The sequence below is a fragment of the Triticum urartu genome, chromosome 7A (genome assembly GCF_056163025.1).
Source record: "Triticum urartu cultivar PI428250 chromosome 7A, HENAU_Tu73, whole genome shotgun sequence".
NCBI classification, from domain to species: Eukaryota; Viridiplantae; Streptophyta; class Magnoliopsida; order Poales; family Poaceae; genus Triticum; species Triticum urartu.
The window spans coordinates 714,311,118-714,383,206 of record NC_141879.1 but is presented as its reverse complement, the minus strand read 5'-3'; the positions used below and the strand labels follow the sequence as shown (position 1 = coordinate 714,383,206).

Below are 72,089 nucleotides of genomic sequence, written 5' to 3'. Positions count from 1 at the left end.
GAATGATGCCCTGGCCTTGTCATTCTCCATGGGGGAGATTGACGATGCGCTTGGCTCGATGAAGATTGATACTGCTCCAGGGCCGGATGGTTGGCCGGTGTCTTTCTTCCGCCGGTTCTGGCCGGCTCTCAAGGACATTTTCTACGATATTATCAACGGTTTGGCGTTAGGCACGATAGAAATCTCGCGCCTTAACTTCAGCGTTATCAGCCTCATTCCAAAAGTTAAAGGGGCCGACACGATTAAGCAATACCGCCCCATTACCCTTATTAACGTGCCTTTCAAAATTTGCTCCAAAGCCTACAGTACGAGACTTGCCCCGGCCGCACAGCGTGTGATCGACCGCAGCCAGTCGGGCTTCCTCAAAGGCCGCAACATTCTAGAAGGACCGGTAGTATTGCAAGAGATTGTTCACGAGCTTAAGCGCATGCGTCAGCCGGCCGTGCTCTTTAAGCTTGACTTCGAGAAAGCCTACGACCGAGTGAACTAGGAGTTCATTCGCGAGGTGCTGACTCGGAAGGGATTCGAGTCGGGTTTTGTACACCGCATCATGCAAATTGTCTCGGGGGGACAGACTGCAGTGTCGATTAACGGAGAAGTGGGGATCTTCTTCCGCAACAAACAAGGTCTCAGACAAGGAGATCCCTCCTGGCCTTTGATCTTTAACTTTGTTGCTGATGCCCTTTCGTCCATGGTGAACAAGGCCAAGAACGCCGGCCACATTCGTGGTGTGGTGCCTCACCTCATTCCCGGAGGGATCACTCACTTAGAATATGCGGACAACACTTTGTTGCTCTTCGAGCCCAATGACCATAGTATAGCCTCGATTAAGCTCATCCTCCTCGCTTTCGAGATCATCTCAAGCCTGAAGATCAACTTTCTTAAGAGTCAGGTGATAGCCATTGGGATGGACTATCCCCTTGCCACACGCATTGCCAACCTGCTTAACTGCAAGCTAGGGAGCTTTCCAATTAAGTACTTAGGTCTCCCCATCTCGGACAAACACATCTCGATTCTTGAATGGGAACCCTTGTACGGCAAGATGGCAAACCGGGAGCCCCTGGCGCGGCAGGTTTCTATCTTCCGCGGCTAGGATGATTTTGACAAACTCTAGTCTGTCCTCCTTGCCCTTATTTACTATGGGCATGTTCTTGCTGGCTGATGGAGTCCACGCCAAGCTCGACACCCCTCGGTCTAAGTTCTTTTGGGAAGGAACTGGGACAAAAAAGAAATACCACCTGATCAAGTGGGCGGCGCTTTGCCGACCCAAGAAATTCGGTGGCCTAGGGATCCTTAACTCCAAACTCATGAACGTTGTGCTCCTCGTCAAGTGGATCTAGAAACTTTCCCAGAATGAACAAGGGCTTTGGGTGGATATCCTTCGCGCTAAATATTTTCCCGATGGGAATTTCCTCACCTCTAAGGCTAAGGGATCGCCTTTTTGGAACGGGATCCAGGCTGTTAAGCCTGCCTTCACGTTAGGAGCCAAGTTTTGCGTTAAGAATGGCAACTCCACGAGGTTTTGGCTCGACCATTGGCTTGGGCCGGAACCTCTTTGGCGCAGTCACTCTGTCATCTACCAATTAGCCACTAATAAGGATGGCAATGGGTCGGGTTTGGATCGGGTTGAACAATCTCAAATCCATATCCATGTCCATGAAGACAGTCTTTGCCCGCCCATGAAAAAATCCATGGGTGAAAAATTGTGTCCATGTTCAAATCCGATGGATATCCATACCCATTGGATATCCATTGGGTCCTCTTGAGACATATAAATAACACATAACACAATATTAACATAAACTCTTCCATTCTTCACCTCGTGGTAGGCTAGGCTTCACTTATGGTAAATCAACATCCACTAACAACCTAAGATCATTTAGTATTTTTCTAACAGATGAGAATGACGAGGCATTTAAGAAGGAGGTAAAAATAAGGGAAGGGGTGTTGGAGTATGTTACAGAGGGGATTGAATGTGAACTAAAGAAAGTTATGATGGGGATTGTGTAATTTCTTATGCATGTTTTAGATAAAAAAGTGTAAAATTGTTGTGGGACATATGATCGTGGGGCAGGGATAGCAGATTCCCCCCCCCCCCATTCATTCATACTAGCGGGTTGGGTTTGTGTATATCCATGGATACAAGATTATATCCATGCCCTATCCACGAACAATCGGGTCGGGTTTGGGCGCCGCCCATGGACACAAAAGCATATCCAAACCCTATCTATTCGGGTCGGATATCCATGGATATCCATGTCCATGGATAAAATTGCCATCCTTAGCCACTAATGTTGATATTCTTGTGGCCGATGCGCTCAGAACAAATCCTCCCGCCATTTCTTTCAAAAGACCACTCCTCGCCCATGAACGGGCATGTTGGGACGGGCTCCTAACTGCTTTGCATGGAGTGACTCTCTGCCCTGAGGCCGACACGGTCTCGTGGTCCCTCTCGAGCTCAGGAAAGTTCACGGTCCAGTTGCTATACAACAAGCTGGCCGAGGGACCGACTCTAGACATATCTAGGGGGCTATGGAAAGCGTCTATCCCTTTGAAGATAAAAGTTTTTCTTTGGCAATTGTTCCGTGACCGTCTTCCCTCCTCTAGCAACATTGCCATTAGACACGGCCCTTCGGATGGGACTTGTGCGTTGTGTGGAGCGCATGAAGATGCTAACCACATCTTCAAATGCCACCTAGCTCGATTTGCTTGGAGCGCCGTCCGCGAGGCGTTTGCGCAGAATTGGAATCCACATACGGCTTCGGACCCGTGGGATCCTTCTCGCTCATAGGGGTGGCTTTGGGCGAGTTTTGTGGAGATGCGTAGGGGCGCTGTGCTGGGCATTATGGACCACTCGTAATAAGATGACTATTGAACACAAGTTCCCTAACCATCCTGCTGATATTATCTTCAAATGTCACTTGTTTCTTCAGACATGGACACCGTTGGGGAAACGACGTGATGCAGATCGGATGACGGAGGCCATGGAGCGGATCCGCACGATTCAGTATGAAGCCCGTCACTAGGATGCTGCTCAATGTGTTATTTTGGACCGGTCGCTTGTGTGCTGTTGTTTCTTCTTTATCTATCAGGCTCAGGCCGGTTGCATGTACCCTACTTTGGCTACAGCCATTTATCTTCTGTTGTAGTACTGCGATGAACTTGTTGGATGCTGCCTGTCGGTGGCTTTATTAATTTAAAACCGGACGCTCCTTGCATCTTGGTTCAAAAAAAACCACAATATACTATGTATGACCTTAAACGTGTGAGAGCATGTCTGTTCATACGGCCTCTCGGGTGATAAATGCAACAGCGAATCCGGACAGGATGAATGCACAGGTGACGGCCAGCTCTTGCTTATTTAATAGTTACAGTACTCCCTTTATTTCTAAATATAAGTCTTTTTAAAGATTTTAATATGGACTACATACAAAGCAAAATTGATGAATCTACACTCTAAATATATACTCCCTCTCCCAGTTTACAAGCTGTGCGCATACCCCTAGGTTGTCAATTTGACCAACCTAATAGAAGTCATATATTACAAAAACATACCATTATAAACTTCAGATGTTCTACTTTCAAACGGTATAATTTTTGTGTTATATAGTTTATATTACGGTGATAAAATTGGCAACCTAGGTATACGCGCAGGACTTGTAAACTGAAACGGAAGGAGTATATCTATATACATCCGTATGTAGCCCACATTAAAATCTCTAGAAAGTTATATATATATATATATATATATATATATATATATATATATATATATATATATTAGTGTTACTATTCATCAACGAGGGTGCAGAATAAGTTATTCTTCACCCGAGGTAATCTTACGATCATTTCATAGTTAAATTACATTTCAAATTCAAATAGTTACATTCCTATTGATTCACTACGTAAAATTTGACATAAGAAAATAAAAATATAGGTCATAAGACAAGAAAATTTGCAGTTTATGTGTATTTTAGACTATGTTTTTATGTTTGTAATTTTACATAACATAAAATATTTTTAGGCGATTATATATTTTCTCACGGTCCCTTTTTGCGTCGGAAATAAGACAAAACTTACGGAACGTAAATTTACGGTGCATTGATGGTAAAATAGAGGGGGGGGGTGAAGAATAACTATGCCTCACCCAGGGTGACGAATAGCGCGAGGTTTGGCAAGTGCGATACCTAAAATTTGGCAAAAATACTATGTATATATACTATACTTGTCTCAAGATTTGAGCTGAGTTCAGTTTCGTTAGTTGGGAGGAGGAGAACACTCTCAGAGGCGCGTCGAATTGCCCATGGCCCAATTATCCTTCCAGCAGCCCACCTAGCTGCATGTTAGCCCAGCTCCAGTCCTTTTCCAAAAAAAAAGCCCAGCTCCAGCCTCTAGTAGTCCAGTTACGCTACAAATCGAGCCCGCTGATGGAAATCACGCAGAGACACAACCGCAATTACGGAATCTAGCTCTCGGTTACGGGGATTCCGGCGGCGACCATGCTCGACGAACGCGGCGGCGGCGGGTGGCACTGCAGGGAATTAGGTGGCGAGTGACAGAGCCGCGGCGCAGACCCAAAAGCGACGTGCTTAATGCCTCTATGTGTCAACAACGGCGAGGCCGGAGCAATGATGTCAGGTCAGGATCCTGGCCGTATTGGTTCTAAAATTTCGTACTTCTTGTGTCCATTTTTTCAGTCCATACACTAGTAAACATCAAATCTTTTTTATAAATTCGATTAGTTGTTTTTTTAGGGGAATTCGATTAGTTGTTCTGTGATCTATCATCAGTGAATTTGTTTTTCTGATCAATGAAGTAAGTTGTGTTAAAAAAGGAATCTACTATGTACTCCCTCCGTCCCATAATGTAAGACGTTTTTTCACACTGGGACGGAGGGAGTAGTAACTAGAGAGACTAATAAGCAATTTTAGAAAAAAATGGAAGAAAGCTTCAAAGAGCACTAATTCAACACCGACAAACGTTTATGTTTTGCGGTGAACGATTTGTGAACCTTTATGTTTTCGATTTTCATTCTAGACTTTGAATACCCATTAAATGTGGCACTCCGCACAGCTACTCTCCAAACTCGCGAGCCTGCATAGCTTCGTGTGATTCTTTCCTGGTTTCGACCTGCCGTCCCTAGCCGGCTAAGTGCCAGAAGATCGAGTAAGGCATCGATCAGAGAGCAACCGTGTGAGCTTGGAAGTGCCGGGCCGGGCATGGCAGTGGCCACGGGCGGGCGAGGCAGAGCACGAGCGGCACATAGTTATATTGTACATTGGTCTTTACCTCGTGAAATCCGCCACACCTATAAATTATTCCTACCTTTGCCACTGATCCGATGTCTCCTTGTGCTGCCCAGTACCTGGCTAATTTGTAAGTCAGATTTGAGCCCTCGTTATAGAACAACGTTATATACCCAAAGGATTTACTAGAGTCAATAATCTAGTTCACATCATTTATGTGATTAACACCCAAAGAGTACGAAGGTGTGATCATGTTTTGCTTGTGAGATAATTTTAGTCAACGGGTCTGTCACATACAGATCCGTAAGTATTTTGCGAATTCTATGTCTACAATGCTCTGCACGGAGCTACTCTAGCTAATTGCTCCCACTTTCAATATGTATCTAGATCGAGACTTAGAGTCATCCAGATCTGTGTCAAAACTTGCATCGACGTAACTTTTTACGACGAACCTTTTGTCACCTCCATAATCGAGAAATATTTCCTTATTCCACTAAGGATAATTTTGACCAATGTCCAGTGATCTACTCTTAGATCACTATTGTACTCCCTTGCTTAACACAGTGTAGGGTATATAATAGATCTGGTACACATCATGGCATACTTTATATAACCTATGGCTGAGGCATAGGGAATGACTTTCATTCTCTTTCTATCTTCTGCCGTGGTCGGGCTTTGAGTCTTACTCAATTTCATACCTTGTAACACAGCCAAGAACTCTTTCTTTGACTGTTCCATTTTTGAACTACTTCAAAATATTGTCAAGGTATGTACTCATTGAAAAAACTTATCAAGCGTCTTGATCTATCTCTATAGATTTTGATGCTTAATATGTAAGCAGCTTCACCGAGGTCTTTCTTTGAAAAACTTCTTTAAAAACACTCCTTTATGCTTTGCAGAATAATTCTACATTATTTCCGATCAACAATATGTCATTCACATATACTTATCAGAAATGCTGTAGTGCTCCCACTCACTTTCTTGTAAATACAGGCTTCACCGCAAGTCTGTATAAAACTATATGCTTTGATCATACTATCAAAGCGTTTATTCCAACTCCGAGAGGCTTGCACCAGTCCATAAATGGATCGCTGGAGCTTGCACACTTTGTTAGCCCCTTTTGGATCGACAAAACCTTCCGGCTGAATCATATACAACTCTTCTTCCAGAAATCCATTCAGGAATGCAGTTTTGACATCCATTTGCTGGATTTCATACAATGCGGCCATTGCTAACATGATTCGGACAGACTTAAGCATAGATACGAGTGAGAAACTCTCATCATAGTCAACACCTTGAAATTGTCGAAAACCTTTTTGCGACAATTCTAGCTTTGTAGATAGTAACACTACTATCAGCGTCCGTCTTCCTCTTGAAGATCCATTTAATCTCAATGGCTCGCTGATCATTGGGCAAGTCAATCAAAGTCCATACTTTGTTCTCAAACATGGATCTCATCTCAGATTTCATGGCCTCAAGCCATTTCGCGGAATCTAGGCTCATCATCGCTTCCTCATAGTTCGCAAGTTCATCATGGTCTAGTAACATGACTTCCAGAACAGGATTACCGTACCACTTTGGTGCGAATCTCACTCTGGTTTACCTACGAGATTCGGTATTAACTTGATCTGAAGTTACATGATCATCATCATTAGTCTTCCTCACTAATTGGTGTAGTAGTCACAGGAACAGATTTCTTGTGATGAACTACTTTTCAATAAGGGAGAAGGTACAATTACCTTATCAAGTTCTACTTTCCTCCCACTCACTTCTTTCAAGAGAAACTCCTTCTCTAGAAAGGATCTATTCTTAGCAACGAATGTCTTGCCTTCGGATCTGTGATAGAAGGTGTACCCAATAGTCTCCTTTGGGTATCCCATGAAGACATATTTCTCCGATTTGGGTTTGAGCTTATCAGGATGAAAATTTTTCATATAAGCATCACAATCCCAAACTTTAAGAAATGACAACTTTGGTTTCTTGCCAAACCACAGTTCTGATTGTGTCGTCTCAACGGACTTGGATGGTGCCCTTTTAAACGTGAATGCAGCTGTCTTTAATGCATAACCCCAAAACGATAGTGGTAGATCGGTAAGAGACATCATAGATCGCACCTTATCTAATAAAGTATGGTTATGATGTTCGGACACACCATTATGCTGTGGTGTTCCAGGTGGCGTGAGTAGTGAAACTATTTCACATTGTTTTAACTAAAGGCCAGACTCGTAACTCAAATATTTACCTCTGCGATCATATCGTAGAAACTTTTATTTTCTTGTTACGATGATTCTCCACTTCACTCTGAAATTCTTTGAACTTTTCAAATATTTCAGACTTGTGTTTCATTAAATAGATATACCCATATCTGCTCAAATGATCTGTGAAGGTCAGAAAATAATGATACCCGCCACGAGCCTTAACACTCATCGGATCTCATACATCAGTATGTATTATTTCCAATAAGCCAGTTGCTCGCTCCGTAGTTCCACAGAACGGCGTTTTAGTCATCTTGCTCATGAGGCATGGTTCGCAAGCATCAACTGATTCATAATCAAGTGATTCCAAAAACCCATTAGCATGAAGTTTCTTCATGCGCTCTACACCAATATGACCAAAACGGCAGTGCCACAAATAAGTTGCACTATCATTATTAACTTTGCATCTTTTGGTTTCAATATTATGATTATGTGTATCACTACGATCGAGATCCAACGAACTATTTTCATTGGGTGTGTAACCATATAAGGTTTTATTCATGTAAACAGAACAACAATTTATTCTCTTACTTAAATGAATAACCGTATTACAATAAACATGATCAAATCATATTCATGATCAACGCAAACACCAAATAACACTTATTCAGGTTCAACATTAATCCCGAAAGTATAGGGAGTGTGCGATGATGATCATATCAATCTTGGAACCACTTCCAACACACATCATCACTTCACCCTTAACTAGTCTCTGTTTATTCTGCAACTCCCGTTTCGAGTTACTAATCTTAGCAACTGAACTAGTATCAAATACTGAGGGGTTGCTATAAACACTAGTAAAGTACACATCAATAACATGTATATCAAATATACTTATGTTCACTTTGCCATCCTTCTTATCTGCCAATCACTTGGGGTAGTTCCGCTTCCAGTGACCAGTCCCTTTGCAGTAGAAACACTTAGTCTCAAGCTTAGGACCAGACTTGGGCTTCTTCACTTGAGCAGCAACTTGCTTGCTGTTTTTCTTGAAGTTCCCCTTCTTCCCTCTGCCCTTTTCTTGAAACTAGTGGTCTTGTCTACCATCAACACTTGATGTTTTTCTCGATTTCTACCTTCATCGATTTCAGCATCACGAAGAGCTTGGGAATCATTTCTGTTATCCCTTGCATATTATAGTTCATCACGAAGTTCTACTAACTTGGTGATGGTGACTAGAGAATTCTGTCAATCACTATCTTATCTGGAAGATTAACTCCCACTTGATTCAAGCGATTGTAGTAATCAGACAATCTGAGCACATGCTCACTAGTTGAGCGATTCTCCTTCATCTTTTAGCTATAGAACTTGTTGGAGACTTCATATCTCTCAACTCGGGTATTTGCTTGAAATATTAACTTCAACTCCTGGAACATCTCATATGCTCCATGACGTTCAAAACGTCTTTGAAGTCCCGATTCTAAGCCATTAAGCATGGTGCACTAAACTATCAAGTAGTCATCATATTGAGCTAGCTAAACGTTCATAACGTCTGCATCTGCTCCTGCAATAGGTCTGTCACCTAGCGGTGCATCAAGGACATAATTCTTCTGTGCAGCAATGAGGATAAACCTCAGATCACGGATCCAATCCGCATCATTGCTACTAACATCTTTCAACACAATTTTCTCTAGGAACATATCAAAATAAACACAAGGAAGCAACAACGCGAGCTATTGATCTACAACATAATTTGCAAAATACTACCAGGACTAAGTTCATGATAAATTTAAGTTCAGTTATTCATATTACTTAAGAACTCCCACTTAGATAGACATCCCTCTAATCCTCTAAGTGATTACGTGATCCAAATCAACTAAACCATGTCCGATCATCACGTGAGATGGAGTAGTTTCATTGGTGAACATCACTATGTTGATCATATCTGCTATATAATTCACGCTCGACCTTTCGGTCTCCGTGTTCCGAGGCCATACCTGTATATGCTTGGCTCGTCAAGTATAACCTGAGTATTCCGCGTGTGCAACTGTTTTGCACCCGTTGTATTTGAACGTAGAGCCTATCACACCCGATCATCACGTGGTGTCTCAGCACGAAGAACTTTCGCAACGGTGCATACTCAGGGAGAACACTTCTTGATAATTAGTGAGAGATCATCTTATAATGCTACCGTCAATCAAAGCAAGATAAGATGCATAAAAGATAAACATCACATGCAATCAATATAAGTGATATGATATGGCCATCATCATCTTGTGCTTGTGATCTCCATCTTCGAAGCACCGTCGTGATCACCATCGTCACCGGCGCGACACCTTGATCTCCATCGTAGCATCGTTGTCGTCTCGCCAATCTTATGCCTCCACGACTATCGCTACCGCTTAGTGATAAAGTAAAGCATTACAGCGCGATTGCATTGCATACAATAAAGCGACAACCATATGGCTCCTGCCAGTTGCCGATAACTCGGTTACAAAACATGATCATCTCATACAATAAAATTTAGCATCATGTCTTGACCATATCACATCACAACATGCCCTGCAAAAACAAGTTAGACGTCCTCTACTTTGTTGTTGCAAGTTTTATGTGGCTGCTACGGGCTTAAGCAAGAACCAATCTTACCTACGCATCAAAACCACAACGATAGTTTTTCAAGTTGGTGCTGTTTTAACCTTCGCAAGGACTGGGCGTAGCCATACTCGATTCAACTAAAGTTGGAGAAACTGTCACCCGCTAGCCACCTTTGTGCAAAGCACGTCGGGAGAACCGGTCTCGCGTAAGCGTACGCGTAATGTTGGTCCGGGCCGCTGTTGGGGAACGTAGTAATTTCAAAAAAATTCCTACGCACACGCAAGATCATGGTGATGCATAGCAACGAGAGGGGAGAGTGTGATCTATGTACCCTTGTAGATCGACAACGGAAGCGTTAGCACAACGTGGTTGATGTAGTCGTACGTCTGCACGGCCCGACCGATCAAGCACCGAAACTACGGCACCTCCGAGTTCTAGCACACGTTCAGCTCGATGACGATCCCCGGACTCCGATCCAGCAAAGTGTCGGGGAAGAGTTCCGTCAGCACGACGGCGTGGTAACGATCTTGATGTACTACCGTCGCAGGGCTTCGCCTAAGCACCGCTACAATATTATCGAGGACTATGGTGGAAGGGGGCACCGCACACGGCTAAGAATATGATCACGTGGATCAACTTGTGTGTCTAGGGGTGCCCCCTGCCTCCGTATATAAAGGATCAAAGGGGGGGTGCGGCCGGCCAGGAGAGGGCGCGCCAGGAGGAGTCCTACTCCCTCCGGGAGTAGGATTCCCCCCTTTCCTAGTTGGAATAGGATTCGGGAGGGGGGAAAGAGGAGAGAGAGAAGGAAGGGGGGGCGCCGGCCCCCTCTCCTTGTCCTATTCGGACTAGGGGGGGAAGGACGCGCGGCCCAGCCCTGGCCACCTCTCCTCTCTTCCACTAAAGCCCATTAAGGCCCATATACCTCCTGGGGGGTTCCGGTAACCTCCCGGTACTCCGGTAAAATCCCGATTTCATCCGGAACACTTCCTATATCCAAACATAGGCTTCCAATATATCAATCTTTATGTCTCGACCATTTTGAGACTCCTCGTCATGTCCGTGATCACATCCGGGACTCCGAACAAACTTCGGTACATCAAAATGCATAAAGTCATAAGATAACTGTCATCGAAACCTTAAGCGTGCGGACCCTACGGGTTCGAGAACAATGTAGACATGACCGAGACACGTCTCCGGTCAATAACCAATAGCGGAACCTGGATGCTCATATTGGCTCCTACACATTCTACGAAGATCTTTTACCGGTCAGATCGCATAACAACATACGTTGTTCCCTTTGTCATCGGTATGTTACTTGCCCGAGATTCGATCGTCGGTATCTCAATACCTAGTTCAATCTCGTTACCGGCAAGTCTCTTTACTCGTTCCGTAATACATCATCTCACAACTAACTCATTAGTTGCAATGCTTGCAAGGCTTATGTGATGTGCATTACTGAGAGGGCCCAGAGATACCTCTCCGACAATCGGAATGACAAATCCTAATTTCGAAATACGCCAACCCAACATGTACCTTTGGAGACACCTGTAGAGCACATTTATAATCACCCAGTTACGTTGTGATGTTTGGTAGCACACAAAGTGTTCCTCCGGCAAACGGGAGTTGCATAATCTCATAGTCATAGGAACATGTATAAGTCATGAAGAAAGCAATAGCAACATACTAAACGATCGGGCGCTAAGCTAATGGAATGGGTCATGTCAATCAGATCATTCACCTAATGATGTGATCCCGTTAATCAAATAACAACTCTTTGTCCATGGTTAGAAAACATAACCATCTTTGATTAACGAGCTAGTCAAGTAGAGGCATACTAGTGACACTCTGTTTGTCTATGTGTTCACACATGTATTATGTTTCCGGTTAATACAATTCTAGCATGAATAATAAAAATTTATCATGATATAAGGAAATAAATAATAACTTTATTATTGCCTCTAGGGAATATTTCCTTCAGTCTCCCACTTGCACTAGAGCCAATAATCTAGATTACACAGTAATGATTCTAACACCCATGGAGCCTTGGTGCTGATCATGTTTTGCTCATGGAAGAGGCTTAGTCAACGAGTCTGCTACATTCAGATCCGTATGTATCTTGCAAATCTCTATGTCTCCCACCTGGACTAGATCCCGGATGGAATTGAAGCGTCTCTTGATGTGCTTGGTTCTCTTGTGAAATCTGGATTCCTTTGCCAAGGCAATTGCACCAGTATTTTCACAAAAGATTTTCATTGGACCCGATGCAGTAGGTATGACACCTAGATCGGATATGAACTCCTTCATCTAGACACCTTCATTTGCTGCTTCCGAAGCAGCTATGTATTCCGCTTCACACGTAGATCCCGCCACGACGCTTTGTTTAGAACTGCACCAACTGACAGCTCCACCGTTTAATGTAAACACGTATCCGGTTTGCGATTTAGAATCGTCCGGATCAGTGTCAAAGCTCGCATCAACGTAACCATTTACGATGAGCTCTTTGTCACCTCCATAAACGAGAAACATATCCTTAGTCCTTTTCAGGTATTTCAGGATGTTCTTGACCGCTGTCCAGTGATCCTCTCCTGGATTACTTTGGTACCTCCATGCTAGACTTATAGCAAGGCACACATCAGGTCTGGTACACAGCATTGCATACATGATAGAGCCTATGGCTGAAGCATAGGGAACATCTTTCATTTTCTCTCTATCTTCTGCAGTGGTCGGGTATTCAGTCTGACTCAACTTCACACCTTGTAACACGGGCAAGAACCCTTTCTTTGCTTGATCCATTTTGAACTTCTTCAAAACTTTGTCAAGGTATGTGCTTTGTGAAAGTCCAATTAAGCGTCTTGATCTATCTCTATAGATCTTAATGCCTAATATGTAAGCAGCTTCACCGAGGTCTTTCATTGAAAAACTCGTATTCAAGTATCCCTTTATGCTATCCAGAAATTCTATATCATTTCCAATTAGTAGTATATCATCCACATATAATATCAGAAATGCTACACAGCTCCCACTCACTTTCTTGTAAATACAGGCTTCTCCAAAAGTCTGTATAAAACCAAATGCTTTGATCACACTATCAAAGCGTTTATTCCAACTCCGAGAGGCTTGCACTAGTCCATAAATGGATCGCTGGAACTTGCACACTTTGTTAGCTCCCTTTGGATCGACAAAACCTTCTGGTTGCATCATATACAACTCTTCTTCCAGAAATCCATTCAGGAATGCAGTTTTGACATCCATCTGCCAAATTTCATAATCATAAAATGCGGCAACTGCTAACATGATTCAGACAGACTTAAGCATCGCTACGGGTGAGAAGGTCTCATCGTAGTCAATCCCTTGAACTTGCCGAAAACCTTTTGCGACAAGTCGAGCTTTGTAGACAGTAATATTACCATCAGCGTCAGTCTTCTTCTTGAAGATCCATTTATTCTCAATTGCTTGCCGATCATTGGGCAAGTCAACCAAAGTCCATACTTTGTTCTCATACATGGATCCCATCTCAGATTTCATGGCTTCAAGCCATTTTGCGGAATCTGGGCTCACCACCGCTTCTTCATAGTTCGTAGGTTCATCATGATCTAGTAGCATGACTTCCAGAACAGGATTACCGTACCACTCTGGCGCGGATCTCACTCTGGTTGATCTACGAGGTTCAGTAGTATCTTGTTCTGAAGTTTCATGATCATTATCATTAGCTTCCTCACTAATTGGTGTAGGTGTCACAGAAACAGGTTTCTGTGATGTATTACTTTCCAATAAGGGAGTAGGTACAGTTAACTCGTCAAGTTCTACTTTCCTCCCACTCACTTCTTTCGAGAGAAACTCCTTCTCCAGAAAGTTTCCGAATTTAGCAACAAAAGTCTTGCCTTCGGATCTGTGATAGAAGGTGTATCCAATAGTTTCCTTTGGATATCCTATGAAGACACATATCTCCGATTTGGGTTCGAGCTTATCAGGTTGAAGCTTTTTCACATAAGCATCGCAGCCCCAAACTTTCAGAAACGACAACTTTGGTTTCTTGCCAAACCACAGTTCATAAGGCGTCGTCTCAACGGATTTTGATGGTGCCCTATTTAACGTGAATGCGGCCGTCTCTATAGCGTATCCCCAAAACGATAGCGGTAAATCAGTAAGAGACATCATAGATCGTACCATATCTAGTAAAGTACGATTACGACGTTCGGACACACCATTACGCTGTGGTGTTTCGGGTGGCGTGAGTTGCGAAACTATTCCACATTGTTTCAAATGTACACCAAACTCGCAACTCAAATATTCTCCTCCACGATCAGATCGTAGGAATTTTATTTTCTTGTTACGATGATTTTCAACTTCACTCTGAAATTCTTTGAACTTTTCAAACGTTTCAGACTTGTGTTTCATTAAGTAGATATACCCATATCTGCTTAAGTCATCTGTGAAGGTGAGAAAATAACGATATCCGCCACGAGCCTCAACATTCATCGGACCACATACATCTGTATGTATGATTTCTAACAAATCTGTTGCTCTCTCCATAGTACCGGAGAACGGTGTTTTTGTCATCTTACCCATAAGGCACGGTTCACAAGTACCAAGTGATTCATAACCAAGTGGTTCCAAAAGCCCATCAGTATGGAGTTTCTTCATGCGCTTTATACCGATATGACCCAAACGGCAGTGCCACAAATAAGTTGCACTATCATTATCAACTCTGCATCTTTTGGTTTCAACACTATGAATATGTGTGTCACCACTATCAAGATTTAATAAGAATAGACCACTACTTAAGGGTGCATGACCATAAAAGATATTACTCATGTAAATAGAACAACCATTATTCTCTGATTTAAATGAATAACCGTCTCGCATCAAACAAGATCCAGATATAATGTTCATGCTTAACGCTGGCACCAAATAACAATTATTTAGGTCTAATACTAATCCCGAAGGTAGATGTAGAGGTAGCGTGCCGACTGCGATCACATCGACTTTGGAACCATTTCCCACGCGCATCGTCACCTCGTCCTTAGCCAATCTTCGCTTAATCCGTAGTCCCTGTTTCGAGTTGCAAATATTAGCAACAGAACCAGTATCAAATACCCAGGTGCTACTGCGAGCATTAGTAAGGTACACATCAATAACATGTATATCACATATACCTTTGTTCACCTTGCCATCCTTCTTATCCGCCAAATACTTGGGGCAGTTCCGCTTCCAGTGACCAGTCTGCTTGCAGTAGAAGCACTCAGTTTCAGGCTTAGGTCCAGGTTTGGGTTTCTTCTCTTGAGTAGCAACTTGCTTGCTATTCTTTTTGAAGTTCCCCTTCTTCTTTCCTTTGCCCTTTTTCTTGAAACTAGTGGTCTTGTTGACCATCAACACTTGATGCTCCTTCTTGATTTCTACCTCCGCAGCTTTCAGCATTGCGAAGAGCTCGGGAATAGTCTTATTCATCCCTTGCATATTATAGTTCATCACGAAGCTCTTGTAGCTTGGTGGCAGTGATTGGAGAATTCTATCAATAACGCAATCATCTGGAAGATTAACTCCCAATTGAATCAAGTGATTATTATACCTAGACATTTTGAGTATATGCTCACTGACAGAACTGTTCTCCTCCATCTTGCAGCTATAGAACTTATTGGAGACTTCATATCTCTCAATCCGGGCATTTGCTTGAAATATTAACTTCAACTCCTGGAACATCTCATATGCTCCATGACGTTCAAAACGTCGTTGAAGTCCCGATTCTAAGCCGTAAAGCATGGCACACTGAACTATCGAGTAGTCATCAGCTTTGCTCTGCCAGACGTTCATAACATCTGGTGTTGCTCCAGCAGCAGGCCTGGCACCCAGCGGTGCTTCTAGGACGTAATTCTTCTGTGCAGCAATGAGGATAATCCTCAAGTTACGGACCCAGTTCATGTAATTGTTACCATCATCTTTCAACTTTTCTTTCTCAAGGAACGCATTAAAATTCAACGGAACAACAGCACGTGCCATCTATCTACAATCAAGAATAAACAAGCAAGATACTATCAGGTACTAAGTTTCATGATAAATTTAAGTTCAATTAATTTACTTAAAGAACTCCCACTTAGATAGACATCCCTCTAATCCTCTAAGTGATTACATGATCCAAATCAACTAAACCATGTCCGATCATCACGTGAGATGGAGTAGTTTCATTGGTGAACATCACTATGTTGATCATATCTACTATATGATTCACGCTCGACCTTTCGGTCTCCGTGTTCCAAGGCCATATCTGTATATGCTTGGCTCGTCAAGTATAACCTGAGTATTCCGCGTGTGCAACTGTTTTGCACCCATTGTATTTGAACGTAGAGCCTATCACACCCGATCATCACGTGGTGTCTCAGCACGAAGAACTTTCGCAACGGTGCATACTCAGGGAGAGCACTTCTTGATAATTAGTGAGAGATCATCTTATAATGCTACCGTCAATCAAAGCAAGATACGATGCATAAAAGATAAACATCACATGCAATCAATATAAGTGATATGATATAGCCATCATCATCTTGTGCTTGTGATCTCCATCTTCGAAGCACCGTCGTGATCACCATCGTCACCGGCGCGACACCTTGATCTCCATCGTAGCATCGTTGTCATCTCGCCAATCTTATGCCTCCACGACTATCGCTACCGCTTAGTGATAAAGTAAAGCATTACAGCGCGATTGCATTGCATACAATAAAGCGACAACCATATGGCTCCTGCCAGTTGCCGATAACTCGGTTACAAAACATGATCATCTCATACAATAAAATTTAGCATCATGTCTTGACCATATCACATCACAACATGCCCTGCAAAAACAAGTTAGACGTCCTCTACTTTGTTGTTGCAAGTTTTACGTGGCTGCTACGGGCTTAAGCAAGAACCAATCTTACCTACGCATGAAAACCACAACGATAGTTTGTCAAGTTGGTGCTGTTTTAACCTTCGCAAGGACCGGGCGTAGCCACAGTCAGTTCAACTAAAGTTGGAGAAACTGTCACCCGCTAGCCACCTTTGTGCAAAGCACGTCGGGAGAACCGGTCTCGCGTAAGCGTACGCGTAATGTCGGTCCGGGCCACTTCGTCCAACAATACCGCCGAACCAAAGTATGACATGCTGGTAAGCAGTATGACTTATATCGCCCACAACTCACTTGTGTTCTACTCGTGCATATAACATCAACATATAAAACCTAGGCTCGGATGCCACTGTTGGGGAACGTAGTAATTTCAAAAAATTTCCTACACACACGCAATATCATGGTGATGCATAGCAACGAGAGGGGAGAGTGTGATCTACATACCCTTGTAGATCGACAACGGAAGCGTTAGCACAACGTGGTTGATGTAGTCATACGTCTTCACGGCCCGACCGATCAAGCACCGAAACTACGGCACCTCCGAGTTCTAGCACACGTTCAGCTCGATGACGATCCCCGAACTCCGATCCAGCAAAGTGTCGGGGAAGAGTTCCGTCAGCACGACGGCGTGGTGACGATCTTGATGTACTACCGTCGCAGGGCTTCGCCTAAGCACCGCTACAATATTATCGAGGACTATGGTGGAAGGGGGCACCACACACGGCTAAGAATATGATCACGTGGATCAACTTGTGTGTCTAGGGGTGCCCCCTGCCTCCGTATATAAAGGATCAAAGGGGGGGTGCGTCCGGCTAGGAGAGGGCGCGCCAGGAGGAGTCCTACTCCCTCCGGGAGTAGGATTCCCCCCTTTCCTAGTTGGAATAGGATTCGGGAGGGGGGAAAGAGGAGAGAGAGAAGGAAGGGGGGCGCCGGCCCCCTCTCCTTGTCCTATTCGGACTAGGGGGGGAGGGGCGCGTGGCCCAGCCCTGGCCACCTCTCCTCTCTTCCACTAAAGCCCATTAAGGCCCATATACCTCCCGGAGGGTTCCGGTAACCTCCCGGTACTCCGGTAAAATCCCGATTTCACCCGGAACACTTCCGATATCCAAACATAGGCTTCCAATATATCAATCTTTATGTCTCGACCATTTCGAGACTCCTCGTCATGTCCGTGATCACATCCGGGACTCCAAACAAACTTCGGTACATCAAAATGCATAAACTCATAATAGAACTGTCATCGAAACCTTAAGCGTGCGGACCCTACGGGTTCGAGAAGAATGTAGACATGACCGAGACACGTCTCCGGTCAATAACCAATAGCGGAACCTGGATGCTCATATTGGCTCCTACATATTCTACGAAGATCTTTTATCGGTCAGACCGCATAACAACATACGTTGTTCCCTTTGTCATCGGTATGTTACTTGCCCGAGATTCGATCGTCGGTATCTCAATACCTAGTTCAATCTCGTTACCGGCAAGTCTCTTTACTCGTTTCGTAATACATCATCTCGCAACTAACTCATTAGTTTCAATGCTTGCAAGGCTTATGTGATGTGCATTACCGAGAGGGCCCAGAGATACCTCTCCGACAATCGGAGTGACAAATCCTAATCTCGAAATACGCCAACCCAACATGTACCTTTGGAGACACCTATAGAGCTCCTTTATAATCACCCAGTTACGTTGTGACGTTTGGTAGCACACAAAGTGTTCCTCCGGCAAATGGGAGCTGCATAATCTCATAGTCATAGGAACATGTATAAGTCATGAAGAAAGCAATAGCAACATACTAAACGATCGAGTGCTAAGCTAACGGAATGGGTCAAGTCAATCACATCATTCTCCTAATGATGTGATCCCGTTAATCAAATAACAACTCTTTGTCTATGGTTAGGAAACATAACCATCTTTGATTAACGAGCTAGTCAAGTAGAGGCATACTAGTGACACTTTGTTTGTCTATGTATTCACACATGTATTATGTTTCCGGTTAATACAATTCTAGCATGAATAATAAACATTTATCATGAAATAAGGAAATAAATAATAACTTTATTATTGCCTCTAGGGCATATTTCCTTCAACAACCTCTCCCTGTGCTGGATCCGGTGGGATCCGCCTCCATCGCGTCCCGCCTGGACCCCCGCCGCTGCGGCCGGGGCAGCTCCCCCGTCCGGCCTCCTCCCCATCCTAGACTTGACGGCTGATGGGTCCAGGTCGCTCATGCCTCCGGTGGCTCCTAGGCGAGAGGACTCTCTGCAGTTCGGTGGCGCTCGTGGTGCAGCTCGGTGGCGCTCGTGCGTGCAGTGCGTTCGGTGAGTGCATGCATTTCAGTGCATCTCGTGTTGACCCCGACCACCATCCTCCATCGTCGTCCGTCTCATGCTGCCCCTCCTGACCGCGCGCCCCTGGATCCGGGCAACCAGGCCTGCGCGCCATGCCATGCGCGGCCCGCTGGACTTCGACCGCTGGGGGTGTGGTGGTGGTGGGCTGCAACTTCATCACCCTTATGCCCGCAGGTGCCGCCATGGGCATCTCAATCTTGTCTCCCATCATCGGCATTCAGTTGAGGATAGGGTGCCGCCGGCTTGCAGTTCGCTTGGTTCCCCATGCTGTGGTGCGGTGCGTCACCGTCATTCTATTGCACTTTGGGACCTTCTTTTTCTTCAGATTTTGCTTGTCTGCAGTTCGCCTATGATCTTGGTGCGGTGTCGTGGATGTGCCAGCGGTCGCTCTCTGTGTGGTTGGCCATGCTGTCCTTTGCAGATCGCTGGAGTGAGAGAGGAGGTGCTCTACATGGCGTGTTGCAGTTCCTGGTGCCACTCAAGTGCAGCTCGGTTTGTGCAAAAAAGTGGAGTTCTTTTTTTGTTGTTGTAGTAGTTCCTCGTCATTGTAATTTGTGTGTGTTTGTACTATGGATTAAAAAGAGGATCACTGTAGTTCGTTCGCCCCGGCTCGTAGTCCAGATATGTACAGATCGCAGCTCTCTCGGAAACATTCATTGAAGAAAACAACAAAAAAATTGTTTAGGTGCAGCTCACTTGTTTCATTGCCGCAGTGATCTTCTCTCTCCCAGTGGTTCATTTTTTAATGCAGCTCACTCTGTTGTTGTGTGCAGTAGAAAGAATATTGGAAAAAGAAAAATTGATGCAGTGCACTCACCTCGTCCCTGCAGTACCAACGCTCGACACGAAGTGCACTCCACCACGTTTGGAAAATTTTACGTCCCACAAAAAAAACCATGCATTGCACTTGCCCATCTAATGACGTGCGGTATTCCGTCTGAAGCAGTGCGTTCTTCTTTCCCCGTCCGAGAAAAAATACGTCTAAACAAAAAGAAACCATGCAGTGCTCTTGACCATCTAATGAAGTGCGGTATTTCGTCTGAAGCAGTGTGTTCTTCCGTCCGATGTAGTAAATATGACGATTTTGGTCTCGCGAAGGACAGAGTGTCCGCTTTTCGGTAAAATCGAAACTGCTCTTAAACCGTAAGGTATTAGAGAGAGTGTTCTACATGAAAAAGTTGCGTCTCGTCGATATCTTTCCAACAGCGTATGATTTGAATTATTCTGACCAGCCGTTCGTAAAAATTTCGTGAAAAAACAGCCGCTGCCTCTCGAAGTCAGCCGCACGATTTTCAAAATTAACTAAAATACGTAAGGAATCTCAAACCATTTCAACATATGAAAGTTGCGTCTTGTCCGTAGCTTTCCAACGGCGTATCATATGTCGCATTTCGACAAACGGTTAGAAAACTGGAGCAAAAACAGTATCGAAAATTTAAAATTTTTTGAAAAACAGAGTTCCGCGATTTAGTAAATTTGAAACTGCTCTTAAACCGTAATGAATTAGAGAAAGATTTATATATGAAAAAGATGCGCCTCGACGATATCTATTCAACGGCGTATCATTTGCTTCGTTCCAACAAGCGGTTTAGAAAAAAACACGAAAAAACGCTCGCTGCCACTCATCATTCGCCGCACTATTTTCAAAACTGCTCTTAAACCGTGTGGAATCTCGAAAAGTGTTCAACATGTCGAAGTTGCGCCTAATTCATAGATTTTCAATGGTATATTACACGCCTCATTCCGATAAACGGTTAAAAAATTAGAGTAAAAACAGTACCGAAAAAATAACGCGTGCAGTTTTTTCCGACGAGAAGTTCATTAGTCTCTATTGCAGTACTCGCCGTCAAAATGATGCAGTGCGCTTCTGTTGAGCGTGCAGTGCCGAAGTGGTGTTCAGAATAGTTATTCTGCTAATATTAGCAGAATAGACCGTCTATATATATATATATATATATATATATATATATATAAATGGAAGGAGTAGTATAGTACTCCATCCGTCCCAAAATAAGTGACTCAACTTTTGAACGGAGGGAGTAGTAGATAGCTAGATAGATTTGCCATAGCAAGCAACATGTAAGATTTTCTGGACCACTTCAGTATACACACAAACTACGGGCCACCAACTGATGCACAAGTATTGCGCGACTCGCTCCGGCCAGGGGGGCTCGCGATCTAGCGCCTCCGCCAGATCCCTCCTTCACCGCCACCTCACCCGGACACCTCTTCCTCCTCCGCCGCACCTTCCTCCCCTCGCCGTCGCCTAAGGCGCCCTCCGGCAAAGTCTGGATGGCTCCGAGGAAGGTGGCGGCGCACCCCTTCTCCTGTTGCTCGGCGCTAGTACGGCGGCTACGATCCATGGATCAAGGACAACAGTCTCTTTGGTGAGGCTTCCCCATCCGGTGGCACAGCCGGGCAGGTGGGCTGCCGGGATCGGACCGGGTGGCCGGCGATTCACCGGCGGGTTGGTGCCGCGGCTTGCTGCCTTGGCGGCCAACGGTGCCGTGCTGCTCCTTCCTCCAACCTATGTTGCGTGCACTCCATCTTATTGGACATGGCCGTGCTACTAGCCGGTTACTGGGTTGGGACTGAGCGGGAGGTGAGGATCCGGATTGCGATAATTCCCAGGTCGGCTCCTGCCGGCCGCGACGGCGACGACACCCGAGGGTGCCTTTTTCTTCCTGGAGACGTCATTTGGGTCCACCGACGGTGCTCTTGGCCTCGCGTCCTTTTTGAAGGCGTTGTCATGGGAGCTATGTGGCGGTGGGGAAAGTCAAGAGGTAGAATTGCCGTGATAACTTTGCACTATTATTGCCCAATTTATATACAACGCGTACAGCTTCAGTTACAGGTCATGGATGGTGGATAATTAAGAATAAAGACTCTAGGCCTTCTACATTCTAGCACTAAGCTATAATGCTCATAATAGGCAGCACTAACTCATTCCACAAGACGTTGCTTAACATTCTCCCACAATCTTAGCCTGTGCTAAGGTTCAGATTGGAACGTAATCGAGTAAGCATAACCTTAGTGAGAGGCTTGGCGAATGCATCAGCTACTTGATCTGCTGAAGAAATAAATTTGACCTCCAAAGCACCCATGGCTACCTTCTCTCTCACAAAATGAAAATCAACCTCGATGTGTTTCGTGCGGGCATGGAACACCGGGTTCGCCGTGAGATATGTTGCGCCGAGGTTGTCACACCACAAGACAGGCGCACGAAGCTGAGGAACACGTAGTTCCTTTAATTATGATTGTATCCAAGTTGCTTCAGCAGTACCGTTTGCCAAAGCTTTGTACTCCGCTTCTGTCGATGATCTCGACACGGTCGGCTGCTTGCGTGCACTCCATGAAATAAGATTTGGACCAAAGAAAATTGCAAACCCGCCAGTAGAACGCCTATCATCGCCACAACCAGCCCAATCTGCATCCGTGAACACACTCAATAGAGTTGAAGGCGAGCGCTGAATATTTAGGCCGGCGGACACCGTGCCTTTTACAAACCGAAGAATTCTCTTCATTGCTTCCCAATGAATATCAGTAGGATAGGACAAGTACTGGCACACCTTATTAACGGCGAAAGAGAGATCAGGCCGTGTTAAGGTTAAGTATTGGAGAGCTCCAACCGTGCTTCTGTAGCGAAAAACTTCATCTTCGGACAGCCCATGACCAGATTCCCGACTAAGCTTCTGATGAGTGCACATCGGTGTTGAGACAGGTTTGCAATTCGCCATGTCTGTACGTTGTAAAAGATCAAGAGCATACTTCTTCTGTGTAAGAGTGATTCCCCCGGAATTGCGAAGCACCTCAATGCCGAGAAAATAATTAAGAGAGCCAAGATCTTTCACATGAAATGTGGCGGAGAGCTGTTGAAGAAGTCGTGTCATGGCCGATGATGAAGAACTCACAATGACTATGTCATCAACATAAACCAGCATGTATATGGTGACACCGCCACGTGCAAAAATGAACAAAGATGTGTCTGCTGCTGAAGGATGAAAACCCAGCTGCTGAAGATGTTCACTGAGTCGGGCGTACCAGGCACAAGGAGACTGTTTCAGGCCATATAAAGCTTTATGCAACTTGCACACATAATTTGGACGTGAGGGATCCTGGAAGCCAGGTGGCTGCTGCATATAAGCTTCTTCAGTGAGAATACCATGGAGGAATGCATTGCTAATGTCAACCTGACGAAGCTGCCATCCACGGGAAACTGCAAGAGAGAGCACAAGTCGCACTGTTGCAGGCTTAACCACGGGTGAGAAGGTGTCGGAGTAGTCAATTCCATACTGCTGTGTGAAGCCGCATGCGACTAGACGAGCTTTGAACTTGTCGAGAGAACCATCAGACTTGTGCTTCACCTTGAAAACCCATTTGCATCCAATAACATTTTTTCCGGGAGGCCGTGGAACCAAAGTCCATGTCTTATTCTGCTGAAGAGCGGAGAACTCGGCCTCCATGGCGGGGCGCAATTGTTCAGCCTAGAGTGCGTCGCGGTACGTGCGTGGCTCAGCATGGAAGGCCCGACGCCGAGGATCATAGCGCACGGTGCCATCCGTGGGCACTAGCGTCTTCACGATGTTCTTATGGAGACGCGTCACCATCGGATGTGAAGCGCGTGTGGCAGGAGCAGCAGGCGGACGCTGCTCGAGAGTGGAAGCAGCAGGAGGCTCCTGTTCGCTCGGAGAAGCCAGGGACGCCGCGCCAGGAGAGCTCATGCCTGGGCCGGACGAGGTGCTAGACTCCGCTATGGATGAGGCTGGAGTTTGCGACGCGCTTGGAAGGACGGGGGACGTCGAAGCCGGCCCGTCTGCATGGTGATGATGTGGTGTGCATGGTGACGTAGAGCCAGAGGATGCCGAGTCGCTGGAATCTGCATGCACATCAGAAGGACTTGACGACGCATTAGTAAGCAAGGTTAAATCATATCTCTGCATGCGATCATCCACTACGGCCGGCTCGGCTACAGGAAAAACTGAAGGAGGTGTAGGAAGAATGGGAGTGGTGGTGGAAGTAGTGGAAGATGCAGCTGCAAATGGAAAATTTTGTTCATCAAATACAACATCGCGAGAGATGTATATACGACCAGTTGATCGATCAAGGCACTTGTAGCCTTTGTGCATAGAGCTATAGCCCAAGAATACACACTGTCGGGAACGAAAATTGAGTTTACGATTATTATACGAGCGGAGGTTCGGCCAACATGCACATCCAAAGGCACGGAGAAATGTATAATCTGGTTTCTCGTTAAGAAGACACGTGAGTGGCGCGGTGTTTTGAAGAACACGAGTTGGCATGCGATTAATTAAATAGCAAGCAGTCATGAAGGCTTCATCCCAAAAACGGACCAGGAGAGAGGAATGAGCGAGAAGTGCGATGCCGGTTTCAACGATATGGCGATGCTTGCGTTCAGCGATGCCATTTTGCTGTGAGGTGTGTGGGCAGGATACACGATGAGTAATGCCTTCCTGCCGAAAATATCTAGATAGGCGATGGTACTCCCCACCCCAATCGGACTGGACAATTTTGATTCTAGTATTAAGCAAGCGTTCAACATGTTTTTGGAAAGTGTAAAATGCTTGCTCGACATCAGATTTTCATTTGAGAAGGTAAATCCATGTGAAACGACTAAAGTCATCCAAAAAACTCACATAATATTTGAAGCCTCCAACCGAGGTAATAGCAGGGCCCCAAACATCAGAATGAATAATTTCAAGTGGAGCATGAGTAACATGACTCGAATCCCGAAAAGGTAATTGATGGACCTTAGCTCGTTGGCATGCATCACAAACATTAGACTCAATCGAAGATGCACAAGCAAATTTATTTAATTTAAGAACTGACTCAACGACACTTTTGGATGGGTGGCCTAATCTTCGATGCCAAAGATCCGAGGAGAGCTTGACACCGGAGAAGGCGCGACGACCAGACACAATAGGTGGGGACTTGAAGCTTGGCACCGGATAAAGACCTCCATGACATCTACCTTGAAGAAGAATTTTCCTTGTTGCTCGGTCCTTTAGATAAAACAAGTGAGGATGAAATTCAGCGAAAACATCATTGTCAGAGACTAGCTTGTGCACGGATAGCAAGTGTTTGTTTACGTGAGGAACATGCAAAATATTGCGAAGATAAAGAGGTTTGAACAAGCCGGAAATAGTGGAATGACCAACATGTGAGATAGACAAACCTGCCCCATTGGCGACGTGCATCTTGTCCTTGCCACCGTAGCGCTCATGGATGGTGAGGCGGTCGAGGTCGTTCGTCAAGTGGTCGGTAGCGCCAGTGTCCGCGTACCAGTCCATGTCCACAGAGTAGGAGCCGGTGTTGGCGACGTTGCCGGAGCGCTCACGGTGCTCCTCCGGCTGGTACGCGTGGTTGAAGCGATTGCGGCAGTGGAGCGCGTCGTGGCCAAACTTGCCACACACCTGACACTTCAGGTTGGAGCGCCCATTGCCGCGGCCACGCCCGCCACGACCATGAGCTTGTCCGCCTTGCCCGCCATGTGCACCGTTGCCACGTGCTGCAGCGTTGGCGGAGGGATGGATCTCTCTGGTCGAGTTCTGCTGCTCAAGACGAAGTTCAGCGCTGAGAAGAAATGCATAAAAGCTGCTGAGGCTCACGGGGTCATTACGCGCTGTGATCGACGCGACAAGAGGCTCGAACTCGGCCCCCAGCCCAGCAAGCATGTACCCAAGCACCTCATCATCAGCTAAGGGCTTGCCGATGGACGCCATGGCATCAGCGAACCCCTTCATCTTGCGATAATATTCCGACGCGGAGAGGTCGTTCTTCTTCAGATTAGAGAGCTGGTACCTCAGTTGCATAACACGAGCTCGATTTTGTGATGCAAACATGTCGTGGAGAGCAGTCCAAACAGCAGCAAAGGTCGTCAACTGCGTCATCTGACCGAGAATATCCTCGGTCATGGATCCTAAGAGAGCGATCATCACGAGCTGGTCTTGCTGGTACCAGTGAAGGAACTCCGGGTTGGCCACCTCGACAGCCGCCTCACCGGTTCCTTCCATGATGGTGTGAGGTGGTGCTTTCATGGTGCCGGCGACATAGCCGTACAGCCCGTTCGCGGCGAGGGCAGGAACGGCCTGGGTCTTCCATAGCAGGAAGTTATCCCGTGAGAGACGGATCGTGATAAGGTTGGCGAGTGACGTGACAGAGATCGGAGCTGAAGAGCTGGAGCTGGCAGCAGCGGTGCCGGCCAAGTCAAGAGGTAGAATTGCCGTGATAACTTTGCACTAGTATTGCTCAGTTTCTATACAACGCGTACAGCTTCAGTTACAGGTCATGGATGGTGGATAATTAAGAATAAAGACTCTAGGCCTTCTACATTCTAGCACTAAGCTATAATGCTCATAATAGGCAGCACTAACTCATTCCACAAGACGTTGCTTAACAGGGAGATTCACCTAAATATATTTAGAAATGGAAGTAGTACTATAGTAGTGGTAGTCTGGTGCAAGAAAGTGAAGGAAGTTTTTCTAAAAAAAAAATGCTCTCCGAGAAAATAGAAGAAAACCATGATCTTTCTTGCGACGACACGGAGCGAAAGAACAATTCCCAGTGGTCACAAAGCCTCGCATCAAGGGCAAAGGAAGTACTAGATCGCAGAAGATCAATGCCATACCCCAAATACAAGCAAAGTGAGGAGAACTTCTCTTTTGGAAAGCAAAATAAAAGGCAACGAATACTACTCTGCATCGTGGCAAACTATACGGACAGGGTAACAAACTGTAAGCCGGTCAATCGAGCTGTGTGGCGGCGGTGGTGGCATGCCTTCCTTTTCCACATAGTGGTGTGGTAACTATGACGGCATGACGGTATGACACCCATCGTTGAGTTCAATAGATCTTGGCTTCTCTTTTCAGGATCTATATGTCGCTACTGAACGAGAAGCCAATAGATGGATTTGACGGTATGGCGCCAAATCCATCTATTGAACTCAATGATGGGTGTCATACTGTCATGCCGTCATAGTTACCACACGAAGATGGATTTGGCGGTATGACGGTATGATTGTGGTTTTACTTGTGTAGTCAAGTGTTTGGAGGATGGCGGAATTCTGTGCTGCGTAAGGATTTGCCTTCGGTGGTCTCCATCGACGATGATGGATTCAAGCTCCGGTGGAAAAAAGCCCACGACGTATCCTCGGGCAGTTGGATCTGGCCCCTCTCTGAAGACGCGGCTGATGCAGCTAGCTTTGCTGGTACACATGGACGATTGCTCTCCACGGAAGCAAAGCATATATGGGCGCTCAAACTTTGAGAGTTACACTACCACCATCTGCATATTTATATATGGGGTCAGCAGGGCAAGACCCCATATGTTCCAAGCCGTGCAGTTTTTTATCCACACTACTGAAATGAGGGTGCTGAGAAATGTCCAAGATGTTGGTGGGGAAAATCTGACGGGAAAGCTAAGGTAACATGACTCAGTTTCTCACATATATTTTGTTTGCATGCAAGATGTTTGTTATGTACTTGTGTATTAATTGCCACGAGCAGCCTTTCTAATGGAAATTTCTTAAACTAGCTAGCTTTGATAAAATAATAAAGTTATGGGCCCTAGAAACTAAATATAGCCCACCATTGTTTTGCGACAATAAATGTTGTTTGCATTGGAATTGATCGGTAATTAAGTAACAAAAGTGTGTGACATATATAAATTCAAACACTACAATCACCCGGCTTCAACATACTGTGCTTAGAAGTGCAGTTGGTTATTTGTTGTGGCATTTATGCTGCAATGAGACCTAAGAGCAAGTACAATAGCGGGCTTATACATGGCACTTTTGCCTACATGGAGTAGAGAGATGTGAAAAAGTCAAGTGAGTGTACTCTCATGAAAGGCTGGCCATAGTGAGGGTAACATAAGTGGTATCATGTATTTGGGACTCACAAACATGCTTATGTGGCAGAAATTAAAGAAGAGAGAGAGGGTTATAGTAACATAGATAGATACCGTGTCATAATAAATGTTATATTACTATGTGTCATGCATGGCAATAAATGAGACGACCTATGATACTAATCTATGATACTATGCACTATGGATGTAGTATCATACACTAGTATCATATGCATGATACTAGTATATGATACTCCCCACTATGACCAGCCTAAGAACCTAGCTATATATTTCTAGGCAAATACAATAAATGTGAAGAAAGAGAAAAAAAAGATAGAAGAAAACACCAATGTGATAGCCAACCTTATAGGAAACATAATTGTATTCATGACTATAAATTATGGCTATAGATGACATGGTTGTTTCATATGGCCATCAACTGGCTATATTATACATGCTCTAACACTAGTAGAAAACAGGGCTTTGGTCCAGGCCGGGTCAGCCCATTAGTCCCGGTTCAGTCCAGAACCGGGACCAATGTGGGCATTGGTCCCGGTTCGTGAGCCCAGGGGGCCGGCCGGGCCACGTGGGCCATTGGTCCCGGTTGGTGGGATGAACCGGGACCAATGGGCCTCGCTCCTGGCCCACCACCATTGGTCCCGGTTGGTGGCTTGAACCGGGACCAAAGGCTCCCCTTTAGTCCCGGCTCATGTCACCAACCGGGACCAATGAGGTGCCTATATATACCCCTCGCTCGCGAGCAGAGCACCCTAGTGCTCTGTTTTTCTCTGGCCGAGGGGGAGAGGGCTTGGTGGTGCTCTAGCTCACCTCCTATGCACACAAGGTGTTCGACGGAATGCCCGAGCCACACTACTTAAGCTTTCTCCTCTCCAAGCTCGACCTCCAAACTCCATTTTCCATAATATTTGTCTAGGTTTAGCGGTCCGTCACGCCCCGTCCCCGTCTTCACCGTCGTCGATCACCCGCGCCGAGCTCATCGCCGGCACCACCGTGGTGAGCCTCTTGTTTTATCTTCTTTCTGAAAGGAAAAATATTCTTACGTGTATGTTTATATAGATACTTGTATTATTTTCTTACTTTTATTATTGCATCTTATATAGTGCGATGGTTTTGGTATCCACCCCCGTCGGCCCTCGTCCTGTCTATGATTCAGATGTGGTATATATATTATGTTTATAACTATTGGTTCATTTATTGTTTATGAAAATTATGCCGACCAACGTGACATAGATTTTATTTATGTAGGATGTATGTGAATCGGAAATGCCAACCGACCCTATTGTCGAGAGGTTAAATTTAGTTGAAGAAGAAAACAATTTGTTGAAGGAAAAAATAAAAAAAATTGAGGAGGAGAAGATGATATTGGAGTTGCATGTTGCGGATGTCGTCGATGATCACAAGATCAAGATGGATGCAATGCGCTTGAAGATTAGAAAGATTAGAAAATATGCCATTCATACCGAGGCTTGGTATCATTATGCCGTTGGATCAATTGTTACCTTGGTTGCGATTATGATCGCATTTGTTTTCGCATTGAAATGTTTTACATAGTTTCAATGTATGGTTTAATTAATTAGATACTCTGGAGAGCTATATGTTGTTAGATGAGAACTATGTATTGTTGGGGAACGTAGTAATTTCAAAAAAATTCCTACGCACACGCAAGATCATGGTGATGCATAGCAACGAGAGGGGAGAGTGTGATCTACGTACCCTTGTAGATCGACAACGGAAGCGTTAGCACAACGTGGTTTATGTAGTCGTACGTCTTCACGGTCAAATCGATCCAAGCACCGTTACTCCGGCACCTCCAAGTTCCTGGCACACGTTCAACTCGATGACGCACCCCGGGCTCCGATCCAGGAAAGCTTCGAGGAGGAGTTCTGTCAGCACGACAGCGTGGTGACGATCTTGATGTTCAACCGTCGCAGGGCTTTGCCTAAGCACCGCTACAATATGACCGAGGTGGAATATGGTGGAGGGGGGCACCGCACACGGCTAAGGAACGATCACGAAGATCAACTTGTGTGTCTAGAGGTGCCCCCCTGCCCCCGTATATAAAGGAGCAAGGGGGAGGGGGCAGCCGGCCTAGGAGGGGGCGCGCCAAGGGGAGTCCTACTCCCACCGGGAGTAGGACTCCTTCCTTCCTTGTTGGAGTAGGAGAAGGGGAAAGAGGGGGAGAGGAAGAAGGAAAAGGGGGCTGCGCCCCTTGTCCAATTCGGACCAGAGGGGGGGCGCAGGCCTTCTTCCTTTTGGCCTCTCTCCTCTATTGTCGTATGGCCCAATAAGGCCCATATACTCCCCGGCGAATTCCTGTAACTCTCCGGTACTCCGAAAAATACCCGAATCACTCGGAACCTTTCCGATGTCCGAATATAGTCGTCCAATATATCGATCTTTACATCTCAACCATTTAGAGACTCCTCGTCATGTCCCCGATCTCATCCGGGACTCCAAACTCTTTCGGTACATCAAAACTCATAAACTCATAATATAACTGTCATCGAAACCTTAAGCGTGCGGACCCTACGGTTCGAGAACAATGTAGACATGACCGAGACATGTCTCCGGTCAATAACCAATAGTGGAACCTGGATGCTCATATTGGCTCCTACATATTCTACGAAGATCTTTATCGGTCAGACCGCATAACAACATACGTTGTTCCCTTTGTCATCGGTATGTTACTTGCCCGAGATTCGATCGTCGGTATCTCAATACCTAGTTCAATCTCGTTACCGGCAAGTCTCTTTACTCGTTCCGTAATACATCATCTCACAACTAACTCATTAGTTGCAATGCTTGCAAGGCTTATGTCATGTGCATTACCGAGAGGGCCCAGAGATACCTCTGTGACAATCGGAGTGACAAATCCTAATCTCGAAATACGCCAACCCAACATGTACCTTTGGAGACACCTGTACAGCACCTTTATAATCACCCAGTTACGTTGTGACGTTTGGTAGCACACAAAGTGTTCCTCCGGCAAACGGGAGTTGCATAATCTCATAGTCATAGGAACATGTATAAGTCATGAAGAAAGCAATAGCAACATACTAAACGATCGGGTGCTAAGCTAATGGAATGGGTCATGTCAATCAGATCATTCACCTAATGATGTGATCCCGTTAGTCAAATAACAACTCTTTGTCCATGGTTAGGAAACATAACCATCTTTGATTAACGAGCTAGTCAAGTAGAGGCATACTAGTGACACTCTGTTTGTCTATGTATTCACACATGTATTATGTTTCCGGTTAATACAATTCTAGCATGAATAATAAACATTTATCATGATATAAGGAAATAAATAATAACTTTATTATTGCCTCTAGGGCATATTTCCTTCAGTCTCCCACTTGCACTAGAGTCAATAATCTAGTTCACATCACCATGTGATTTAACACTAATAGTTCACATCTTTATGTGATTAGTTCACATCTTCATGTGACCAACACCCAAAGGGTTTACTAGATTCAGTAATCTAGTTCACATCGCTATGCGATTAACACCCAAAGAGTACTAAGGTGTGATCATGTTTTGCTTGTGAGAGAAGTTTAGTCAACGGGTCTGCCACATTCAGATCCGTATGTATTTTGCAAATTTCTATGTCAACAATGCTCTGCACAGAGCTACTCTAGCTAATTGCTCCCACTTTCAATATGTATCTAGATTGAGACCTCGAGTCATCTGGATTAGTGTCAAAACTTGCATCGACGTAACCCTTTACGACGAACCTTTTTGTCACCTCCATAATCGAGAAACATATCCTTATTCCACTAAGGATAATTTTGACCATTGTCCAGTGATCTACTCCTAGATCACTATTGTACTACCTTGCCAAAATCAGTGTAGGGTATACAATAGATCTGGTACATAGCATGGCATACTTTATAGAACCTATGGCTGAGGCATAGGTATACAAAATCATTCTCTTTCTATCTTCTGTCGTGGTCGGGTTTTGAGTCTTACTCAATTTCACACCTTGTAACACAGACAAGAACTCTTTCTTTCACTGTTCTATTTTGAACTACTTCAAAATCTTGTCAAGGTATGTAATCATTGAAAAAAACTTATCAAGCGTCTTGATCTATCTCTATAGATCTTGATGTTCAATATGTCAGCAGCCTCACCGAGGTCTTTCTTTGGAAAATTCCTTTCAAACACTCCTTTATGCTTTGCAGAATAATTCTACATTATTTCCGATCAACAATATGTCATTCACATATACTTATTAGAAATGTTGTAGTGCTCCCACTCACTTTCTTGTAAATACAGGCTTCATCGCAAGTCTGTATAGAACTATATGCTTTGACCAACTTATCAAAGCGTATATTCCAACTCCGAGATGCTTGCACCAGTCCATAGATGGATCGCTGGAGCTTGCATATTTTGTTAGCACCTTTAGGATTGACAAAACCTTCTGGTTGCATCATATACAACTCTTCTTTAAATCCATTAAGGAATGTAGTTTTGTTTATCCATTTGCCAGATTTCATAAAAATGCGGCCATTGCTAACATGATTTGGACAGACTTAAGCATCGCTATGAGTGAGAAAGATTCATCGTAGTCAAGACCTTGAACTTTGTCAAAAAACCTTTTTCGACAAGTCTAGCTTTGTAGATAGTAACACTACTATCAGCGTCCGTCTTCCTCTTGAAGATCCATTTGTTTTCTATGGCTTGCCGATCATCTGGAAAATCCATCAAAGTCCATACTTTGTTCTCATACATGGATCATATCTCAGATTTCATGGCCTCAAACCATTTCGCGGAATCTAGGCTCATCATCGCTTCCTCATAGTTCGCAAGTTCGTCATGGTCTAGTAACATGACTTCCACAACAGGATTACCGTACCACTCTGGTGCGGATCTCACTCTGGTTTACCTACGAGATTCGGTAGTAACTTGATCTGAAGTTACATGATCATCATCATTAGCTTCCTTACTAATTGGTGTAGTAGTCACAAGAACAGATTTCTGTGATGAACTACTTTCCAATAAGGGAGCAGGTACAGTTACCTCATCAAGTTCTACTTTCCTCCCACTCACTTCTTTCGAGAGAAATTCCTTCTCTAGAAAGGATCCATTCAAAGCAACGAATATCTTGCCTTCGGATCTGTGATAGAAGGTGTACCCAAAATTTTCTTTTTGGGTATCCTATGAAGACGCACTTCTCCGATTTGGGTTTGAGCTTATCAGGTTGAAACTTTTTCACATAAGCATTGCAACCTCAAACTTTAAGAAACGACAGCTTAGGTTTCTTGCCAAACCATAGTTCATATGGTGTCGTTTCAACGGATTTAGATGGTGCCCTATTTAACGTGAATGCAGTTGTCTCTAATGCGTAATCCCAAAATGATAGTGGTAGATTGGTAAGAGACATCATAGTTCGCACCATATCTAATAAAGTACGGTTATGACGTTCGGACACACCATTATGCTGTGGTGTTCCAGGTGGCGTGAGTAGTGAAACTATTTCACATTGTTTTTAACTGAAGGCCCAACTCGTAACTCAAATATTTGTCTCCGCGATCAGATCGTAGAAACTTTATTTTCTTGTCACGATGATTTTCCACTTCACTCTGAAATTCTTTGAACTTTTCAAATGTTTCAGACTTATGTTCCATCAAGTAGATATACCCATATCTGCTCAAATCATCTGTGAAGTTCAGAGAATAACGATACTTGCCGTGAGCCTTAACACTCATCGGACCGCTTACATCAGTATGTATTATTTTCAATAAGTCAGTTGCTCGCTCCGGAGAACGGAGTCTTAGTCATCTTGCCCATGAGGCATGGTACGCAAGCATCAAGTGATTCATAATCAAGTGATTCCAAAATCCCATCAGCATGGAGTTTCTTCATGCGCTTTACACCAATATGACCTAAACGGCAGTGCTACAAATAAGTTGCACTATCATTATTAACTTTGCATCTTTTGGCTAAAATATTATGAATATGTGTATCACTACAATCGAGATCCAACAAACCATTTTCGTTGGTGTGTATGACCATAGAAGGTTTTATTCATGTAAACAGAACAACAATTGTTCTCTAACTTAAATGAATAATCATATTGCAATGAACATGATCAAATCATATTCATGCTCAACGCAAACACCAAATAACACTTATTTAGGTTCAACACTAATCTCGAAAGTACAGGGAGTCTGCGATGATGATCATATCAATATTGGAACCACTTCCAACACACATCGTCACTTCACCCTTAACTTGTCTCTGTTTATTCTGCAACTCCCGTTTCGAGTTACTAATCTTAGCAACTGAACTATTATCATATACTGAGGGGTTGCTATAAACACTAGTAAAGTACACATCAATAACATGTATATGAAATATACTTATGTTCACTTTGCCATCCTTCTTATCCGCCAATCACTTGGGGTAGTTTCGCTTCCAGTGACCAGTCCCTTTGCAGTAGAAGCACTTAGTCTCAGGCTTAGGACCAGACTTGGGCTTCTTCACTTGAGCAGCAACTTGCTTGCTGTTCTTCTTGAAGTTCCCCTTCTTCCCTCTGCCCTTTTCTTGAAACTAGTGGTCTTGTCTACCATCAACACGTGATGTTTTTCTCGATTTCTACCTTCGCCAATTTCCGCATTACGAAGAGCTTGGGAATCGTTTCCGTTATCCCTTGCATATCATAGTTCATCACGAAGTTCTACTAACTTGGTGAGGGTGACTAGAGAATTCTGTCAATCACTATCTTATCTGGAAGATTAACTCCCACTTGATTCAAGCGATTGTAGTACTCAGACAATCTGAGCACATGCTCACTAGTTGAGCGATTCTCCTCCATCTTTTAGCTATAGAACTTGTTGGAGACTTCATATCCCTCAACTCGGGTATTTTCTTGAAATATTAACTTCAACTCCTGGAACATCTCATATGCTCCATGACGTTCAAAACGTCTTTGAAGTCCCGATTCTAAGCCATTAAGCATGGTGCACTAAACTATCAAGTAGTCATCATATTGAGCTAGCCAAACGTTCATAACGTCTGCATCTGCTCCTGCAATAGGTCCGTCACCTAGTGGTGCATCAAGGACATAATTCTTCTGTGCAGCAATGAGGATAAACCTCAGATCACGGATCCAATCCGCATCATTGCTACTAACATCTTTCAATACAATTTTCTCTAGGAACATATAAAAATAAACACAGGGAAGCAACAACGCGAGCTATTGATCTACAACATAATTTGCAAAATACTACCAGGACTAAGTTTCATGATAAATTTAAGTTCAATTAATCATATTACTTAAGAACTCCCACTTAGATAGACATCCCTCTGATCCTCTAAGTGATTACGTGATCCAAATCAACTAAACCATGTCCGATCATCACGTGAGATGGAGTAGTTTCATTGGTGAACATCGTTATGTTGATCATATCTGCTATATGATTCACGCTCGACCTTTCGGTCTCCGTGTTCTGAGGCCATATCTGTATATGCTTGGCTCGTCAAGTATAACCTGAGTATTCTGCGTGTGCAACTGTTTTGCACCCGTTGTATTTGAACGTAGAGCCTATCACACCCGATCATCACGTGGTGTCTCAGCACGAAGAACTTTCGCAACGGTGCATACTCAGGGAGAACACTTCTTGATAATTAGTGAGAGATCATCTTATAATGCTACCGTCAATCAAAGCAAGATAAGATGCATAAAAGATAAACATCACATGCAATCAATATAAGTGATATGATATGGCCACCATCATCTTGTGCTTGTGATCTCCATCTTCGAAGCACCGTCGTGATCACCATCGTCACCGGCGCGACACCTTGATCTCCATCGTAGCATCGTTGTCATCTCGCCAATCTTATGCCTCCACGACTATCGCTACCGCTTAGTGATAAAGTAAAGCATTACAGCGCGATTGCATTGCATACAATAAAGCGACAACCATATGGCTCCTGCCAGTTGCCGTTAACTCGGTTACAAAACATGATCATCTCATACAATAAAATTTAGCATCATGTCTTGACCATATCACATCACAACATGCCCTGAAAAACAAGTTAGACGTCCTCTACTTTGTTGTTGCAAGTTTTACGTGGCTGCTACGGGCTTAAGCAAGAACCAATCTTACCTACGCATCAAAACCACAACGATAGTTTGTCAAGTTGGTGCTGTTTTAACCTTCGCAAGGACCGGGCGTAGCCACACTCGGTTCAACTAAAGTTGGAGAAACTGTCACCCGCTAGCCACCTTTGTGCAAAGCACGTCGGGAGAACCGGTCTCGCGTAAGCGTACGCGTAATGTCGGTCCGGGCCGCTTCGTCCAACAATACCTCCGAACCAAAGTATGACATGCTGGTAAGCAGTATGACTTATATCGCCCACAACTCACTTGTGTTCTACTCGTGCATATAACATCAACATATAAAACCTAGGCTCGGATGCCACTGTTGGGGAACGTAGTAATTTCAAAAAAATTCCTACGCACACGCAAGATCATGGTGATGCAAAGCAAAGAGAGGGGAGAGTGTGATCTACGTACCCCTGTAGATCGACAACGGAAGCGTTAGCACAACGTGGTTGATGTAGTCGTACGTCTTCACGGTCCAACCGATCCAAGCACCGTTACTCCGGCACCTCCGAGTTCTTGGCACACGTTCAGCTCGATGACGCACCCCGGGCTCCGATCCAGCAAAGCTTCGGGGAGGAGTTCTGTCAGCACGACGGCGTGGTGACGATCTTGATGTTCAACCGTTGCAGGGCTTCGCCTAAGCACCGCTACAATATGACCGAGGTGGAATATGGTGGAGGGGGGCAATGCACACGGCTAAGGAACGATCATGAAGATCAACTTGTGTGTCTAGAGGTGCCCCCCTGCCCCCGTATATAAAGGAGCAAGGGGGAGGGGGCGGCCGGCCTAGGAGGGGGCGCGCCAAGGGGAGTCCTACTCCCACCGGGAGTAGGACTCCTTCCTTCCTTGTTGGAGTAGGAGAAGGGGAAAGACGGGGAGAGGAAGAAGGAAAAGGGGGCTGCGCCCCTTGTCCAATTCGGACCAGAGGGGGGGCGCAGGCCTCCTTCCTTTTGGCCTCTCTCCTCTATTCCCGTATGGCCCAATAAGGCCCATATACTCCCCGGCGAATTCCCGTAACACTCCGGTACCCCGAAAAATAACCGAATCACTCAGAACCTTTCCGATGTCCGAATATAGTCGTCCAATATATCGATATTTACGTCTTGACCATTTCGAGACTCCTCATCATGTCCCCGATCTCATCCGGGACTCTGAACTCCTTCGATACATCAAAACTCATAAACTCATAATATAACTGTCATCGAAACCTTAAGCGTGCGGACCCTACGGTTCGAGAACAATGTAGACATGACCGAGACATGTCTCCGGTCAATAACCAATAGCGGAACCTGGATGCTCATATTGGCTCCTACATATTCTATGAAGATCTTTATCGGTCAGACCGCATAACAACATACGTTGTTCCCTTTGTCATCGGTATGTTACTTGCCCGAGATTCGATCGTCGGTATCTCAATACCTAGTTCAATCTCGTTACCGGCAAGTCTCTTTACTCGTTCCGTAATACATCATCTCACAACTAACTCATTAGTTGCAATGCTTGCAAGGCTTATGTCATGTACATTACCGAGAGGGCCCAGAGATACCTCTGCGACAATCGGAGTGACAAATCCTAATCTCGAAATACGCCAACCCAACATGTACCTTTGGAGACACCTGTACAGCACCTTTATAATCACCCAGTTACGTTGTGACGTTTGGTAGCACACAAAGTGTTCCTCCGGCAAATGGGAGTTGCAAAATCTCATAGTCGTAGGAACATGTATAAGTCATGAAGAAAGCAATAGCAACATACTAAACGATCGGGTGCTAAGCTAATGGAATGGGTCATGTCAATCAGATCATTCACCTAATGATATGATCCCATTAATCAAATAACAACTCTTTGTCCATGGTTAGGAAACATAACCATCTTTGATTAACGAGCTAGTCAAGTAGAGGCATACTAGTGACACTTTGTTTGTCTATGTATTCACACATGTATTATGTTTTCGGTTAATACAATTCTAGCATGAATAATAAACATTTATCATGATATAAGGAAATAAATAATAACTTTATTATTGCCTCTAGGGCATATTTCCTTCATGTATGCACTTTGGTTTTAATGTGATGGTGAACTTCTATTAATTTGGACACTTAATTATATATAATGCACGCAGATGAACCGGCAATGGATGTACGGTGACAGACACACCCGCGAGTACATTAAGGGCGTGCATGAGTTTCTCGATGCGGCTGAGGCAAACAAGCAGAATGGTTTTATGTGTTGTCCATGCACTGAATGTGGGAATACGAGGTCTTACTCTAACCGGAAAATCCTTCACTCCCACCTACTTTACAAGGGTTTCATGCCACACTATAATGTTTGGACGAGGCACGGAGAAATGGGGGTTATGTTGGAAGACGGCGAAGAAGAAGACTACGATGACAACTATGTGCCCCCTGAATACGGTGATGCTGCAACGGGGGGAGCTAGTGAAGATCAAGAGGAACCAGACGATGTGCCCAATGATGCTGCAACGGGTGAAGCTGCTGAAGATCAAGAGGAACCACACAATGTGCCCGATGATGATGATCTCCGTCGGGTCATTGTCGATGCAAGGACGCAATGCGAAAGTTAAAAGGAGAAGCTGAAGTTCGATCGCATGTTAGAGGATCACAAAAAAGGGTTATACCCCAATTGCAAAGATGGCAACACAAAGCTCGGTACCATACTGGAGTTGCTGCAGTGGAAGGCAGAGAATGCTGTGGCTGACAAAGGATTTGAGAAGCTACTGAAAATATTGAAGAAGAAGCTTCCAAAGGATAACGAATTGCCCGACAGTACATACGCAGCAAAGAAGGTCGTATGCCCTCTAGGATTGGAGGTGGAGAAGATACTTGCATGCCCTAATGACTGCATCCTCTACCGCGGTGCATACAAGGATCTGAATGCATGCCCGGTATGCGGTGCATTGCGGTATAAGATCAGACGAGATGACACTGGTGATGTTGACGGCGAGCCCCCCAGGAAGAGGGTTCCTGCGAAGGTGATGTGGTATGCTCCTATAATACCACGGTTGAAACGTCTGTTCAGAAACGAAGAGCATGCCAAGTTGATGCGATGGCACAGTGAGAACCGAAAGAAAGATGGGAAGTTGGGAGCACCCGCTGACGGGTCACAGTGGAGAAAAATCGAGAGAAAGTACTGGGATGAGTTTTCAAAGGACCCAAGGAATGTATGGTTTGCTTTCAGCGCGGATGGCATTAATCCTTTCGGGGAGCAGAGCAGCAATCACAGCACCTGACCCGTGACTCTATGTATGTATAACCTTCCTCCTTGGATGTGCATGAAGCGGAAGTTCATTATGATGCCAGTTCTCATCCAAGGCCCTAAGCAACCCGGCTACGAAATTGATGTGTACCTAAGGCCATTAGTTGAAGAACTTTTACAGCTGTGGAATGGAAACGGTGTACGTACGCAGGATGAGCACAGACAGAAGGAATTTAACCTTAAGGCATTGCTGTTCGTGACCATCAACGATTGGTCCGCTCTCAGTAACCTTTCAGGACAGACAAACAAAGGATAGCACGCATGCACGCACTGTTTAGATGACACTGAAAGTATATACCTGGACAAATGCAGGAAGAATGTGTACCTGGGCCATCGTCGGTTTCTTCCGACCAACCATCAATGTCGAAAGAAAGGCAAGCATTTCAAAGGCGAGGCAGATCACCGGAAGAAGCCCGCCATGCGCACCGGTGATCACGTGCTTGCTATGGTCAATGATTTACACTACGTAATCTTTGGAAAGGGTCCCGGTGGACTAGCTGTTCCGAATGACGCTGAGGGACACGCACCCATGTGGAAGAAGAAATCTATATTTTGGGACCTACCCTACTGGAAAGACCTAGAGGTCCGCTCCTCAATCGACGTGATGCACCTGACGAAGAACCTTTGCGTGAACCTGCTAGGCTTCTTGGGCGTGTATGGGAAGACAAAAGATACACCTGAGGCACGGGAGGACCTGCAACGTTTGCACGAAAAAGACGGCATGCCTCCGAAGCACTATAAAGGTCCTGCCAGCTACGCTCTTACGAAAGAAGAGAAAGAAATCTTCTTTGAATGCCTGCTCAGTATGAAGGTCACGACTGGCTTCTCGTCGAATATAAAGGGAATAATAAATATGCCAGAGAAAAAGTTTTAGAACCTAAAGTCTCATGACTGCCACGTGATTATGACGCAACTGCTTCCGGTTGCATTGAGGGGGCTTCTACCGGAAAACATCCGATTAGCCATTGTGAAGCTATGTGCATTCCTCAATGCAATCTCTCAGAAGGTGATCGATCCAGAAATCGTACCAAGGCTAAGGAGTGATGTGGCACAATGTCTTATCAGTTTCGAGCTGGTGTTCCCACCATCCTTCTTCAATATCATGACGCACGTCCTAGTTCATCTAGTCGACGAGATTGTCATCCTGGGGCCCGTATTTCTACACAATATGTTCCCCTTTGAGAGGTTCATGGGAGTCCTAAATAAATATGTCCGTAACCGCGCTAGGCCAGAAGGAAGCATCTCCATGGGCCATCAAACAGAGGATGTTATCGGGTTTTGTGTTGACTTCATTCCTGGCCTTAAGAAGATAGCTCTCCCTAAATCGCGGTATGACGGGAGACTGACTGGAAAAGGCACTCTTGGAAGAGACTCAATAATATGCAGGGACGGATATTCTTGGTCTCAAGCAAACTACACAGTTCTATAGAACTCTACCTTGGTGACCCCGTATGTCGATGAACACAAGAACAGTCTGCGCTCCAAACACCCGGAGCAGTGAGACGACTGGATTACATGTGAACACATCAGGACTTTCAGCAGTTGGTTGGAAACACGTCTCAGAGGTGACAACACTGTTTGTGATGAGTTGTACTTGTTGTCCAGGGGACCATCTTTGACTGTATTGACTTACAAAGTATACGAGATAAATGGGAATACATTTTACACGACCACCCAAGATCAAAAGAGCACCAACCAAAACTGCGGTGTCCGCTTTGATGCAGCAACCGAGAGCGGAAAGGACACATATTATGGTTACATAGTGGACATATGGGAACTTGACTACGGACCTGATTTTAAGGTCCCTTTGTTTAAGTGGAAATGGGTCAATCTGTCAGGCGGCGGGGTACAGGTAGACCAACAGTACGGAATGACAACAGTGGATCTGAAAAATCTTGGGTACACTGATGAACCGTTCGTCCTAGCCAATGATGTGGCACAGGTTATCTATGTGAAGGACATGTCTACCAAACCGAGAAAAAGATAAGATAAGGAAGCGAATACATCATACGATGAGCCAAAGCGCCACATAGTTCTTTCAGGAAAAAGGGACATCCTGGGAGTGGACGGCAAGACAGACATGTCTGAAGATTATGAAAAGTTTCATGAAATTCCTCCCTTCAATGTCAAGGCTGACCCAAGCATCCTGATAAACAATGAAGATTATCCATGGTTACGGCGCAATAAGCAAATGACACAAGCGAAGAAAAAGTGAAGACTTTCTCCGCAACTATTATGATGATACCATGCCAACTTTGTAACACACGAACATGCTACCATTGTACGTTCTGTACATGCACATGCTATGTGGGTGAAATTATGATACCATGCCAACTTTCAACTTTTTCAGAGTTCATTTGAAATGCTTTCATGTATTATGGTTCGGCCCTCGTAATACCATGACCATTAGTCCCTGGCCCATGCCAACTTTCAACTTTCAACTTTCTAAAACTAATGGCAGTAACAGAAAGTTTATAATTTTGCTCCTCGCCCTTGGCCCTTGACCATTAGTCCCGGTTTGTGCCACAAACCGGGACTAAAGGGTTGGTCCTCGTTGCGAGCAGAGTTTAGTCCCACCTCGCCAACCGAAGGGGGCTCACACCGGTTTATAAGTCCTTCCCTCTCTGCCTTGTTGAGCTCCTCTCAAAGTGAAAATAGATGCTCTAATAGAGAAAAGTTTAACCTAAATTCATAGTGAATTTCTCTAAAATTCATAAAATTTACTAGGAATTTAGGTTGAATTTTCTCTATAAGCGCATCTATTCTCATTTTTTAGTAAGTTAATCACAAACTTGTGATTCAAACAATTTTCAAAGAATTCAAATTTTAACTATTCAAATTTGAAAACTAATGGCACTAACAGAAAGTTTATAATTTTTCTAAAACTAATGGCACTAACAGAAAGTTTATAATTTTGCTAACCTAAAAGCAAACAGAATTAAAAATTAAAGCAAAAAACAAAAGAAAATAAATCATGCAAAAAACAAATCAAAAAAACAAGAAAAACTATTTTTATAGTAAAGTTAATCACAAAATAAAATAAATAAAGCAACAAAGAAAACAAAAAAACTAAAAAAGTGTTTTCAAATTTGAAAACTAATGGCACTAACAGAAAGTTTATAATTTTTCTAAAACTAAAAGCAAAAGAATAAAAAAATAAAGCAAAAAACAAAAGAAAATAAATAATGCAGAAAACAAAACAAAAAAACTGGGAAAAATAGCCACAATAAGTATTTTGTTGTAAGTAGAAACAAAATAAAATAAATAAAGCAACAAAGAAAAAAAAAACAAAAAAAGTGTTTTCAAATTTGAAAACTAATGGCATTAACAAAAAGTTTATAATTTTTCTAAAACTAAAAGCATAAAGAATTAAAAAATAAAGCAAAAAACAAAAGAAAATAAATAAATCAACAAAAAAACAAAAAAATGCCACCTACTGGGCCCCCACGGCCTGAATACGACTAGAAACCCATCCAAGGGCCAGGATTCAGGCCCGCAGGGGGCCCAGTAGGCCCACATGCATAGCAGTGACAATTAGGCCCGTAAGCCTGCAATGGAGAGGAGCTCGAGAGGGGTGCGGCAGTGGGGCTTATAATCCACTGCGCACCCCTCTCAACTAGCAAGGTGGGACTAAACTTTCGACGCAGCAGCCGCACAAGGCCTTTGGTCCTGGTTGGTGGCACCAACCGGGACTAAAGGGGGCCATTGGTCACGGTTCGTGGCACAAACCGTGACCAATGCCCCCCTTTAGTCCCGGTTGGTGCCACCAACCGAGACCAAAGGCCGCCGCTTCCCGCCCTTTGGGCTGCTGAAAAGAGGCCTTTGGTCTCGGTTGGTGGCACCAACCGGGACTAAATGGGGCATTGGTCACGGTTTGTTCCATGAACCGTGACCAATGCTCCGTTTATATAAGCCACACTTGTGAAAATTTTGGTTCAGTTCCTTCGATCCCGCCCCGACGACGCCGCCAGGCTGCCCGTGCTCGCCGTCGCCGTCACCGCCCGCTCCTCGTCGCCGCCGCCACCCGCTCCTCGAGCCCGCGCCGCCCCCGAGCCCTTGCCGCCCTCGAGCCCGCGCCACCCTCGAGCCCGTGCCGCCCCGGAGCTCGCGCCGCCCCTCGAGCTCGCCGTCGTCCCCAAGCCCGCGCCGCCCCCGATCTCGCCGTCGTCCCCGAGCCCTCCTCCCAGAGCCCGTGTCGCCCTCGCCGCCCTCCTCCCCGAGCCATCCGCCGCCCTCGCCGCCCCCGCCGTCGCCCTCGCCAGTCAACCTCGCTGCTGTGAGCCGCCGCCACCTGTTTATCATTTTTTCATTTTTTTGTACGTATATATAATGTATATATGTATGTGGCTATATGTATGTATAGATGTTCATATATGTGTATTATTTTTTTTGTTCAGAGCACTTTTTGTTCATATATGTATTTTTTTTGTTTATGTGTATTATTTTTTTGTTCATAGCATTTTTTTGTTCATATTTTTTTCCATAGCATTATTTCCATGTATATATGTATGTGGCTATGTATGTATAGATGGATAGCATTTTTTCCATGTATGCATGTCATTGTCGATATACCCCCTCCCCGTTAACTTCGACAGGAGGGGGGTCGATATAACCCTCCCCAATAACTTTGACATGAGGGGGGGTCGATATACCCCCTCCCTGATAACTTCGACATGAGGGGGGGTCGAGAACTAGTTTAGGGGGTCGAGGGTTGAGAACTAGTTTAGGGGGTCGAGGGAAGAAGGGGAAGAAGAGGGAGAAGAAGAGGGAGAAGAAGAGGAGAGGAAGAAGAGGAAGTCTTCTCCTCTATTCTTTCTTCTCTTCTTTTTTCTTCTTCTTCCTATATGTATTAGTTTTTTTATTTAGGTTGTTAATTAGTAGATATTAATTTTGTTCATATATGTATGGATGCATGTGATATGTATGTATGTATGCATGTATTGGGTATGTCGTTGTCGATATACCCCCTACCTGATAATTTCGACATGAGGGGGTCGAGAGGGGGTCTAGGGTCGTCGAGGGTTCGAGGGGTCCAGGGTCGTCGAGGGTTCGAGGGGTCGAGGATCGCCGAGGGGTCGAGAGAGGTTTCCTAGTGTCAAAGTATTGAAGAAATCCATGGCTTCATCATTAGCCGGAAGTAACCAGGGCATGACGAAGTCCTCCAAAGTTATTTTGGAATGGTGTCCCGGATAGGATAATTTGCCTTTTTGTATGAATTTCAGCAAAGGCCTTCCAAATAATGATATTTGAAAGGTTCTTGCTGAACTTTGTACCAAAAAGCGAATTATCTTATCTGGGACTCCGCTCCAAAATAACTTTGGAGAGCTTCATACCATCATGCACCTGTTATTTCGCCTAATGATGAAGACATGGTTTTGTTGAATTCTTTGACACTAGGCAACCTCCCGACCCCTCGGCGATCCTCTCTAACATGAGAGGAAGAAGAGGATAAAAAAAGAAGAGGAAGAAGAAAAAAAGAGGAGAAGAAAGAATAGAGGAGTTCTTCTCCTCTATTCTTTCTTCTCCTCTCTTTTCTTCTTCTTCCTCTTTATTTTATCGGAAACGAGGGTCGTCGAGGGTCAGGGTCGCCGAACGGTAGAGGAAACCGTAAATAGAAAGTATCGTCGGTGTGAGATACATGTGGCCGTCGGTGTCGGACACTACATCCACGTCCCACAAGTGGCGCGGGCTTCGACGCCCACGTCACTTGTGGGACGTGATGTAGTGTCCGACACCGACGGCCACATGTATCTCACACCCACGATACTTGCTATTTAGGGTTTCCTCTATCGCTCGGTGACCCTCGACGACCCTCTTCCCGATAAAAAAAAGAGGAAGAAGAAGAAAAAAAAGAGGAGAAGAAAGAATAGAGGAGGAGTCTTACTCCTCTATTCTTTCTTCTCCTCTTTTTTTCTTCTTCCTCTTCTTTTTTATCCTTGAAGCGTTGTCGAGGCCACCCCAAACCCTAGAGAAGCAGCGTCGAGGCCACTAATTAATATTAGTTCTACGTTTTTGCCACTAATATATCCATCTGTCATGTTTGAATAATAATTGTCATGTTGTCAATATTTGTAGAAACTATGGACACCGCCCGAGACGAAGTACAAGAAGAGTTGTTGGGGGACATAATCGCACGAGGAAGTGATGCCATCTGCTTGTTGTTTCTCAACGAGACCGATGGTCTGGAAGCAGCTGATTATGATGGCTCCGATGACCTAATGCCGGTGCAAGAAAGAGACCGTGAGGACGGCTCCGGTGACCCAATGCCGGTGCAAGAAGGAGACCGTGATGACGTCTCCGGTGACCGAACCGAGTCCGGCCAGGTATATATATTAGTTAAGCTTCTGCTGACTAGATAATTGATGCATTCATTGTTTTGGTATGTACACATATTAATTAAGTCTTTGTTCTTTTTTCTAGCCCTCCGGATCGAGCACAACTTCGGTAAAGAGACGAGGCCCGAAGAAAAAGTTGAGCTCGGATGAAAAGTTTGAGATCATAGCAATCGCGCCCGACGGCCAACCGATTGAACCCCACCGGACAAAGAGCGCATTTGTTGCTCAGTGCGGGGTTTTGGTTAGGGACAAGATTCCGATCAGCATCCAGCAATGGTTTAAGCCGACTACAGAAGACCCTGAGGTGTCTTATGTCAATGATATGCAGAAAAATGATCTTTGGACTGAGCTGAAGTCAAATTTCACCCTACCGCCAGAGGATAATCCAGAGAAGCCAGTTAAAGAGAAATTAATCAAGTCTTTTGCTCTTAAGAGGATGGCAGAACTATTCAGGAGGTGGAAGAAAGAGCTGAATAAGTTTGTTGAAAATAATGAGACACCAGAATTCAAGGGCAGTTATGAGAAGATCAGAGATCACTGGCCCGCATTTGTGGCCCACAAGACATCGGAAAAGAGTAAGAAGATGTCGGCGACAAACAAGCAAAATGCTGCAAAGAAGAAGCATCACCATCGCACGGGGTCAGGTCGCTACCTTGTAGCCCAGCCTAAGTGGGCCAAGACTGAGAATGATCTGGTTGATAAAGGGATCGAACCAGAGACAATTAACTGGCCAGACCGTTGCCGGACTTGGTTCTTCGGGGCTGGCGGAACCTTGGACCTTGTAACAGGGAAGTGCATTTGGACGAATGATCAAATGGACATACCAGTCAGGAAGCTTCAGGACTATATCAAAGCAGCGCATCAAGGGACGTTCTTTCCAGACAGAGAGAACGACGAGCTCACAATGGCCCTCGGGAATCCTGAGCACCCTGGACGGACACGAGGCACGACAGGCTCCATTCCGTGGAAGGTTGGGTTTCCGGACGCAGGCGGTTACAAATCCCATGAGAGGAGGAAAAAAGTGCAGCAGACCCAAATGCAGGTGCTGCAAGCAAGGGTACAAGCGATAGAGGAACGAGAAACAAATCACAGCAAATGTACTGCCGAAGCTTCCCCCGAAGCTACCCCGCCATCTCAGCGGAGAAGCAGCATGGCTTCCACCGAGCTGCTTCAGCCGGAGCATGCCTTGACGGCTCCTGCCAGCTATCCCGTGGATGCTATCATGGAGTCTCAAAATTGCCACCTTATGACGCAATGGATGAATTTGAAGGTCAAGGCGGCTGTTGGCTCTGTTTATCCTACTGAACCCGGCGCAACTTTTCACTGCCGGCCGATTCCAGAAGGATATGCTAGGGTGATGGTGGATGAAATAACGGAGGGATTTGAGGTCCTCCAGCTTGACCACCCTACCGGTGAAGGGGAGACTAGGCTGGGGTCTGCTCTGAAGACTCCATGCCTATGGCGGAAGGAGCTCATCAACCTTCCGAACTGGACGCCTCCGCCTCCTCCTCCTCCTTCGGCGAGTCAGGGCACTCCGCCTACTCCACCGCCTCCTCCTCCGGTGAGTGACGATCAGGGCCCTTGGCCGGCTCCTTCTCCGGCGCGTGGCGGCACTCCGCCTCCATCTCCGCCTGCGCCGACGCGCCCGAGCAGCCAGCCTCCTCCTTCTCCGCCTCGTCAGCAAGGGCGGAAGAGACCTGCCGCCGCTCCGGCTGCTCCGGCGCGTCGTAGTCCTTCTCCTCCGCCTCGTAACCAAGTAAAGAAGACAACCGCTCCGTCTGCTCGGCCGGCGTCTAGCAGTACAGCCATAGGCGGGAGGACATACAGATTCGGTCCTTCTCTGAAGACTCCAGAGAAGTTAGCATATGAGAGGACCCCGAAGGAGAACGCCGAGATCGCACGAACCGAAGTGGATGACTGGTTTCAAGGGTTGAAAGCAAAGAGACATCCACTTTCGGAGGAGAAGGTAGATCCGGTGAAAGCGAAGCGCACTCTGGCTGCCCTGACAAAACCACCCAAGTCTCCGCCGAAAGGAAACTATGAGCGCATTATTGGAAAGGAATTTGCCGAAGCGGAGCGGTCGGGAAGTACTGTCAGTGATCAAAGACTGAAAGAACGACGAGCTGGGAAACAAATTGCCCAGCTCGGCGAACAAGCAAAGCAATCGTGCCCCCCGCTCAAGGTGCCTAGCCACAACGTCGCTAATGATCCGAGTATGGTGCCCGTTTATAGCAATCTTGCAGATTACTTGCCCGACGATGTACATTATGAACCCATGGAGGTGCAGATACAAAGATACGAGTACGGGAAGCCTCTCGTTAAATATGAAAGATCTCTATCAACGATGATGCGAATATTGCATGATTGGTACTTGAAAATCTGCAGAGACTCTGGGGGGAGGAGTACTTTGTATGTGAAAGTAAAAAAGGAGCATGACCTCGTTGGAATTGAACTGTTGCATGTTCCATTTGAGGAGTTCTATCAGCTTTTCAATCAATTGGCCCTCGATAAAACGACGGTCGCCTGCTACTGTCTGTAAGTAGTACTACTTCTGTCATTAAGTCTCTCTATATAGCTCAGCTCTTTCATTGCATGTATTTATAATCATCCTCACTATATTATGCAGTTTGAAGATCGCCGAATTGAAGAAAAGACAAGTCGTTGATATTGGGTTCATTAACACATATCTCATAGATGCAACTCAGGTTAAATTTCATGCCATAGCTACCGAGGCCAACTTGCTACGATCGTTGGTAATAAATGAAAACAAAGATATAATACTCTTTCCTTACAACTTCAAGTGAGTGTTACTGTCTTGTGCGTATTCGGTTTCCCTTATATATTAGTCAAGGTTATAGTAATGTAATTGATGAGTTATGCATGCGTGTGCAGTTTCCACTATATTCTCCTAGAGATTAAGCTTGAGCAGGGACTAGTAACCGTCTTAGACTCAAGACGAAAAGATCCCCAGGACTATGCAGACATGACTCAAATACTCGAGAAGTAAGTTAAATCGATCATTATCCACCATATCAGCAACTTTGTTCATTTTCTGATATATCAAGTAATTGTTTTCTTTGTCCAGCAGGGTTTGGAGAAAATTCACCAGAAAAGCTCCGGGACTGCCGAAGGAGCTGCAATTTAGACACCCGAAAATAAGTACTATAGTAGCATGTTCCGCGCATCTACTAGTCATTCAAACGCTAGTTTCATCAATACCATTTGACATTCTTGCTTATCAGTTTGATTGACCTCTGTTTCTTGTAAAGTGGTTGTGGCAGGAACAAGGGAATGATTTCTGTGGATACTACGTTTGCGAGTCCATCCACCACACGACCTGTGAGCGGGGCTACACTGACAAACAATATGAAGTACGTAAATAACAACATTCACAATTTTATTTTATTACCATCATTTGTGTTGAGTTTCATTCATTCATATATATATGTATTGACCCCCTTCTTTAAATTAGATGTTTCGGAAGCGTGATGAACTCCTAGCACCAGCTCGCATGCGAGCAATTCAAGAGGAATTGGCGGCATTCTTTCTTGACCACGTGATCCCTGAAGACGGAGAATACTATGTGGACCCTGAGTCCGTATGATTATATTTGTAAGAGATAATTATTGTATATATGTAGCCGGTAGTGTCGGATAGATATACGAGACTTGTTGTTCGACCAATCTCTCCGAGAAGGAGAGGTGGTCGATATCACTTCTCTCTGTATGCATATATGTTCATGACGATCTTCTGTTTTCTTCGTTTGCTTACTAGCTAACTAGCGTGTCTAGTCCTCTCTATACTTATGTATAGTACGTAGCGTCGACCAAGCACGGACATAAGAGAGGACACTTCTCTCTATTAATTATAGCTAGCTAACACAATATATGAAACACCTAAATTAACCCCCCAAAACCCCAACCCCCCCCCCTTTAAAAAAAACCCCAACCACAGAAATGCTGACGCGTGGATGCCTATTGGTCCCGGTTGGTGCCACCAACCGGGACCAAAGGGTCTCCTGCCTGGGCTCCGCGCACAGGCCACGTGGAGGCCCATCTGTCCCGGTTTTGGATTGAACTGGGACTAAAGGGACAGGGCATTAGTACCGACCCTTTAGTCCCGGTTCCAGAACCAGGACAAAAGGCCCTTACGAATCGGGACAACAGACCCTTTTTCTACCAGTGTAAGTCAAGTATTTGTTATGTATTACTTCTAGCAAATTTTATACTTGTATGGTATTATGGAGTACTAGTGTGAAACCCAATACAAAGAGAGAAAAGTAATTTTTTTTGTCCCTGAAGTTTACCGATAGTCTAAAAAAGATTTTTTTTTCGACGACATTATGTCCCTCATGTCTGAAAACTGGATAACTTTCGTTCAAACACAGTTTAGAGGGAAAAAAACCGGCCACATGTCAATGGTTTTCTCCTTGAGCTCCAGATCCACCTGTCGAGCACCTTGGTGCATAGAGTAGCGGCTGCCCGAGCCACCATTCCTGATGTTCACCCCGTGTCTCGCCGAACGATCATGTTCGTCTTGCCACTCAGGCACCCGTGACGAGCCCGCTTCTTCCCATTCTTCCTCTGCGGTCGGCGTCGTGAGCAGCTCCACTGAGGAGCACCTCCTCTTCTCCTCCTGGCCACGGCTAGCCCTTCTCAGCATGCCATGGCACGCTGCTCCACTCCTCCCACTCCCCGCTGTCTCCAGGCTTAAGAGCAAACCCTGGGAGACTCCATGTACTTCTCCTGCTCAGCCTATCACCGCCATTAGTCCACACAACATTCTCCCATTCTTTTGGATGATTCCCTCATACGAAAAAGGGTTTCCCCCCGCTTTATATTATAAAGCATACCACCAAGCATCCAACATAACAATGTCAAGTACAATAAGTCATAGAATCATGCTGGGGGCACAGCAAGACAAGCCCCAAATAAAACTAACAGGAGAAGCTAATCCGGCTTGAGAGGGGGGGAGGCGGCGGTGGAGGAGGAGCAAAAGACGTTGCCGAGGCACGAAGACCCGCCATGATGTTGTCAATGACGCCTCGATCGCTCCGCTTACTAAGCGGTCTCCAGAGCTGCAAGAAGCCACACATTTTGTAGATCACATCAGTCACACGAGATGAAATCACTCATTCGATGACTAATTTATTGCGGGTACATCAAAGGGACCAGGCAAGGGTGCCTAGCGTGACCCAAATAGGGGCGCGCCTAGGCCCGGGGAGCCTAAATACCTCCCCGAACAAATCCAGAAGGTTGTCATGGCACCACGTGCCCCCAACCACTCCCTGAACAAATCCGGAAGGTTGTCATGGCACCACGTGCCCCCAACCACTTCCCGGAAGCAACTACATAAGAACTGGGCTACCGGGCACCGGAAGATGATGTGGTTACAATCCTCCGGTACCAAACAAATGGGGCAGAGACCATCCCCCGGTCCATTACGCTTACGGACCTCAGTGCCTGAGGGGAGACGACCTCTAGCCCATTGCCAGAGAAATATGCGGATCTTCAGAGGAAGTTTGATCTCCCAAAGCACCGCGAGCTCCACTGGACCAGGAGTAGGAACAATCGCCTGGTACAGGGATCTAGTCGAAAATCTGCCGCTTGGCTCGAGGTGCCAAGAGAGCGAATCTGGTTCCAGCGAAGGAGAGTGCAGGGCAATACACTCTAGTAACTCATCCCATTGCGCGAGTTCAACCGCCCCGAAGGTGCGGCGGAAGGAAATCGCGCCGAGGTTCTCCAGGGCCGCAGCCACAGAGATCTATGGCCGAACATAGATAGAGAATAGCGCAAAAAGGTGATCTGCAAGGGGGCGGGAACCCGCCCATCTATCCAGCCAAAAAAGAGTACTATATGGAGCCTTGGCAAGGGAGATGGCTCTCCAAAGCCGCTCGAGTGATTCTTATGAACTCCTCCCTTATTAGCTTATTGATGTACATCATGAGATTCTATAGTCTACACGAAGCCCTCCATCAGGAAGTTACCAAACTGGTCTCCCGATTCTTCTGGGCGGGCGAGAACAATAAACAGAAGTACCATATGGTCAAATGGTCTGAGATCTGCAAACCTAAGGACTAGGGAGGCTTGGGGGTTATTTCTTCCAAGAGAATGAATATTGCCCTCCTGTCCAAATGGCTTTGGCGGATCCAGACTGAGGAGGGTGGCCTATGGCTTCAGATTATCCGTGGGAAATACCTTCGCGGGCAACCGCTAGCGTTTGCCTCTAGATCTGGAGGTTCCCAATTCTGGCAATCGGTGATCCCTCTGTTACCGGTTCTGCGCCCATATGGAGCAACCCAGAGCCATAGCGAGCCTTCCATTCTTCCCCTCCACACTCCAGCAACCTCCCCGCCTGAGGAATCTAGTAGGGAAGCTGCCCTCGTCCTCCTCCGACAAAAATGTCTGCCAGCAATTCCCGGCCGGCCATGGAGAGCACATGGGGCTCACGGGAAGGGTCGCCCTACACACCGAAGGCATGGCAATGGGCCAATGGCAGGGCATCGCCGAGTAGATTCAAGCAGCGCTTCCTTGTGAAACTGACGAAGGGCGATCATTGGGTTCGACCTCCTGGCCTATTGGCACGAGGAATTGGAGGGGGGTAGCCGCACGTGGGAACGTGGATTTTTGAAGCTCAGGCTTTCAGACACCTCTTATCTTTACCCTCCAATATTGCTTTGAGATTTGTTCTACACAACTAACTTACTACATGACATTTTCTCTTTTTGGTTCTTCAAAACAACACATCATACGAACTTCAAACTTTTCAGGACAACAAAACATTCTGACTACAATGTGGGAAAAAACTTTCAGATTTTTTCGTCCAACATAAATATACAAAATGAGATTTTCTTGAGTAAAAAATATAATATTTACTATATATGATTCACGAAAAAATCTGGTTTTTCCCACATTGTAGTAAGAATGTTTTGTTGTCCTGCAAAGTTTGAAGTTCATATGTTGTTCTATTTGGAAGAAACAAAAAAGACAAATGTACTTGCACAAATCGCGATGCAGAAATAGATGGCTAGATAAGGGGGTGTAGGAAAGCCTATGCTTCCTCAAATGTTAACCCGCACGAGCCTGCCTCCGACGGGTGCGGCGAGACGTGATCGTCTCTACACCTTCATCGGCGGGTGGTTCTGTGTAGCAGAATGACGACGGTGACCTCGACCCGTCTGCTATGTGGTCTGAGATGGAGGTTAAAGACGACGACAGCTAGCCAGTGGGCCCCTCTGAGAGAGAGAGAGAGAGAGAGAGAGAGAGAGAGAGAGAGAGAGAGAGAGAGACGCGAAGGGTAACTAGACATCCCCGGCTCGTCCTATTTTAAGTAAACACATGGCCGATTTTGAGACTTGAGGGAGTTAATGTCACCTTCTAGGCGCCATTGTCTTGTTTTGGACGAAAATTATTCGGTTTTGAGACTTGAGAGAGTTAATGTCGCCCAGAAAATCTTGAAGGACCAAATGTTGACTTTCAGTAAACTTGACAGACACAAAATATACTTTTCTCACACGAAAATCCCATGTCCGTCAGTGGATGCATGTAATGTATTAGGATATCACCAAAAGAGATGATGTTAAAAGAACTAACTATTATCTTCAGTCAAAGATGCAAGCTAGTAATGTCCACATCAATCAAAGAAGAAAGATATCATATTTTTTTGCGATTCTCATGTCAGGAGGGTGGGAACAGGTAGGGAGGAGGGCTTGTGTATATTTAGTGGGTGTGGCTAGGTCTAAGTTGACTGAGATTTAACCAAGTCTCACTCAAGTGACATAACACGCAAGAGAGAAAAAGAAAAAACTAAAAAGAAATTTTGCGCCGATCTCAATGTAAGATCTCACGAATATAGGATCGACTGAGTCGACTAAGACTTAGTAAGACTGTTAGTGTTAAGTAGAAACTGCATAATTTTTGCAGAGCAAATGACAAACAATTAACTATCCTTTCCACTGTATTGCTACGTGCAAACGTGGCAAATTCTCTATAGGTTGGTACCCTTGAGCGATCTGTGGAACGAATGGGAGATCCACTGCCTCATACTCGCGAGCTTGGGCCTGCAATTCCTCCTCTTCTTCACAGCAGGCATGCGGAGGCGCAGCACATCGCGTGTCCTCGGCACCGTCCTGTGGCTCGCCTACCTGTCGGCTGACTCTGTGGCCGTCTTCGTCCTTGGCCACCTTGCCGCGCGCGCGAGCGGGCCACAACACGAGCTCATCACCTTCTGGGCCCCATTCCTGCTCGTGCACCTGGGTGGGCAGGATACCATCACCGCCCTCTCCATGCAAGACAACGAGCTGTGGACACGTCACCTCCTGGGCTTCGTGTCCCAGGTGGCTGTGGCCGGCTACGTCGTGTCCAAGTCATCTTGGTCAGATAGGCGGTTGTTGGCCGCCACCGTGCTCGTCTTCCTCTCTGGGAGCTTCAAGTACGCTGGCCGCACCTCCTGCCTTTTCTTTGCCAGGCCAGCAAAAATCAGGGATCAATCCATGCATATTTTGTCAAAAACACTAAGGGTGCTGAAGGTTACCGTGGCAAATGCCGGAACAAATAGAAATTTGTTCCTTAAGCGTTGGAATGACAAATTGGATTTGATGCTGGGTAAATCTGACAAGTCGGTTTTGTTTTGGGAGGAGGAAATAGATCCAGATGTCGTGGCAATCATGTCGGTGGATGCTCCTCCAAACAGGATGGAGAGTGTTTTAGTTCGGGATGATCTGCCAAGCATGCTAGTCAAGTTTCAATCAACTTCGTGCCTCCACGAGCCATATGATTGTGTTGGCAGAAGTTTGGCAAAATGTTACGAGAACTTCTACACAAAAAGTCCACTTTTACATTTCTGCCAATTGGACGCTGTCGACCTTTTCTCCGTGGAATGGAGAAATTTAGGTATTGGAGAGTTCATTTTTTGTTCCGCTGGTGTGATTATCTGGTTGATAGCTATCCTGCTCCAAATTTTTCCAATCCCAATAGCCCTAGTGCTCTTCACCCTGGCTGAGAAGGAGTACCAAATCCATAATAGAGCTGATGTCATTGTGTCCTACATATTGCTCATAGGAGCCATAATCCTAGACTTTCCCTCTGCCTCCATGTCCATTCTTTCCTCTGCGAGATTCAACATTTTTGGAGGTAGGATTAAAACCATTGTCCTCAGTGTGGCCAACTACATTCAGCCAACATGTTGCAAAAGACAGTGGTCCGAGGAGTTAGCGCAATACAGCATGGTTAAGAGGTACGCCACAGGAGATGCTAGAGGCATGCCATATGTGCGGCAATGGATTGGCAAGCATTTAATAGCTTGCGGTGTCGAACTATTGGATCCAAGCATGACACACACACAGGTCACCGAAGAACTCAAGGGGTTTGTCCTCAACAAATTGGTACAGTTTGGAATTAAAAAACAGTACAATTTTGCCGATTTCCGTGGCCAGCTAGCACTTCAAGAGTGGAGGCAGAATGGTCCAGGGACGGAGGCTCTGTATTATAGCATCAACGAGGTGAAGGATTTCCCCACAAGCATCCTAATCTGGCATATTGCAACAGACATTTGCTACTACTCTAGAAGCAGCAGCTCGACCAACACAGAATGTGATAGATTGAAGAAGAAGAAGAACATGAGCAGAGAGCTGTCAAATTATATATTGTACCTTGTTTTCAAGTGTGGTGTGATGCTTACCAGCAGCTCCCAACTTGTTCATCACAAAGTACATGTTAAAATGAAGAAAGTTCTTCAATTGCAGCAGCCACAGATGGTTAATCCAGGGGCAGAAGCTATCATGAAGGTGTTTGAAGGCATAAAAGATAAACAATCACCCTCAACAGTGAATGGGGAACAAGAACAACCGGTTGATGCAGATGATACTACCTCTGGTGATCTAAAGAAACTCCTAGAGAGCATGGCAGATGCTATTTATTCTCCAGTGCTACCTAATGCATCTAAGGTGGCCCAGGAGCTCATGGGTATTGATGACGAAGGTGAGCGGTGGGGTCTCATCGCTGCGGTGTGGTCAGAGATGCTTTACTACACCGCACCTCGTTGTGGGAGTGCTTTCCATTATCAGCGTCTTAGCACAGGTGGAGAGTTCATCACGCATGTCCTACACCTCATGCATTCTCTAGGCCCATTCCTACCGGGACCTGGCAATTCAGCTTCGTCTACCCTTCGTGTGGAGGTCATAGAATGATCGAAGATGTAGTCATCACAAGCTAGTAAGAACTGGTGCATGCGAACTCTTCCACTATAGTATAATAAGTTCTGAATTCCATTTGCTCTAGTAGGCTGGGAATACATGGAACAATTGTCTAATGTTATTTGTGATGAAAATGCTGTGAGTACTAGTCTATGTTGTTGACCGTAACAGGGGATTATTCCGAGAGAAACAAGTGTATGTATGTATGTATGTATGTATGTATGTATGTACGTATGTATAATGGGGTGCTTTCCCGAGTGCATTGTTAAACCGACCAGTTTGATTACATATTTTTACAATACAGATTATTTGAATTCAACAAATGAATTCCATATAGCAAGCATGCCATTGCCAGCTGATTTTATGGATGGATACATTTTTGTGAACTATGAAACATTGTTTGTGTGTTGTGGAACACGTTTATTGTGAAGCGCATGCATAATTTCTGACTCGAAGTCTTGGCGTTTAGGATTTCCGTTATCTATGCAGTGACAGTCACACGCTGCACGTGGTCGTCATTTGTGCTGCAGCATTGCTTATCTTTCTTGTCGGGTTTTAATCTCTACTTCTAATATCTCAGTTGGTAGGTCGCATTCCGGATTTTATTTTCGTCCTGTTTTTTTTTGTCCTCCCTCCCACCTCCCATCGATCTCCCACACCCCCACCTCACCCGCACGCAACAAAAAAAAAACAGCACGCAGAAAAAAAACCACTCGTGCGATCACGATCCCCTCCCCTCGTGCGATCACGTACTCCCGAACCCCTCGCGCGATCCTGATCCATTGCGCCCTGTCAGCTTAGTAGCCACCGCCGCCGCCGCCGCGGACGACCTGACGGACAAACCGCAGTCGGAACTCGTGCGTTCGCCCTCTTTCAGGTTCCTCGCCGCCGCCGACCTCACTGACAATCCGCCGTGGGATCTCATGCGGGGCCCGATCTCCTGCATGATAGATCTATTTGTTGGCCCGTGGCAACCCTCCGCCTGCAGCTGCCGCCCACGCCCGCACCACAGCCCCCTCCGTAGGTTCTCATCGCCGCCATCGATTTCTCGTTCTGTCGTGCTAGGTTGAGCGCCGGCCGGAGCTGGTCGGCCACGGAGATGGCCGTCTGCGTCGTCGTCCTTGGGCTGAGATGGGGAGGGGCGGTCGAGATGAAGAGAGGAGGGAGAGGGAGACGGCGAGCCCATGGAGAAGCGCAACCAAGAGCCGTCCCGGTCGTCGTCCTTGGGCTGAGAAGGGGATGGGAGGACAAGATGAAGAGAGGAGGGAGACTGAGACAGTGAGCCCATGGAGAAGCGCAACCGGGAGCAAATCTGTCCGTCAGCGGTACGAAGGCGACAACCCCCTCCACCTCCGTGCGGCCACCCTGGTATGCAGCGCATTGCTCTATTCCAAGGCGCGTGCCTGTCTTATTTGATATTGTGTGTGCGTGCCTGTCTAAATTGTTGTTGTGTATGATTTGCTCCGTCACTGCGCATTCCTACTATCCTAACGATGGCCGCCAAAACATTTGTTGTTTGTTCAGGTTCTTTCAATACTGTACCTGCTTCCTCTTCCTCTGCTTCGAATCGATCTTTAGTAGGTACGAACCATGGTCTTGAAGCTCATGCATGTTCACTGTTTTCTGTAGAATACATGGATAATTAAAACCTATACGGGAGACGGACATTCTTCTTCCACTTCTCTACATCATGCTACCCACCGGGCGTGGATATTCACCTCCACCAATTTCATTGATCCTATGTGCTACTTCAGTTTATTAGCTATGTTTATACACTGTTCTTAAAGGCCTAAGCCAAAATCGCATGTTAATTCCCTGCGCAATTTTTGTTATCCTAATACACCTTGGAAAAAAAATTGTCACTCAAGATCGAACTCACAGTACTTAACTTTATACCTTCAATGCTTTTAACTGGGTGTGTGATTCTTTTGTTACTAAATAAGATTAGCTTCTCCCTATGCATCTGTTGTTTGTTTGATAATTTATTGGGCATATTTTCAACTAGAAGACACAAAGGAGGTGGCGTAGTGGCATGGAGATCCTGGTGTTGAGTGTCTTGTTTGTCTGGCTACTGTTCTGAATAGATGCTAACACTAATTATTAAGGCTAAATGATACTGTTATACCGCTTTCTTGGCCTAAATATTATTTAGTAAACATCTTTGTTCCATATCCTATTAATATGTGTGCATCTTCTCAATTTATTCCCATTGGTGCAATGCCTATTTGATTTTATTATTAGGTATTATGGGAAAGTTAATACTAAGTACCGCCCTTGAGCAAGCGCTTTCTATTTATGTGATTCAGTTAACGAATTCAGTTTTCCGTGGCCGATGAATACAGTAGGAGCCTGGGATCTTTTAACCGCAGAGATGCTTAATTAGTAATCAAAAAATGCATCATTTCTTTGTTGGAATTCTATTGGTTCGGCCATTGACACGTCTCTCTTCAAGGCAAGGTCAGGTCTAAGGTGAGCTCATCATATTTTCTTTCTTCAATCTCAGGTGAAGATTTATTTCCTGTGCACTAAGATCCATTTTTTACGTGAATGAGGAGGCCAGACAGCATTTTACGAACCGTTTATGTCTCTGAACCGGACCATACCGTGGGTGATTGACGATTGTCTTAGTGTGCATAGCTATATTCTTGGGTGCATGTTAGATCTAATAATTTTGACAATATGTTAGGTGACAGACGAAAGATTTGCTGATACGTTTGCATTTATCGAGTTCGGTGCAGAAGGTATTATTATATCTTCAGATGCTACATTTACGTTTTCAACAGTTAATTGATGGTTTGATACATGGCACATTTAATATAGCGGGTGCTAGAGCTGCACTTAACCTTGGTAGCACAATGCTTGGGTTCTACTCTGTTAGAGTCTTGCCTTCAAACACAACTATCTTACCTGTGAATCCAGAAATTCTTCCGGTGGTAGGTTGTTTGATGTTTCACCTTCTGCCAGCTCTATTCTACTTATCCACAATACTAACAACAATATCATATTCTTCCTGGCCCGTAGATGGAGGATTAGAAAGAAATGGTCCTATAAACGGTTTATTGTAAAATATGGATAAGAAGGTACACACTCGTGTTCTACTTTGACATCATATTGTCTTTCACTTGCTCATTTTCTCATCTTACATTTTTTTTTATTTCAAGACACCGCAATCAAATCAGATGTTTAATTACAATTTACATGTTTTCTCTGCAGGTTACTCAATTAGATGTAAAGAGTTTCTTTGAAGAACTTTGTGGTGAGGTGAGTTATGGCGCATATCCAATCATCGTGTCGCATAGCTTCTAAATAAGTATCTGTCTCATGGTGTAAAAAGTCCATAACTTTTGTGAGACTAGCTCTAAGACTGAAATATTTAAGTAATACTATATGCTCCTCTCCTTATCAATATGAAGAAAACTGAACAAAGTACCTTGCACGAGTTGTAAATAAATATCAATACTGAACATGACATTTGAACACTGGTAGAAAAAGGGCCTATAGTCCCAGTTCGTAAGGGCCTTTAGTCCCGGTTCCTGAACCAGGACTAAAGTGTCGGTACTAATGTCCTGTACCTTTAGTCCCGGTTCAATCCAGAACCGGGACTGATGGGCCTCCACGTGGGCAGTGCGCAGAGCCCAGGCAGGAGACCCTTTGGTCCCGGTTGGTGGCACCAACCGGGACCAATAGGCATCCACGCGTCAGCATTTCTGTGGCTGGGATTTTTGTTTTTTTGAAAGGGGGGGGGGGTTTGGGGGTTTTGGGGGGTTAATTTAGGTGTTTCATATATTGTGTTAGCTAGCTATAATTAATAGAGAGAAGTATCCTCTCTTATGTCCGTGCTTGGTTGACGCTACGTACTATACATACGTATAAAGAGGACTAGACATGCTAGTTAGCTAGTAAGCAAACGAACGAAACAGAAGATCGTCATGAACATATATGCATACAGAGAGAAGTGATATCGACCACCTCTCCTTCTCCGAGAGATTGGTCGAACAACAAGTTCTCGTATATCTATCCGACACTACCGGCTACATATATACAATAATTATCTCTTACAAATATAATCATACGGACTCATGGTCCACATAGTATTCTCCATCTTCAGCGATCACTTGGTCAAGAAAGAATGCCGCCAATTCCTCTTGAATTGCTCACATGCGAGCTGGTGCTAGGAGTTCATCCCGCTTCCGAAACATCAAATTTGAAGAAGGGGGTCAATACATATATATATATGAATGAATGAAACTCAATACAAATGATGGTAATAAAATAAAATTGTGAATGTTGTTATTTACGTACTTCATATTGTTCGTCAGAGTACCCGCCCCGCTCACAGGTCGTGTGGCGGATGGACTCGCAGACGTAGTATCCACAGAAATCATTCCCTTTTTCCTGCCGCAACCACTTTACAAGAAATAGAGGTCAATCAAACTGATAAGCAAGAATGCTAAATGGTATTGATGAAACTAGCGCTTGAATCACTAGGAGATGCGCGGAACATGCTACTATAGTACTTACTTTCGGGTGTCTAAATTCCAGCTCCCTCGGCAGTCCCGGAACTTTTTTGGTGAATTTTCTCCAAACCCTACTGGACAAAGAAAACAATTACTTGATATCAGGAAATGAACAAAGTTGCTGATATGGTGGATAATGATCGATTTGACTTACTTCTTGAGGATTTCAGTCATGTCCGCATACTCCTGGGGATCTTTTCGTTTAGAGTCCAAGACGGTTACTACTCCCTGCTCAAGCCTAATCTCTAGGAGAATATAGTGGAAACTGCACACGCATGCATAACTCATCAATTACATTACTATAACCTGGACTAATATATAAGGGAAACAGAATATGCACAAGACAGTAACACTCACTTGAAGTTGTAAGGAAAGAGTATTATATCTTTGTTTTCATTTTTTTGAATGATCGTAGCAAGTTGGCCTCGGTATCTCCGGGACGATGTTGAACCTCAATTGCATCTATGAGATATGTGTTAACGAACCCAATATCACCGATTTGTCTTTTCTTCAATTCGGCGATCTTCATTCTGCATAATATAGTGAGGATAATTATAAATACATGCAATGAAAGAGATGAGCTATATAGAGAGACTTAATGACAGAAGTAGTAGTACTTACAGACAGTAGCAGGTGATCGTTGTTTTATCGAGGGCCAATTGATTGAAAAACTGATAGAACTCCTCAAATGGAATAGGCAACAGTTCAATTCCAACGAGGTCATGCTCCGGTTTAACTCTCGCATACAAAGTACTCCTCCCCCCAGACTCTCTGTAGATTTTCAAGTACCAATCATGTAATCTTCGCATCATCGTTGTTAAAGATTTTTCATCTTTGACGAGAGGCTTCCCGTACTCGTATCTGTGTATCTGCACCTCCATGGGATCATAATGTACATCGTCGGGCAGGTAATCGTCAACATTGCCATAACCGGGCACCATCCTCGGATGGACGATGTCGCTAGGCACCTTGAGGGGGGGGGCACGATTGCTTCGCTTGTTCGCCGAGCTGGGCAATTTGTTTCCCAGCTGCTCGTCGTTCTTTCAGCCTTTGATCACTGACTGTACTTCCCGACCGCTCCGCTTCGGCCCATGTCTTTGCAATAATGCGCTCATAGTTGCCTTTCGGCGGAGACTTGGGTGGTTTTGCCAGGGCAGCCAGAGTGCGCTTCACTTTCACCGGATCTACCTTCTCCTCCGGAGGTGGATGTCTCTTTGCTTTCAACCCTTGAAACCAGTCATCCACTTCGGTTCGCGCGATCTCGGCGTTCTCCTCCGGGGTCCTCTCATATGGTAACTTCTGTGGAGTCTTCAGAGAAGGACCGAATCTGTATGTCCTCCCGCCTCTGGTTGTACTGCTAGACGCCGACCGAGCAGACAGAGCGGTTGTCTTCTTTACTTGCTTACGAGGCGGAGGAGAAGGACTACGACGCGCCGGAGCAGCTGGAGCGGCAGCAGGTCTCTTCCGCCCTTGCTGACAAGGCGGATAAGGAGGAGGCTGGCTGCTCGGGCGCGTCGGCGCAGGCGGAGATGGAGGCGGAGTGCCGCCACGCGCCGGAGAAGGAGCCGGCCAAGGGCCCTGATCGTCACTCACCGGAGGAGGAGGCGGTGGAGTAGGCGGAGTGCCCTGACTCGCCGGAGGAGGAGGAGGAGGCGGAGGCGTCCAGTTCGGAAGGTTGATGAGCTCCTTCCGCCATAGGCATGGAGTCTTCAGAGCAGACCCCAGCCGAGTCTCCCCTTCACCGGTAGGGTGGTCAAGCTGGAGGTCCTCAAATCCCTCCGTTATTTCATCCACCATCACCCTAGCATATCCTTATGGAATCGGCCGGCAGTGAAAAGTTGCGCCGGGTTCAGTAGGATAAACAGAGCCAACAGCCGCCTTGACCTTCAAATTCATCCATTGCGTCATAAGGTGGCAATTTTGAGACTCTGTGATAGCATCCACGGGATAGCTGGCAGGAGCCATCAAGGCATGCTCCGGCTGAAGCAGCTCGGTGGAAGCCATGCTGCTTCTACGCTGAGATGGCGGGGTAGCTTCGGGGAGGCTTCGGCAGTACGTTTGCTGCGATTTGCTTCTCGTTCCTCCGTCTACCCTTGCTTGCAGCGCCTGCATTTGGGTCTGCTGCATTTTTTTCCTCCTCTCATGGGATTTGTAACCGCCTGCGTCCGGAAACCCAACCTTCCATGGAATGGAGCCTGGCGTGCCTCGTGTCCGTCCAGGGTGCTCAGGATTCCCGAGGGCCATTGTGAGCTCGTCGTTCTCTCTGTCTGGAAAGAACTTCCCTTGCCGCGCTGCTTCGATATACTGCTTAAGCTTCCTGACTGGTATGTCCATTTGATCGTTCGTCCAAATGCACTTCCCTGTTACAGGGTCCAAGGTTCCGCCAGCCCCGAAGAACCAAGTCCGGCAACGGTCTGGCCAGCTAATTGTCTCTGGTTCGATCCCTTTATCAACCAGATCATTCTCAGTCTTGGCCCACTTAGGCCGGCCTACGAGGTAGCCACCTGACCCCGTGCGATGGTGAAGCATCTTCTTCGCAGCATTTTGCTTGTTTGTCGCCGACATCTTACTTACTCTTTTCCGATGTCTTGTGGGCCACAAAGGCGGGCCAGTGATCTCTAATCTTCTCATATCTGCCCTTGAATTCTGGTGTCTCATTATTTTCGACAAACTTATTCATCTCTTTCTTCCACCTCCTGAATAGTTCTGCCATCCTCTTAAGAGCAAAAGACTTGATTAATTTCTCTTTAACTGGGTTCTCTAGATTATCCTCTGGCGGTAGGGTGAAATTTGACTTCAGCTCAGTCCAAAGATCATTTTTCTACATATCATTGACATAAGACACCTCAGGGTCTTCTGTAGCCGGCTTAAACCATTGTTGGATGCTTATCGGGATCTTGTCCCTAACCAGAACCCCGCACTGAGCAACAAATGCGCTCTTTGTCCGGATGGGTTCAATCGGTTGGCCGTCGGGCGCGATTGCTATGATCTCAAACTTTTCATCCGAGCTCAACTTTTTCTTCGGGCCTCGTCTCTTTACCGAAGTTGTGCTCGATCCGGTGGGCTAGAAAAAAGAACAAAGACTTAATTAATATGTGTACATACCAAAACAATGAATGCATCAATCAGCTAGTCAGCACAGGCTTAACTAATATATATACCTGGCCGGACTCGGTTCGGTCACCGGAGCCGTCATCACGGTCTCCTTCTTGCACCGGCATTGGGTCACCGGAGCCGTCCTCATGTTCTTATTCTTGCACCGGCATTAGGTCACCGTAGCCAGCTTGTTCACCCTCTCCTTCCAGACCATCGGTGTCGTTGAGAAACAACGAGACGGCATCACTTCCTTTTGCGATTATGTCCCTCAACAACTCTTCTTTTGCTTTGTCTAGGGCGGTGTCCATAGTTTCTACAAATATTTACAACATGGCAATTATTATTCAAACATGACAGATGGATATACTAGTGCCAAACGTAGAACTAGCTACCTAATCATAGTAAGCTATCGGGAGGGGGTATATATCGACAACGACGACACTACATCTATGTCCCTCGACGACCCTCGTTCTCGATAAAAAAAAGAGGAAGAAGAAGAAAAAAAGAGGAGAAGAAAGAATAGAGGAGAAGAACTCCTCTATTCTTTCTTCTCCTCTTTTTTTTCTTCTTCCTCTTATTTTTTTATCCTCTTCTTCCTCTCATGTTCGAGAGCATCGCCGAGGGGTCGGGAGGTTGCCTAGTGTCAAAGGATTCAACAAAACCATGTCTTCATCATTAGGCGAAAGTAACATGTGCATGATGGTACGAAGCTCTCCAAAGTGTTTTTTTGTTTGTTTGTTGCTTTATTTATTTTATTTTGTTTCTACTTACAACAAAATACTTATTGTTGCTATTTTTATTTTTTTCCAGTTTTTTTGTTTTGTTTTCTGTATTATTTATTTTCTTTTGTTTTTTGCTTTATTTTTTAATTCTTTTTGCTTTTAGGTCAGCAAAATTATAAACTTTCTGTTAGTGCCATTAGTTTTAGAAAAAATATAAACTTTCTGTTAGTGCCATTAGTTTTCAAATTTGAATAGTTAAAATTTGAACATAGATGCACCTATAGAGAAAATTCGACCTAAATTCATAGTTTTCAAATGAACTCTGAAAAAGTTGGCATAGCATACTCGTCTGTTACAAATTTGGCATGGTATCATCATAATAGTTGCGGGAGAAAGTCTTCACTTTTTCTTCGCTTGTGTCATTTGCTTATTGCGCCGTAACCATGGATAATCTTCATTGTTTATCAGGATGCTTGGGTCAGCCTTGACATTGAAGGGAGGAATTTCATGAAACTTTTCATAATCTTCCGACATGTCTGTCTTGCCGTCCACTCCCAGGATGTCCCTTTTTCCTGAAAGAACTATGTGGCACTTTGGCTCATCGTATGATGTATTCGCTTCCTTATCTTTTCTTTTTCTCGGTTTGGTAGACATGTCCTTCACATAGATAACCTGTGCCACATCATTGGCTAGGACGAACGGTTCGTCAGTGTACCCAAGATTTTTCAGATCCACTGTTGTCATTCCGTACTGTGGGTCTACCTGTACCCCGCCGCCTAACAGATTGACCCATTTGCACTTAAACAAAGGGACCTTAAAATTAGGTCCGTAGTCAAGTTCCCATATGTCCACTATGTAACCATAATATGTATCCTTTCCGCTCTCGGTTGCTGCATCAAAGCGGACACCGCTGTTTTGGTTGGTGCTCTTTTGATCTTGGGCGATCGTGTAAAATGTATTCCCATTTATCTCGTATCCTTTGTAAGTCAATACAGTCAAAGATGGTCCCCTGGACAACAAGTACAACTCATCACAAACAGTGTTGTAACCTCTGAGACGTGTTTCCAACCAACTGCTGAAAGTCCTGATGTGTTCACATGTAATCCAGTCGTCGCACTGCTCCGGATGTTTGGAGCGCAGACTGTTCTTGTGTTCATTGACATACGGGGTCACCAAGGTAGAGCTCTGTAGAACTGTGTAGTGTGCTTGAGACCAAGAATATCCGTCCCTGCATATTATTGAGTCTCTTCCAAGAGTGCCTTTTCCAGTCAGTCTCCCCTCATACCGCGATTTAGGGAGACCTATCTTGTTAAGGCCAGGAATGAAGTCAACACAAAACCCAATAACATCCTCTATTTGATGGCCCATGGAGATGCTTCCTTCTGGCCTAGCACGATTACGGACATATTTCTTTAGGACTCCCATGAACCTCTCAAAGGGGAACATATTGTGTAGAAATACGGGCCCCAGGATGACAATCTCGTCGACTAGATGAACTAGGACATGCGTCATGATATTGAAAAAGGATGTTGGGAACACCAGCTCGAAACTGACAAGACATTGCGCCACATCACTCCTTAGCCTTGGTACGATTTCTGGATCGATCACCTTCTGCGAGATTGCATTGAGGAATGCACATAGCTTCACAATGGCTAATCGGACATTTTCCGGTAGAAGCCCCCTCAATGCAACCGGAAGCAGTTGCGTCATAATCACGTGGCAGTCATGAGACTTTAGGTTCTGAAACTTTTTCTCTGGCATATTTATTATTCCCTTTATATTCGACAAGAAGCCAGTCGTGACCTTCATACTGAACAGGCATTCAAAGAAGATTTCTTTCTCTTTTTTCGTAAGAGCGTAGCTGGCAGGACTTTTATACTGCTTCGGAGGCATGCCGTCTTTTTCGTGCAAACGTTGCAGGTCCTCCCGTGCCTCAGGTGTATCTTTTGTCTTCCCATACACGCCCAAGAAGCCTAGCAGGTTCACGCAAAGGTTCTTCGTCACGTGCATCATGTCGATTGAGGAGCGGACCTCTAGGTCTTTCCAGTAGGGTAGGTCCAAAAATATAGATTTCTTCTTCCACATGGGTGCGTGTCCCTCAGTGTCATTCGGAACAGCTAGTCCACCCGGGACCCTTTCCAAAGATTACGTAGTGTAAATCATTGACCATAGCAAGCACGTGATCACCGGTGCGCATGGCGGGCTTCTTCCGGTGATCTGCCTCGCCTTTGAAATGCTTGCCTTTCTTTTGACATTGATGATTGGTCGGAAGAAATCGACGATGGCCCAGGTACGCATTCTTCCTGCATTTGTCCAGGTATATACTTTCAGTGTCATCTAAACAGTGCGTGCATGCGTGGTATCCTTTGTTTGTCTGTCCTGAAAGGTTACTGAGAGCGGGCCAATCATTGATGGTCACGAACAGCAACGCCTTAAGGTTAAATTCCTCCTGTCTGTGCTCATCCCACGTACGTACACCGTTTTCATTCCACAGCTGTAAAAGTTCTTCAACTAATGGCCTTAGGTACACATCAATTTCGTTGCCGGGTTGCTTAGGGCCTTGGATGAGAACTGGCATCATAATGAACTTTCGCTTCATGCACATCCAAGGAGGAAGGTTATACATACATAGAGTCACGGGCCAGGTGCTGTGATTGCTGCTCTGCTCCCCGAAAGGATTAATGCCATCCGCGCTTAAAGCAAACCATACATTCCTTGGGTCCTTTGCAAACTCATCCCAGTACTTTCTCTCGATTTTTCTCCACCGCGACCCGTCAGCGGGTGCTCTCAACTTCCCATCTTTCTTTCGGTTCTCACTGTGCAATCGCATCAACTTGGCATGCTCTTCGTTTTTGAACAGACGTTTCAACCGTGGTATTATAGGAGCATACCACATCACCTTCGCAGGAACCCTCTTCCTGGGGGGCTCGCCGTCAACATCACCAAGGTCATCTCGTCTGATCTTATACCGCAATGCACCGCATACCGGGCATGCGTTCAGATCCTTGTATGCACCGCGGTAGAGGATGCAGTCATTAGGGCATGCATGTATCTTCTCCACCTCCAATCCTAGAGGGCATACGACCTTCTTTGCTGCGTATGTACTGTCGGGCAATTCGTTATCCTTTGGAAGCTTCTTCTTCAATATTTTCAGTAGCTTCTCAAATCCTTTGTCAGCCACAGCATTCTCTGCCTTCCACTGCAGCAATTCCAGTACGGTACCGAGCTTTGTGTTGCCATCTTCGCAATTGGGGTATAACCCTTTTTTGTGATCCTCTAACAGGCGATCGAACTTCAGCTTCTCCTTTTGACTAATGCATTGCGTCCTTGCATCGACAATGACCCGGCGGAGATCATCATCATCGGGCACATCGTCTGGTTCCTCTTGATCTTCAGCAGCTTCACCCGTTCCAGCATCATTGGGCACATCGTCTGGTTCCTCTTGATCTTCACCAGCTCCCCCCGTTGCAGCATCACCGTATTCAGGGGGCACATAGTTGTCATCGTAGTCTTCTTCTTCGCTGTCTTCCATCATAACCCCTATTTCTCCATGCCTTGTCCAAACATTATAGTGTGGCATGAAACCCTTGTAAAGCATGTGGGAGTGAAGGATTTTCCAGTTAGAGTAAGACCTCGTATTCCCACATTCAGTGCATGGACAACACATAAAACCATTCTGCTTGTTTGCCTCAGCCGCATCGAGAAACTCATGCACGCCCTTAATGTACTCGCGGGTGTGTCTGTCACCGTACATCCATTGCTGGTTCATCTGCGTGCATTATATATAATTAAGTGTCCAAAATTAATAGAATTTCATCATCACATTAAAACCAAAGTGCATACATAGTTCTCATCTAACAACATATAGCTCTCCAGAGCATCTAATTAATTAAACCATACATTGAAACTATGTAAAACATTTCAATGCGAAAACAAATGCGATCATAATCGCAACCAAGGTAACAATTGATCCAACGGCATAATGATACCAAGCCTCGGTATGAATGGCATATTTTCTAATCTTTATAATCTTCAAGCGCATTGCATCCATCTTGATCTTGTGATCATCGACGACATCCTCAACATGCAACTCCAATATCATCTTCTCCTCCTCAATTTTTTTTATTTTTTCCTTCAACAAATTGTTTTCTTCTTCAACTAAATTTAACCTCTCGACAATAGGGTCGGTTGGCATTTCCGATTCACATACATCCTAGATAAATAAAATCTATGTCACGTTGGTCGGCATAATTTTCATAAACAATAAATGAACCAATAGTTATAAAGATAATATACATACCACATCCGAATCATAGACAGGACGAGGGCCGACGGGGGCGGATACCAAAACCATCGCACTATATAAGATGCAATAATAAACATACAAGTAAGAATATTTTTCCTTTCAGAAAGAAGATAAGAACAAGAGGCTCACCACGGTGGTGTCGGTGATGAGATCGGCGCGGGTGATCGACGGTGGTGAAGACGGGGACGGGGCGTGACGGACCGCTAAATCTAGACAAATCTCGAGGAAAATGGAGCTTGGAGGTCGAGCTTCGAGAGGAGAAAGCTTAAGTAGTGTGGCTCGGGAATTCCATCGAACACCTCATGTGCATAGGAGGTGAGCTAGAGCACCACAAAGCCCTCTCCCCCTCGGCCAGAAAAAACAGAGCAGTCTGCTCTGCTCTTGCGCGAGGGGGTATATATAGGCACCTCATTGGTCCCGATTGGTGACATGAGCCGGGACTAAAGGGGAGCCTTTGGTCCCGGTTCAAGCCACCAACCGGGACCAATGGTGGTGGGCCAGATGCGAGGCCCATTGGTCCCGGTTCATCCCACCAACCGGGACCAAAAGGTCCAGATGAACCGGGACCAATGGCCCACGTGGCCCGGCCGGCCCCCTGGGCTCACGAACCGGGACCAATGCCCACATTGGTCCCGGTTCTAGACTGAACCGGGACTAATGGGCTGACCCGGCCTGGACCAAAGCCCTGTTTTCTACTAGTGGAATGTGCTCAATAGGCTATGTTGATTGCCCCGGTGAATGACAGTGATATCTTTGGGGAAGCTTCAGAAAGTACATCAACTTCTGCAACATCTGTACCTACTGCAGATCTTACGAGTATTGATCAGCTTCTCAAAACAGTATGTCCTTGTCAGAATCATTATTTAGCATGTGAAGTCATTTTTGTTCTTTGTTCTACACAGTATAATCATTATTTTGTGTTTGCGCTTCTGTGGTGGAGTTAATGAGCCAGGATGAAGTTCGAGAAGTTACATTACACCATGTAAATATTAAGGTTCCACTTTAATGAGCTGTGGAAGACAAGTGCACCAGTAACTCCCTATAACTTTTAGGAGGGAGTAGATGATGAATGTTTGAAGACATGCAAAGTTTTGCAAGGGATTTCAAAGAAGCACTCGAAAAAAAGCTGTCTGGTTGGAATTCCGATATATCTAAATGACAATGTTTACTTCCGTTTGGCATTCCAACGAGTATAGATGGGTAATGAATTCATAATAGAAACATTTATTTTTGTTATCACTATATTATTTATATTATTAATTTTAAAAATTGCAGGAATGTGTATGGCTATTTTGTTTTTCACTAGCTCAATGCCCGTGCGTTGCAACGAGACAAAATATTTTTTTCAAAAAAGTTGAACATAGCCAGAAATATATATAATTCCCACATCTTAAACTTTGATAATTCTGATATCTATTTATGCACATACATTTCTCGAAAAAGAAACAAATACAAGCTTCACCGATAAAAATGTAGACTGGGCCTGATCCAAGAAATAGAAGACTTGTACATTGATTGCATCCACCGATAAAATCCCAAATGTGTGTGGGCAAGACTATCTTCGTGTTTTCATAATATAAAAAATAGTAGGTAAGTGTCAATTTGTTGCTGGTTCAGAATTTTATAAGGTTGAAAACTTTGTATGAAAATCTTTGTAATTCTTTTGAGTTGTGGAAGAGACAATACTTCGATAATATGCACTGGATGGCGGAGGACGAAAAATAAATAAGGTGGGGCGGCTCTAAAGCATAAAAAAATTCCAATGGAAAACCAAAGTAGTTCATGCACACTAAAATGCACACAAATACTTTTTAAAATCATGCTATTGTCTGGTCATTTTCTCAAAATGACACTAAAATTTGAATAATAATTACTTCTCTCCTTTGTCTTCGTCTGAACAGTAATACTTATTCACAGATTTTGTTAGCTTGCTTCAAAAATTATTAATCCTGTTATGGTGTGGTTGCCTATTACTCAAGATGATTTCACATTAGCTTCAGAGGACATGTATGTTGCGTATCCTTTGCCTACTGAGCACACACAGAAATTTTTCTATCGATATCGTTAACTGAAACATATTCCATTTTTGATCAATCGGTGGATTTGACAAATCTAGATATATTATAAGAGATATTATTCACGTATCATTTTCTTATTTCGAGTAAGCTTGAAACTGATGGTCTCGGTTGGTTTGTGTATTGACTTTCTTTAGAGCCTGAATCTACAGAAACTAAGTAGAGGGTCGCCTTTTGTGCAGGAATTTGCAGCAGGTCTGATCCCTTGCGCGTGCTCCTCCGCTTGCCCTCTCGACCCTCCCCTTGCTCATCGCCATCCATTTTATTCAGAGTGTAGATGGCGGGCAAAACACCTAAGCTCCAGGTGAGCTTCTACTCCATCCTGTAGGTGTCGTAATTTGTATGATGTTTCGTTATTAAGTTTTGCAATCTAATGGCTTGCTCTACTGTTTTTATTTTTAATCTCAACATTTCGAATTTTATCGGTCAGAGGTTACTTGAATGATTCATGGGAATTGGAATGTGGGGGGTCTCAAAGAATTTTTATAAATAAAAATCCAAATATCAACGTTTTCTAATCTCGCTCGATGGTTGAGGTCTTATATAGAACATCATCGGTATAATGATGTTGAAAGCAACCTGCCAACATCATTTTCTCCGGAACATTGAGAACCGATAGGATTCTATGTGTATTTACACTGACATTCTCTCTCCTTCGACTAACTGAACATTGAATTAATGTCGTACATGCATCCTACTTCATATGAGCAGCGCTCATGTTTCGAAAAAATAAACAGTGTGAGTTTACTATTAAAGTGGATGTCTTGTTTCTCCAGGAATGAGCTTAAAAAACACATGAGCTACTGTGACTAGGTGGCCAGTTGATAAGGTGTATGTGTTAGTTTTATGTTCTGTAACATGTTAGCTGTAGGCAGTATTTTTGGACTGAGACTTGCTCCTGTTGTTTGTTTCAGATATTCAGTCTAAGATCTAAATTTCACCAATATGTCTTTTCTTTACATTTCCTGATGTGTTTTAGATGAACAGAATCACTTGTGTTTATATGGATAGTAGCTACTTTTACTTCAGCACATAAAGAACGAAATCTGTATGAGTATTTTTTAAAGCATTTCTACATAAGCAAAACATATCAAGGGGCAGTATGCTGGAATAAAATCATATATACAAATTTGTTTCTAGAGCAAGGATGAAAAGCACTCCATACACAAGGATGATGATCCATCTGTTTCTAGGATGGTGGGACTTGAGGTCAAACTGCACATGTTTACATTCAACTTCGCTTGTTAATATTTCTGACATATACTTGATGGAATATACATAAATATGTGTTCTTTCTTATAGGTATGCAC

At 45.0% G+C, this 72,089-nt stretch overlaps 1 protein-coding gene and 1 long non-coding RNA gene across 2 annotated transcripts; one reads left to right on the top strand and one right to left on the bottom strand.

The window, feature by feature from the left end:
• Positions 1-27,467: 27,467 nt before the first annotated feature.
• On the top strand, positions 27,468-56,057 carry LOC147962063 (uncharacterized). Its single transcript, XM_087534040.1, has 2 exons — positions 27,468-27,700; positions 53,864-56,057. The coding sequence occupies exons 1-2, from the start codon at positions 27,468-27,470 to the stop codon at positions 56,055-56,057; spliced, it is 2,427 nt and encodes an 808-aa protein (XP_087390166.1).
• A 12,194-nt stretch (positions 56,058-68,251) lies between these two features.
• LOC147962062 (uncharacterized) lies at positions 68,252-68,971 on the bottom strand. Its single transcript, XR_015610251.1, has 3 exons — positions 68,834-68,971; positions 68,699-68,756; positions 68,252-68,611 (listed from the first exon to the last, which is right to left on the bottom strand). It is a non-coding gene; the product is annotated as an uncharacterized LOC147962062 (long non-coding RNA).
• Positions 68,972-72,089: the final 3,118 nt, after the last annotated feature.

Coding starts and splice junctions, on each gene's coding strand:
- LOC147962063 (XM_087534040.1), top strand. CDS start 27,468: ATGCAGCTAGCTTTGCTGGTACACATGGACGATTGCTCTCCACGGAAG. Junction 27,701..53,863: donor AATCTGACGGGAAAGCTAAG/GTAACATGACTC, acceptor AATTCTCTATAG/GTTGGTACCCTTGAGCGATC.